This window comes from Syngnathus typhle, linkage group LG14 (assembly GCF_033458585.1).
Source record: "Syngnathus typhle isolate RoL2023-S1 ecotype Sweden linkage group LG14, RoL_Styp_1.0, whole genome shotgun sequence".
Classification (NCBI taxonomy): Eukaryota; Metazoa; Chordata; class Actinopteri; order Syngnathiformes; family Syngnathidae; genus Syngnathus; species Syngnathus typhle.
The window spans coordinates 11,292,310-11,363,984 of record NC_083751.1 but is presented as its reverse complement, the minus strand read 5'-3'; the positions used below and the strand labels follow the sequence as shown (position 1 = coordinate 11,363,984).

The 71,675-nt window shown below is 39.2% G+C and overlaps 2 protein-coding genes and 2 long non-coding RNA genes across 12 annotated transcripts in view; all 4 read right to left on the bottom strand.

Moving 5' to 3' along the window:
* The window catches only part of LOC133166968 (uncharacterized), an 11,825-nt gene extending 9,521 nt beyond the window's left edge, over window positions 1–2,304 (bottom strand). For 2 of the 3 annotated variants that reach the window (XM_061297395.1, XM_061297398.1), the window contains exons 1-3: window positions 2,220–2,304; window positions 1,001–1,018; window positions 32–53 (exon numbers count right to left, since the gene is read on the bottom strand). The gene's annotated coding sequence lies outside the window, so the exon portion shown is untranslated. Of the gene's footprint in view, window positions 1–31; window positions 1,019–2,219 lie in introns of all 3 variants that reach the window. The other variant, XM_061297396.1, reaches the window with a different exon arrangement.
* An 18,197-nt stretch (window positions 2,305–20,501) lies between these two features.
* Window positions 20,502–21,954, bottom strand: LOC133167529 (uncharacterized). The gene is made up of 3 exons (XR_009718009.1): window positions 21,559–21,954; window positions 21,338–21,418; window positions 20,502–20,835 (listed from the first exon to the last, which is right to left on the bottom strand). It is a non-coding gene; the product is annotated as an uncharacterized LOC133167529 (long non-coding RNA).
* A 3,409-nt stretch (window positions 21,955–25,363) lies between these two features.
* Window positions 25,364–26,532, bottom strand: LOC133167530 (uncharacterized). Of its 2 annotated transcripts, XR_009718011.1 has the most exons (3): window positions 26,356–26,532; window positions 26,127–26,270; window positions 25,364–25,567 (listed from the first exon to the last, which is right to left on the bottom strand). It is a non-coding gene; the product is annotated as an uncharacterized LOC133167530 (long non-coding RNA). The 2 variants fall into 2 exon arrangements; XR_009718010.1 differs by having other exon boundaries at window positions 26,127–26,532.
* Window positions 26,533–31,717: 5,185 nt separating this feature from the next.
* Window positions 31,718–43,542, bottom strand: LOC133166973 (uncharacterized). Of its 6 annotated transcripts, XM_061297412.1 has the most exons (5): window positions 43,458–43,542; window positions 42,239–42,256; window positions 41,270–41,291; window positions 39,327–40,734; window positions 31,718–38,165 (listed from the first exon to the last, which is right to left on the bottom strand). In XM_061297412.1, exons 4-5 carry the CDS (start codon window positions 40,239–40,241, stop codon window positions 33,273–33,275), a joined length of 5,808 nt encoding a protein of 1,935 aa, XP_061153396.1. In that variant the 5' UTR covers window positions 40,242–40,734; window positions 41,270–41,291; window positions 42,239–42,256; window positions 43,458–43,542; the 3' UTR covers window positions 31,718–33,272. The 6 variants fall into 6 exon arrangements, with proteins under 6 accessions (XP_061153396.1, XP_061153393.1, XP_061153394.1 ...); XM_061297409.1 differs by having other exon boundaries at window positions 31,718–40,734; XM_061297410.1 differs by having other exon boundaries at window positions 31,718–40,734; window positions 41,270–42,256; window positions 43,458–43,527.
* Between the last annotated feature and the right edge of the window lie 28,133 nt (window positions 43,543–71,675).

Sequence of the window (71,675 nt, the reverse complement as noted above, 5' to 3'; positions counted from 1 at the left end):
GTTAGCTGGCTGGATATAATCCGCACTTCACCTTTGGTCAAAGCGAATGAACTCTGCAAACAGAGACAAAAAGAGAATCAGTTATTGAACTTGAACATACATCTGCGTACAAAAAACGTACAAAATGTTGCAGGACTATTTAAAATATAGACATTTTGATATTTTAAATATTTTTAGCACACAATCTACTTAACCAAAATTAAGCAAAATCAGAACATAAACATTTGAATATGATTCACTTCAAACACATCCACACAGTGGTCACAACTGGGGATGCTCCTGTCACCATACAAACCCATCCGAACCAATGAAAAATAAATTTGAGGACTAGTCGCTATTTGCACACAACACGACTGAAGAGTCACAATGTTAGAAATCAGCATCTCAAAGAAAAAAAAATAGAACGTATCTATATATGCTTTGTAATGATAGCAGAAGTAAAAAGACTGCCCCATAAAAGTCGTTGAAAATTGAACAAGCTACCACTTGTTTTTGAAGGACATGCAGTGGCGATGAAAAAAGCATTGCAGTCTAGCTCGGCAGGTATTCAATGGCCGTAAAATGTTTCAAAATGGGAGGGATTGATGTATGAAATTATAATGTTGACAAACAAGTTTGACTCTTGCAGTTATTTGGATAATCGATTTTATATTTCTTTTATTGTTTACACTGAAACAGTTTTTTAACGTCACTTGGGTGACACCTAGTGTTCAAATTGGGAAGTAACAGTTTGGACAATGTGTAAAGCACCACCACAACAAACGTTGTAATGTATGCCAAATCTCTCCCACAAAAAAAAACCCTCGAATCTTTGTTAAAGTATTTTTTCAGGTTCCTTTCTATGTAACACCAAAACCTACTTTCCAATCTCCTTTAGTCTTGTATTTTCAAAATCCAGTAAAAATCAAGAGGATGAAGAAAGAATTATTTTGTTGCTGCAAAAATTATAAATCTGTCTGATGCCATTAGTGAAATTAAATAATCATAATCCACACCTTACCTGATCAAAGCAATTCAACTGCATAGAGAGGAAGAGAGAGAGAGAGAGAAATCAGTTACTATACTTGAACATACATTTCCATCAAATGTAAAAATTTTAAAAATATATTATTTTTAAATACAAACAAATATTTTGGTTTGAGAATTTAAAATATTTCTTGCACACAAACTCTACCAATCAAAAATAAGATACAATACAGCATACAAACGTGAATCTTCTTATGTTTGGAGAAAATGTTCAAACTTCCACAGAACCCACAACACACCTTTTACACATCCGCAAAATGGTCAGAACCAGAGATGCTCCTCTCATGATCAGCCAATTTTCATGAAAAATGGTGTAATTCAAACATATTATCAAACTACTCAATCACGGCCTTCAGGGTTCTCACGGTGAGAATGTATGTGTGCAGTGAGATCACATACAAACCACTCATACAGATTGCAATGCCTTATTGAGGCATACAAAAATACATTTATCGAACATTAAACAGACTTCCGAATCCCCCGAGTCTCGTATTTTCAGAAAATCAGTCAACCAAAAACGTGCATGTAAAAAGAAATCGTTTGTAATGACTCAAAAACTGTGTGTGTTCATATGCATATGAATTTACAGCCACTGAACATTTTCATTAAATATGAATACATGACTGAGTTAGCCTCAAATACCTAATTTTCTAAACAGAAATTACTTTGACGCTAATAAAACCACCAGGTTGTTAGACGTTCCCCGTTGTTATTGAAGAACTCCACGGAGAAAGACGCCATGCATTTCTGCCGTAAAGAAATTAAAATGGCGGCCGTAGGTTTATTGACTTTATAAACGTAACCACTTAAACCAAACACATGGCAACTTATACAACAAATGGACATTCAAACAATCTTAACACTGTTCAAACATGCAACCTATCGTCCTAATTTTGTTATATCTCAATCACCGCCAACGTCAGAGCGTCTCGAAGCTAGAAGACGCACTAACTATATTACCTCAACGTTTGAATATATGTCGTTGCCACGCGCGATAACGAGCTAACAGTAGCAGATGCTAGCGTGCTAACGGTAGCAAGAAAACGCAAGGACCGTTTGGGGCTATTTGCCTACACGCGCGGACAGACAAACACCGAATGGACATAAACATGATAGTTTATAGTAAATTTAGACCATTAAAGAAACACATTTGGCCAGTTGCATTCTTATGAGGACGACGTGTTGCTACTTACCTTCGGCACCCATTCACGGCAGGACCGGAATGAATGTGTTCACCTCGTGACGCGTACATGCTCTCGTGATGCATTTACGACAATCGGAAAATCTAAATTTCAAATCCCTCGGGTAAGTAGCTTATTAAATTATCGTGTTTTGAGCCACGTACCTAGTCACAAAAATGACGATGTGCTGCTGGTTGAATATCAAAAGTAGAGTTTGGATTCAGAAAATCAGTCAATTGCCGTCTAGCTCGGCAGGTATTCAATGGCCGTTGAATGTTTCAAAATGTGAGGATTGATGTATGAAATTATAATGTTGACAAACAAGTTTGACTCTTGCAGTAATTTCGATAATCGATTTCATACTTCTTTTTTCTTTTATTGTTTACATTTCCAACGAAGCGACAGCACCACGTCAGTTTTTAATGTCACTTGGGTGACACCTAGTGTTCAAATTGGGAAGTAACAGTTTGGACAATGTGTCAAGCACCACCACAACAGACGTTGTAATGTATGCCAAATCTCTCCCACAATAAAAACCTCGAATCTTTGTGACAGCAATTCATCAAAGCAATTCAACTGCATAAAGAGGAATAGAGCGTGAGAGAAAGAGAGCGAGAGAAATCAGTTACTGTGCTTGAACATAGATTTGTATCACATGTAAAAATTTTAAAATGTTATTTTTAAATACAAATATTTTGGTTTGGGAATTTTAAATATTTATTGCACACAAACTCTACCAACCAAAAACAAGAATGAATTATCAGACATTCACTATCACCGGTACACGCACATGTGCTTCGAATGAGGACATTGTGGATACGCTGCATGTTTACTGTCTGCATTCAGAGATGAATGCAAATGGAGCGCTTTTTGCTTCTTGGAACAAATCTGAATGCGTCTTACAGCTTGCTCGCAAACTAACATACCGTATTTTTCCATGTATAATGCGCAAAATGTAAGTAATTTATTGTCCTAAAATCTGGGGTGCGCATTATACATGGATACAATTTTTTTTTATTTATCCGGATATCATACGGAGGCCGCCATTACATGCGCTTTCTTCTCTGCTGTTCACTTCAAACACACTCCATACGAACACAATGCTCTCATATCAAAGTCTGCTTTGTTGTCAACTTCTTCACATGCCGAGACACACAAAGAGATCGAAATTACGTTTTCTCTATCCCACGGTGACAAGACATAGTACACGATAGACATACAAGTAAACGACGCAATATAAAAAAACAAGAAGGCACAAACAATAAATAATAAGAGTAATAATAAATAATAAATAACCAGATAACACAACAAATAAGAGCCAGTGTGCATACAGACAGTAAAACTACAGGATGCTACGCAGAACGGGGAAGCGAGTTCAGGATCCTAACAGCCTGGAGTATGAAGCTGTTTGAGAGTCTGGTGGTGCGGGAGCGCAGGCTTCTGTACCTCTTCCCAGAGGGCAGAAGCTCGAACAAACAGTGAGCGGGGTGACTCACATCACTCACAATCGTGGTCGCCTTGCGGGTGAGATGGGTGGTGTAAATGTCCTTCAAGGAGGGGACGCTCTCAATGGTGCCGCGGTAAAATGTAGTCATGATGGCCGGAGGAGCGCTCGCTCGCCTGAGTTTCCGCAGGAAGTACAGGCGGCGCTGGGGTTTCTTTGCCAGTGAAGCGGTGTTGGTGGACCAGGAGAGATCCTCACTGATGTGCACCCCCAGGAACTTGGCGCTGCTCACTCTCCCCACCACAGCACCGTCGATGGTCAGCGGCAGGTGTTGGGTGTGACCCTTCCGGAAGTCCACAACAATCTCCTTGGTCTTGTCGACGTTCAGCAGGAGGTTGTTGTCCCTGCACCACATGGTCAGAAGGTCAACCTCCAGCCTGTATTGAGTCTCGTCTCCCTTGGTGATGAGACCCACCAGAGTCGTGACGTCAGCAAACTTCACTATACGGTTGTCGCTGTAGGTTGCAGTGCAGTCATGCGTCAGGAGGGTGAAGAGCAGCGGACTGAGCACGCAGCCTTGGGGGGCCCCCGTGCTCAGCGTGATGCTGGCGGAGATTTTGTTGCCAACACGTACTACCTGTGGCCTCTGACAGAGGAAGTCCAGTAGCCAGTTGCAGAGGTAGGTACTGAGGCCCAGCGTGTCAAGTTTGCTGATGAGGCGTTGTGGCACAATGGTGTTGAAGGCAGAACTGAAGTCCACAAACAGCAATCTCACATACGTGTCCCTTCTCTCCAGGTGGGTGAGGGCCGAGTGGAGGGCAGAGCAGATGGCATCCTCAGAGGACCGTTGGGCTCGGTACGCAAACTGGAAGGGGTCAATGGTGGGGGGAGAACAGATCGGATGTGCTCCATGACAAGCCGCTCAAAGCACTTCATGATGATGGGCGTAAGTGCCACGGGGCGGTAGTCATTGAAGCAGGACGGAGCAGGCTTCTTCGGCACAGGTACGATGGTGGCAGCTTTGAAACACGACGGGAGGATGGTCTGCTGCAGGGAAGTGTTAAAGAATTCTGTGAAGACATCCGTCAGCTCACCAGATGCTTGCTCGATCACCTGCTCGTTTGCTGTCACAATACACAAAAAATGCATTAGAAATTTGAAATGCAATAATGCAGAAATTAGAGTAAAAACAAAATGTAGAAGTTAGAGCAAATGTTGAATCCCCATAGAGAATGAATGGGAAAATAAAAAAGGCAATTGCGCTAAATCTTTCTAAATTTGGAACAAAACAAAAAAAAATGGCCTCAGGAGGTTCACTTTTGGGGTAAAAATGTTGAAACGGGTTAAATCGGACAAAAAACGAAGACGTTAGCGCAAATGTAGCTATTTGGGGAACTTAGTGTTGAAATAAGGTCACTTCCGGCTTGATTCGGGTCATTTCCGGTCTAATTTGGGTCACTTCCGGTTTAAAACAGATCACTTCCGGTTTAGCTGAGGTCACTTCCGGTTTATTCGGGGTCACTTCCGGTCTGAAAAGGTCACTTCCGGTTCATTTGGGGTCACTTCCGGTTTGATTTGGGGTCACTTCCGGTTTACCAGAGGTCACTTCCGGTCTATTTGGGGTCACTTCCGGTTTATTTGGGTCACTTCCGGTTTAATTAAGTCACTTCCGGTTCGTCTGAGGTCACTTCCGGTTTATTAGGGGTCATTTCCGGTCTAAAAAGGTCACTTCCGGTACATTTGGGGTCACTTCCGGTTTGATTTGGGGTCACTTCCGGTTTACCTGAGGTCACTTCCGGTCTATTTGGGGTCACTTTCGGTTTGATTTGGGCCACTTCCGGTTCATTCTGGGTTCATTGGTGGCACTTCAGGGTCATCCAAGATGGCCGCCACACTGGAATTGGGGGTCAAGGGTTGAATTGTGTAAGCATAGTGGAAGTGGGGGTGAATGGGAGTGAATGTGGGAAGAATAAGGTGAATTAAGTGAATAAATTTGGAATGGGTTGAATCTGTTGAAAAATGTAGAAATGAGAAGGGAAAAAGGAATTGGGTGTGAATTTCAAAATAAAAGATGTGAAGTTTTTGGTAAGTGGGAAGTTGTGGAATAGGTAGAAAAATGATGAACAGTTGAAAGTTGGAATGGGTTGAATCGGTTGAAAAATGTAGAAATGAGAAGGAGAAACGGAAATATTGGAGAATTGGGTGTGAATTTCAAAATAAAAGATGTGAAGTTTTTGGTAAGTGGGAAGTTGTGGAATAGGTAGAAAAATGATGAACAGTTGAAAGTTGGAATGGGTTGAATCGGTTGAAAAATGTAGAAATGAGAAGGGAAAAGGAATTGGGTGTGAATTTCAAAATAAAAGATGTGAAGCTTTTGGTAAGTGGGAAGTTGTGGAATCAGTAGAAAAATAATGAACAGTTGAAAGTTGGAATGGGTTGAATCGGTTGAAAAATGTAGAAATTAGAGTAGAAAAACGAAATTTTAGAGAATTTTGGTTGAATTTCAAAATAAAAGATGTGAAGTTTTTGGTAAGTGGGACGTTGTGGAATAGGTAGGCAAAAGATGAACAGTTGAAAGTTGGAACGAGTTGAATCGGTTGAAAAATGTAGAAGTTAGAGGTGAAAAACGAAATTTTGTGAAAATTTGTCGGAATTTTTAACGTGAAAACGTGAAATTTTCGAATTTGGGAATTTTGGGAATGTCGAGAATCCTTCCGAATGTGATTAGAATGTGCTGAATGATGTGAATTTCAAATTGGAACGACGTAAATGTGAAATGTCGAATGTGCCATTAAGAATGAATGGGGAAAAATTTGTCGGAATTTTGGGAATTTTGCGGAATCGGAAAATTTTCGGAACGAGCAAAATACAAGCGCTCGTCGCGTGAATATTTGGAATACGTGAAAAGTGGAATGGAGTGAATCGGATGAATTATGTGGAAGATGAAACGTGTCAAAAAAGTGTGGAGAAACGTAGAGAATAATAATAATAATAATAGAGAATGGTGTAGAATAACATATGTGTGAAGGCCTTCGCCTTCACACAACTAGAATTTTGCAATTTCTGGAGAAATTGCGTGTGAAGGCGAAATGTATGAATAACTTCTTCGGGGAATGCTGCCGAACGATGTTGAAACGTGTTGAATTACTTGAGAAATGTAGAATATTTGGAGAATTTGTGGTGAATTTCAAAATTGAAAGTTTGGAATATTTGGTAAGTGGGAAGTTGCGGAATAGGTAGGCAAAAGATGAACAGTTGAAAGTTGGAATGGGTTGAATCGGTAGAAAAATGTAGAAGTTAGAGTAGAAAAACGAAATTTTGGAGAATTTGGTTGAATTTTAAATTTGGAATTGTTGGTAAGTGGGAAGTTGTGGAATAGGTAGGCAAAAGATGAACAGTTGAAAGTTGGAACGGGTTGAATCAGTTAAAAAATGTAGAAGTTAGAGCAAATGTTGAATCCCCATAGAGAATGAATGGGAAAATAAAAAAAAGCAATTGCGCCAAAATCTTTCTAGATTTGGGACAAAACCAAAAAAAACGGCCTCAGGAGGTTCACTTTTGGGGTAAAAATGTTGAAACGGGTTAAATCGGACAAAAAACGAAGACGTTAGCGCAAATGTAGCTATTTGGGGCACTTAGTGTTGAAATAAGGTCACTTCCGGCTTGATTCGGGTCATTTCCGGTCTAATTTGGGTCACTTCCGGTTTATTTGGGTCACTTCCGGTTTAAAACAGGTCACTTCCGGTTTAGCTGAGGTCACTTCCGGTTTATTTGGGGTCATTTCCGGTCTAAAAAGGTCAATTCCGGTTCATTTGGGGTCACTTCCGGTTTGATTTGGGGTCACTTCCGGTTTACCAGAGGTCACTTCCGGTCTATTTGGGGTCACTTCCGGTCTATCTGGGGTCACTTCCGGTTTATTTGGGTCACTTCCGGTTTAATTTGGGTCACTTCCGGTTCGTCTGAGGTCACTTCCGGTTTATTAGGGGTCATTTCCGGTCTAAAAAGGTCACTTCCGGTACATTTGTGGTCACTTCCGGTTTGATTTGGGGTCACTTCCGGTTTACCTAAAGTCACTTCCGGTCTATTTGGGGTCACTTCCGGTTTGATTTGGGGCACTTCCGGTTCATTCTGGGTTCATTGGTGGCACTTCAGGGTCATCCAAGATGGCCGCCACACTGGAATTGGGGGTCAAGGGTTGAATTGTGTAAGCATAGTGGAAGTGGGGGTGAATGGGAGTGAATGTGGGAAGAATAAGGTGAATTAAGTGAATAAATTTGGAATGGGTTGAATCGGTTGAAAAATGTAGAAATGAGAAGGGAAAAAGGAATTGGGTGTGAATTTCAAAATAAAAGATGTGAAGTTTTTGGTAAGTGGGAAGTTGTGGAATAGGTAGAAAAATGATGAACAGTTGAAAGTTGGAATGGGTTGAATCGGTTGAAAAATGTAGAAATGAGAAGGGAAAAAGGAATTGGGTGGGAATTTCAAAATAAAAGATGTGACGTTTTTGGGACGTGGGAAGTTGTGGAATAGGTAGAAAAATGATGAACAGTTGAAAGTTGGAATGGGTTGAATCGGTTGAAAAATGTAGAAATGAGAAGAATCGGTTGAAAAATGTAGAAATGAGAAGGGAAAAAGGAATTGGGTGTGAATTTCAAAATAAAAGATGTGAAGTTTTTGGTAAGTGGGAAGTTGTGGAATAGGTAGAAAAATGATGAACAGTTGAAAGTTGGAATGGGTTGAATCGGTTGAAAAATGTAGAAATGAGAAGGGAAAAAGGAATTGGGTGGGAATTTCAAAATAAAAGATGTGAAGTTTTTGGGACGTGGGAAGTTGTGGAATAGGTAGAAAATGATGAACAGTTGAAAGTTGGAATGGGTTGAATCGGTTGAAAAATGTACAAATGAGAAGGAGAAAAGGAAATATTGGAGAATTGGGTGTGAATTTCAAAATAAAAGATGTGAAGTTTTTGGTAAGTGGGAAGTTGTGGAATAGGTAGAAAAATGATGAACAGTTGAAAGTTGGAATGGGTTGAATCGGTTGAAAAATGTAGAAATGAGAAGGGAAAAGGAATTGGGTGTGAATTTCAAAATAAAAGATGTGAAGCTTTTGGTAAGTGGGAAGTTGTGGAATCAGTAGAAAAATAATGAACAGTTGAAAGTTGGAATGGGTTGAATCGGTTGAAAAATGTAGAAATTAGAGTAGAAAAACGAAATTTTAGAGAATTTTGGTTGAATTTCAAAATAAAAGATGTGAAGTTTTTGGTAAGTGGGACGTTGTGGAATAGGTAGGCAAAAGATGAACAGTTGAAAGTTGGAACGAGTTGAATCGGTTGAAAAATGTAGAAGTTAGAGGTGAAAAACGAAATTTTGTGAAAATTTGTCGGAATTTTTAACGTGAAAACGTGAAATTTTCGAATTTGGGAATTTTGGGAATGTCGAGAATCCTTCCGAATGTGATTAGAATGTGCTGAATGATGTGAATTTCAAATTGGAACGACGTAAATGTGAAATGTCGAATGTGCCATTAAGAATGAATGGGGAAAAATTTGTCGGAATTTTGGGAATTTTGCGGAATCGGAAAATTTTCGGAACGAGAAAAATATAAGCGCTCGTCGCGTGAATATTTGGAATACGTGAAAAGTGGAATGGAGTGAATCGGATGAATTATGTGGAAGATGAAACGTGTCAAAAAAGTGTGGAGAATAAAAGAGAATAATAATAATAACTAGAATTTTGCAATTTCTGGAGAAATTGCGTGTGAAGGCGAAATGTATGAATAACTTTTTCGGGGAATGCTGCCGAACGATGTTGAAACGTGTTGAATTACTTGAGAAATGTAGAATATTTGGAGAATTTGTGGTGAATTTCAAAATTGAAAGTTTGGAATATTTGGTAAGTGGGAAGTTGTGGAATAGGTAGGCAAAAGATGAACAGTTGAAAGTTGGAATGGGTTGAATCGGTTGAAAAATGTAGAAATTAGAGTAGAAAAACGAAATTTTGGAGAATTTGGTTGAATTTCGAATTTGGAATTTTTGGTAAGTGGGAAGTTGTGGAATAGGTAGGCAAAAGATGTACAGTTGAAAGTTGAAACGGGTTAAATCAGACAAAAAACGAAAAAGTTAGCGCAAATGTAGCTATTTGGGCCACTCAGTGTTGAAATAAGGTCACTTCCGGTTTGATTCGGGTCACTTCCGGTCTAGTTTGGGTCACTTCCGGTTTATTTGGGTCACTTCCGGTTTAAAACAGGTCACTTCCGGTTTAGCTGAGGTCACTTCCGGTTTATTTGGGGTCATTTCCGGTCTAAAAGGGTCACTTCCGGTTCATTTGGGGTCACTTCCGGTTTGATTTGGGGTCACTTCCGGTTTACCAGAGGTCACTTCCGGTCTATTTGGGGTCACTTCCGGTCTATTTGGGGTCACTTCCGGTTTATTTGGGTCACTTCCGGTTTAATTTGGGTCACTTCCGGTTCGTCTGAGGTCACTTCCGGTTTATTAGGGGTCATTTCCGGTCTAAAAAGGTCACTTCCGGTACATTTGGGGTCACTTCCGGTTTGATTTGGGGTCACTTCCGGTTTACCTGAGGTCACTTCCGGTCTATTTGGGGTCACTTTCGGTTTGATTTGGGGCACTTCCGGTTCATTCTGGGTTCATTGGTGGCACTTCAGGGTCATCCAAGATGGCCGCCACACTGGAATTGGGGGTCAAGGGTTGAATTGTGTAAGCATAGTGGAAGTGGGGGTGAATGGGAGTGAATGTGGGAAGCATAGTGGAAGTGGGGGTGAATGGGAGTGAATGTGGTAAGCATAAGGTGAATAAGGGGAATAAATGTGGAATGGGTTGAATCGGTCGAAAAATGTAGAAATTAGAGTAGAAAAACGAAATTTTAGAGAATTTTGGTTGAATTTCAAATTTGAGAATTTGGAATTTTTGGTAAGTGGGAAGTTGTGGAATAGGTAGGCAAAAGATGAACAGTTGAAAGTTGGAACGGGTTGAATCGGTTGAAAAATGTAGAAATTAGAGTGGAATAACGGAATTTGAGAGAATTTTGGTTGAATTTCAAATTTGAAAATTTGGAACTTTTGGTAAGTGGGAAGTTGTGGAATAGGTAGGCAAAAGATGAACAGTTGAAAGTTGGAACGGGTTGAATCGGTTGAAAAATGTAGAAATTAGAGTGGAATAACGGAATTTGAGAGAATTTTGGTTGAATTTCAAATTTGAAAATTTGGAATTTTTGGTAAGTGGGAAGTTGTGGAATAGGTAGGCAAAAGATGAACAGTTGAAAGTTGGAATGGGTTGAATCGGTTGAAAAATGTAGAAGTTAGAGGTGAAAAACGAAATTTTGTGAAATGTCGAATGTGCCATTAAGAATGGATGGGGAAAAATTTGTCGGAATTTTGGGAATTTTGCGGAATCGGAAAATTTTCGGAATGAGAAAAATACAAGCACCCCTTTCCTGAATATTTGGAATACGTGAAAAGTGGAATGGAGTGAATCGGATGAATTATGTGAAAGATGAAACGGGACAAAAAAGTGAGGAGAATAAAATAGAAGAATAATAATAACTAGAATTTTGCAATTTCTGGAGAAATTGCGTGTGAAGGCGAAATGTATGAATAACTTCTTCGGGGAATGCTGCCGAACGATGTTGAAACGTGTTGAATTACTTGAGAAATGTAGAATATTTGGAGAATTTGTGGTGAATTTCAAAATTGAAAGTTTGGAATATTTGGTAAGTGGGAAGTTGCGGAATAGGTAGGCAAAAGATGAACAGTTGAAAGTTGGAATGGGTTGAATCGGTAGAAAAATGTAGAAGTTAGAGTAGAAAAACGAAATTTTGGAGAATTTGGTTGAATTTTAAATTTGGAATTGTTGGTAAGTGGGAAGTTGTGGAATAGGTAGGCAAAAGATGAACAGTTGAAAGTTGGAACGGGTTGAATCAGTTAAAAAATGTAGAAGTTAGAGCAAATGTTGAATCCCCATAGAGAATGAATGGGAAAATAAAAAAAAGCAATTGCGCCAAAATCTTTCTAGATTTGGGACAAAACCAAAAAAAACGGCCTCAGGAGGTTCACTTTTGGGGTAAAAATGTTGAAACGGGTTAAATCGGACAAAAAACGAAGACGTTAGCGCAAATGTAGCTATTTGGGGCACTTAGTGTTGAAATAAGGTCACTTCCGGCTTGATTCGGGTCATTTCCGGTCTAATTTGGGTCACTTCCGGTTTATTTGGGTCACTTCCGGTTTAAAACAGGTCACTTCCGGTTTAGCTGAGGTCACTTCCGGTTTATTTGGGGTCATTTCCGGTCTAAAAAGGTCAATTCCGGTTCATTTGGGGTCACTTCCGGTTTGATTTGGGGTCACTTCCGGTTTACCAGAGGTCACTTCCGGTCTATTTGGGGTCACTTCCGGTCTATTTGGGGTCACTTCCGGTTTATTTGGGTCACTTCCGGTTTAATTTGGGTCACTTCCGGTTCGTCTGAGGTCACTTCCGGTTTATTAGGGGTCATTTCCGGTCTAAAAAGGTCACTTCCGGTACATTTGGGGTCACTTCCGGTTTGATTTGGGGTCACTTCCGGTTTACCTGAGGTCACTTCCGGTCTATTTGGGGTCACTTTCGGTTTGATTTTGGGCACTTCCGGTTCATTCTGGGTTCATTGGTGGCACTTCAGGGTCATCCAAGATGGCCGCCACACTGGAATTGGGGGTCAAGGGTTGAATTGTGTAAGCATAGTGGAAGTGGGGGTGAATGGGAGTGAATGTGGGAAGAATAAGGTGAATTAAGTGAATAAATTTGGAATGGGTTGAATCGGTTGAAAAATGTAGAAATGAGAAGGGAAAAAGGAATTGGGTGTGAATTTCAAAATAAAAGATGTGAAGTTTTTGGTAAGTGGGAAGTTGTGGAATAGGTAGAAAAGTGATGAACAGTTGAAAGTTGGAATGGGTTGAATCGGTTGAAAAATGTAGAAATGAGAAGGGAAAAAGGAATTGGGTGGGAATTTCAAAATAAAAGATGTGAAGTTTTTGGGACGTGGGAAGTTGTGGAATAGGTAGAAAAATGATGAACAGTTGAAAGTTGGAATGGGTTGAATCGGTTGAAAAATGTAGAAATGAGAAGAATCGGTTGAAAAATGTAGAAATGAGAAGGGAAAAAGGAATTGGGTGTGAATTTCAAAATAAAAGATGTGAAGTTTTTGGTAAGTGGGAAGTTGTGGAATAGGTAGAAAAATGATGAACAGTTGAAAGTTGGAATGGGTTGAATCGGTTGAAAAATGTAGAAATGAGAAGGGAAAAAGGAATTGGGTGGGAATTTCAAAATAAAAGATGTTAAGTTTTTGGGACGTGGGAAGTTGTGGAATAGGTAGAAAAATGATGAACAGTTGAAAGTTGGAATGGGTTGAATCGGTTGAAAAATGTAGAAATGAGAAGGAGAAAAGGAAATATTGGAGAATTGGGTGTGAATTTCAAAATAAAAGATGTGAAGTTTTTGGTAAGTGGGAAGTTGTGGAATAGGTAGAAAAATGATGAACAGTTGAAAGTTGGAATGGGTTGAATCGGTTGAAAAATGTAGAAATGAGAAGGGAAAAGGAATTGGGTGTGAATTTCAAAATAAAAGATGTGAAGCTTTTGGTAAGTGGGAAGTTGTGGAATCGGTAGAAAAATGATGAACAGTTGAAAGTTGGAATGGGTTGAATCGGTTGAAAAATGTAGAAATGAGAAGGGAAAAGGAAATTGGGTGTGAATTTCAAAATAAAAGATGTGAAGTTTTTGGTAAGTGGAAAGTTGTGGAATAGGTAGAAAAATGATGAACAGTTGAAAGTTGGAATGGGTTGAATCGGTTGAAAAATGTAGAAATGAGAAGGGAAAAGGAATTGGGTGTGAATTTCAAAATAAAAGATGTGAAGCTTTTGGTAAGTGGGAAGTTGTGGAATAGGTAGAAAAATGATGAACAGTTGAAAGTTGGAATGGGTTGAATCGGTTGAAAAATGTAGAAATTAGAGTAGAAAAATGAAATTTTAGAGAATTTTGGTTGAATTTCAAAATAAAAGATGTGAAGTTTTTGGTAAGTGGGACGTTGTGGAATAGGTAGGCAAAAGATGAACAGTTGAAAGTTGGAACGAGTTGAATCGGTTGAAAAATGTAGAAGTTAGAGGTGAAAAACGAAATTTTGTGAAAATTTGTCGGAATTTTGAACGTGAAAACGAGAAATTTTCGAATTTGGGAATTTTGGGAATGTTGAGAATCCTTCCGAATGTGATTAGAATGTGCTGAATGATGTGAATTTCAAATTGGAACGACGTAAATGTGAAATGTCGAATGTGCCATTAAGAATGAATGGGGAAAAATTTGTCGGAATTTTGGGAATTTTGCGGAATCGGAAAATTTTCGGAACGAGAAAAATATAAGCGCTCATGTCGTGAATATTTGGAATACGTGAAAAGTGGAATGGAGTGAATCGGATGAATTATGTGGAAGATGAAACGTGTCAAAAAAGTGTGGAGAATAAAATAGAAGAATAATAATAATAATAATAATAATAATAGAGAATGGTGTAGAATAACATATGTGTGAAGGCCTTCGCCTTCACACAACTAGAATTTTGCAATTTCTGGAGAAATTGCGTGTGAAGGCGAAATGTATGAATAACTTTTTCGGGGAATGCTGCCGAACGATGTTGAAACGTGTTGAATTACTTGAGAAATGTAGAATATTTGGAGAATTTGTGGTGAATTTCAAAATTGAAAGTTTGGAATATTTGGTAAGTGGGAAGTTGTGGAATAGGTAGGCAAAAGATGAACAGTTGAAAGTTGGAATGGGTTGAGTCGGTAGAAAAATGTAGAAGTTAGAGTAGAAAAACGAAATTTTGGAGAATTTGGTTGAATTTTAAATTTGGAATTGTTGGTAAGTGGGAAGTTGTGGAATAGGTAGGCAAAAGATGAACAGTTGAAAGTTGGAACGGGTTGAATCACTTAAAAAATGTAGAAGTTAGAGCAAATGTTGAATCCCCATAGAGAATGAATGGGAAAATAAAAAAAAGCAATTGCGCCAAAATCTTTCTAAATTTGGAACAAAACCAAAAAAAACGGACTCAGGAGGTTCACTTTTGGGGTAAAAATGTTGAAACGGGTTAAATCGGACAAAAAACGAAGACGTTAGCGCAAATGTAGCTATTTGGGGCACTTAGTGTTGAAATAAGGTCACTTCCGGCTTGATTCGGGTCATTTCCGGTCTAATTTGGGTCACTTCTGGTTTATTTGGGACACTTCCGGTTTAATACAGGTCACTTCCGGTTTAGCTGAGGTCACTTCCGGTTTATTTGGGGTCACTTCCGGTCTAAAAAGGTCACTTCCGGTTCATTTGGGGTCACTTCCGGTTTGATTTGGGGTCACTTCCGGTTTACCAGAGGTCACTTCCGGTCTATTTGGGGTCACTTCTGGTTTATTTGGGTCACTTCCGGTTTAATTTGGGTCACTTCCGGTTCGTCTGAGGTCACTTCCGGTTTATTAGGGGTCATTTCCGGTCTAAAAAGGTCACTTCCGGTACATTTGGGGTCACTTCCGGTTTGATTTGGGGTCACTTCCGGTTTACCTGAGGTCACTTCCGGTCTATTTGGGGTCACTTCCGGTTTGATTTGGGCCACTTCCGGTTCATTCTGGGTTCATTGGTGGCACTTCAGGGTCATCCAAGATGGCCGCCACACTGGAATTGGGGGTCAAGGGTTGAATTGTGTAAGCATAGTGGAAGTGGGGGTGAATGGGAGTGAATGTGGGAAGCATAGTGGAAGTGGGGGTGAATGGGAGTGAATGTGGTAAGCATAAGGTGAATAAGGGGAATAAATGTGGAATGGGTTGAATCGGTTGAAAAATGTAGAAGTTAGAGGTGAAAAACGAAATTTTGTGAAATGTCGAATGTACCATTAAGAATGGATGGGGAAAAATTTGTCGGAATTTTGGGAATTTTGCGGAATCGGAAAATTTTCGGAATGAGAAAAATACAAGCCACCCTTTCCTGAATATTTGGAATACGTGAAAAGTGGAATGGAGTGAATCGGATGAATTATGTGAAAGATGAAACGGGACAAAAAAGTGAGGAGAATAAAATAGAAGAATAATAATAATAACTAGAATTTTGCAATTTCTGGAGAAATTGCGTGTGAAGGCGAAATGTATGAATAACTTTTTCGGGGAATGCTGCCGAACGATGTTGAAACGTGTTGAATTACTTGAGAAATGTAGAATATTTGGAGAATTTGTGGTGAATTTCAAAATTGAAAGTTTGGAATATTTGGTAAGTGGGAAGTTGTGGAATAGGTAGGCAAAAGATGAACAGTTGAAAGTTGGAATGGGTTGAATCGGTAGAAAAATTTAGAAGTTAGAGTAGAAAAACGAAATTTTGGAGAATTTGGTTGAATTTTAAATTTGGAATTGTTGGTAAGTGGGAAGTTGTGGAATAGGTAGGCAAAAGATGAACAGTTGAAAGTTGGAACGGGTTGAATCAGTTAAAAAATGTAGAAGTTAGAGCAAATGTTGAATCCCCATAGAGAATGAATGGGAAAATAAAAAAAAGCAATTGCGCCAAAATCTTTCTAGATTTGGAACAAAACCAAAAAAAACGGCCTCAGGAGGTTCACTTTTGGGGTAAAAATGTTGAAACGGGTTAAATCGGACAAAAAACGAAATAGTTAGCGCAAATGTAGCTATTTGGGGCACTTAGTGTTGAAATAAGGTCAATTCCGGCTTGATTCGGGTCATTTCCGGTCTAATTTGGGTCACTTCCGGTTTATTTGGGTCACTTCCGGTTTAATTTGGGTCACTTCCGGTTCATCTGAGGTCACTTCCGGTTTATTAGGGGTCATTTCCGGTCTAAAAAGGTCACTTCCGGTACATTTGGGGTCACTTCCGGTTTGCCTGAGGTCACTTCCGGTCTATTTGGGGTCACTTCCGGTCTATTTGGGGTCACTTCCGGTTTATTTGGGTCACTTCCGGTTTAATTTGGTTCACTTCCGGTTCGTCTGAGGTCACTTCCGGTTTATCAGGGGTCATTTCCGGTCTAAAAAGGTCACTTCCGGTACATTTGGGGTCACTTCCGGTTTGATTTGGGGTCACTTCCGGTTTACCTGAGGTCACTTCCGGTCTATTTGGGGTCACTTTCGGTTTGATTTGGGGCACTTCCGGTTCATTTTGGGTTCATTGGGGGCACTTGAGGGTCATCCAAGATGGCCACCACACTGGAATTGGGGGTCAAGGGTTGAATGTGTAAGCGTAGTGGAAGTGGGGGTGAATGGGAGTGAATGTGGGAAGCATAAGGTGAATAAATTTGGAATGGGTTGAATCGGTCGAAAAATGTAGAAATGAGAGTTGAAAAACTGAATTTTTGAGAATTTGGTTGAATTTCAAATTTGAAAATGTGGAATTTTTGGTAAGTGGGAAGTTGTGGAATAGGTAGGCAAAAGATGAACAGTTGAAAATTGGAATGGGTTGAATCGGTTGAAAAATGTAGAAATGAGAAGGGAAAAAGGAATTGGGTGTAAATTTCAAAATAAAAGATGTGAAGTATTTGGGAAGTTGTGGAATAGGTAGAAAAATGATGAACAGTTGAAAGTTGGAATGGGTTGAATCGGTTGAAAAATGTAGAAATTAGAGTACAAAAACGGAATTTGAGAGAATTTTGGTTGAATTTCAAAATAAAATATGTGAAGTTTTTGGTAAGTGGGAAGTTGTGGAATAGGTAGAAAAATGATGAACAGTTGAAAGTTGGAATGGGTTGAATCGGTTGAAAAATGTAGAAATGAGAAGGGAAAAGGAAATTGGGTGTGAATTTCAAAATAAAAGATGTGAAGTTTTTGGTAAGTGGGAAGTTGTGGAATAGGTAGAATAATGATGAACAGTTGAAAGTTGGAATGGGTTGAATCGGTTGAAAAATGTAGAAATGAGAAGGGAAAAGGAATTGGGTGTGAATTTCAAAATAAAAGATGTGAAGCTTTTGGTAAGTGGGAAGTTGTGGAATCGGTAGAAAAATGATGAACAGTTGAAAGTTGGAATGGGTTGAATCGGTTGAAAAATGTAGAAATTAGAGTAGAAAAACGAAATTTTAGAGAATTTTGGTTGAATTTCAAAATAAAAGATGTGAAGTTTTTGGTAAGTGGGACGTTGTGGAATAGGTAGGCAAAAGATGAACAGTTGAAAGTTGGAACGAGTTGAATCGGTTGAAAAATGTAGAAGTTAGAGGTGAAAAACGAAATTTTGTGAAAATTTGTCGGAATTTTTAACGTGAAAACGAGAAATTTTCGAATTTGGGAATTTTGGGAATGTCGAGAATCCTTCCGAATGTGATTAGAATGTGCTGAATGATGTGAATTTCAAATTGGAACGACGTAAATGTGAAATGTCGAATGTGCCATTAAGAATGAATGGGGAAAAATTTGTCGGAATTTTGGGAATTTTGCGGAATCGGAAAATTTTCGGAACGAGAAAAATATAAGCGCTCATGTCGTGAATATTTGGAATACGTGAAAAGTGGAATGGAGTGAATCGGATGAATTATGTGGAAGATGAAACGTGTCAAAAAAGTGTGGAGAATAAAATAGAAGAATAATAATAATAACTAGAATTTTGCAATTTCTGGAGAAATTGCGTGTGAAGGCGAAATGTATGAATAACTTCTTCGGGGAATGCTGCCGAACGATGTTGAAACGTGTTGAATTACTTGAGAAATGTAGAATATTTGGAGAATTTGTGGCGAATTTCAAAATAAAAGATGTGAAGTTTTTGGTAAGTGGGAAGTTGTGGAATAGGTCGAAAAATGATGAACAGTTGAAAGTTGGAATGGGTTGAATCGGTTGAAAAATGTAGAAATGAGAAGGGAAAAAGGAATTGGGTGTGAATTTCAAAATAAAAGATGTGAAGGTTTTGGGAAGTTGTGGAATAGGTCGAAAAATGATGAACAGTTGAAAGTTGGAATGGGTTGAATCGGTTGAAAAATGTAGAAATGAGAAGGGAAAAGGGAATTGGGTGTGAATTTCAAAATAAAAGATGTGAAGTTTTTGGTAAGTGGGAAGTTGTGGAATAGGTAGAAAAATGATGAACAGTTGAAAGTTGGAATGGGTTGAATCGGTTGAAAAATGTAGAAATGAGAAGGGAAAAGTGAATTGGGTGTGAATTTCAAAATAAAAGATGTGAAGTTTTTGGTAAGTGGGAAGTTGTGGAATAGGTAGAAAAATGATGAACAGTTGAAAGTTGGAATGGGTTGAATCGGTTGAAAAATGTAGAAATGAGAAGGGAAAAGGAAATTGGGTGTGAATTTCAAAATAAAAGATGTGAAGTTTTTGGTAAGTGGGAAGTTGTGGAATAGGTAGAAAAATGATGAACAGTTGAAAGTTGGAATGGGTTGAATCGGTTGAAAAATGTAGAAATGAGAAGGGAAAAAGGAATTGGGTGTGAATTTCAAAATAAAAGATGTGAAGTTTTTGGTAAGTGGGAAGTTGTGGAATAGGTAGAAAAATGATGAACAGTTGAAAGTTGGAATGGGTTGAATCGGTTGAAAAATGTAGAAATGAGAAGGGAAAAGGAATTGGGTGTGAATTTCAAAATAAAAGATTTGAAGCTTTTGGTAAGTGGGAAGTTGTGGAATCAGTAGAAAAATAATGAACAGTTGAAAGTTGGAATGGGTTGAATCGGTTGAAAAATGTAGAAATTAGAGTAGAAAAACGAAATTTTAGAGAATTTTGGTTGAATTTCAAAATAAAAGATGTGAAGTTTTTGGTAAGTGGGACGTTGTGGAATAGGTAGGCAAAAGATGAACAGTTGAAAGTTGGAACGAGTTGAATCGGTTGAAAAATGTAGAAGTTAGAGGTGAAAAACGAAATTTTGTGAAAATTTGTCGGAATTTTTAACGTGAAAACGTGAAATTTTCGAATTTGGGAATTTTGGGAATGTCGAGAATCCTTCCGAATGTGATTAGAATGTGCTGAATGATGTGAATTTCAAATTGGAACGACGTAAATGTGAAATGTCGAATGTGCCATTAAGAATGAATGGGGAAAAATTCGTCGGAATTTTGGGAATTTTGCGGAATCGGAAAATTTTCGGAACGAGAAAAATACAAGCGCTCGTCGCGTGAATATTTGGAATACGTGAAAAGTGGAATGGAGTGAATCGGATGAATTATGTGGAAGATGAAACGTGTCAAAAAAGTGTGGAGAATAAAAGAGAATAATAACTAGAATTTTGCAATTTCTGGAGAAATTGCGTGTGAAGGCGAAATGTATGAATAACTTCTTCGGGGAATGCTGCCGAACGATGCTGAAACGAGTTGAATTACTTGAGAAATGTAGAAAATTTGGAGAATTTGTGGTGAATTTCAAAATTGAAAGTTTGGAATATTTGGTAAGTGGGAAGTTGTGGAATAGGTATGCAAAAGATGAACAGTTGAAAGTTGGAATGGGTTGAATGGGTTGAAAAATGTAGAAATTAGAGTAGAAAAATGAAATTTTGGAGAATTTGGTTGAATTTCAAATTTGGAATTTTGGTAAGTGGGAAGTTGTGGAATATGTAGGCAAAAGATGAACAGTTGAAAGTTGGAATAGGTAGAATCGGTTGAAAATTGTAGAATTTAGAGTAGAAAAACGAAATTTTAGAGAATTTCAAATTATTGGTAAGTGAGAAGTTGTGGAATAGTTAGGCATAAGATGCATGAGCTAAATGTTGAAACGGGTTGAATTGGTGGCAAAATGAATAAGTTAGAAAGGAAAAACGCTGTTAAATGACACTGAATGATGTAGACATGAAGTGGGATTGAGCTGAACCTGTTGATGTTGGGACAATACAAATAGGTTAAAAAAATTTGGAAACTGCAGGTGAATATGTACATTTTAGAAAAAGCAGTAAGCAAGAAAACCAATAAGCGAGTAAAAACAGTACATACGCAAGAAGTATTAGTCAACAAGAAACAGTCAGCAAGATAACTACTAAGAATCAAATCTGAATCTGTTCTTATTAGGCATAACAACATCTGCATGACAACATAACGTCCACCAGGTGTCAGTGCTGAGTGACAATTATTAGGCATGAGATGAACAGTTTAAAGTTGGAACATGTCGAAAAAGACATTCCTGTCCACAAAGCCCAGTGGAAAATAAGGATGCTGAGGCCAAAGATACTGCTGCTTTGACGTTGGGGATGTCTGGATAATCTGCAGTAAAATCAAAAACACCAAAAATAAATCCTCTATCCACATTAAAAGTAAAATAACATAGTTTATTTAAAAGTTGACAGAATTACATTGCATGTCCAATGAAAAAATATGCACATCTCTTGAAACTTGTTACAAATGTAAGGCTGTGTGTGCAATTGTTACAGACAGAAATGATTAAGACAGCTCATCCGCTATGCAACATATTTATTTTCAGCGTCCTCTGCTGGCAAAAATACATATTGCACTTGGGCGCATGCATTTCTTCCTCTAAATAGAAAACAAACCTTCCTATAAACCAAAAGTTCTGGGGAGGCAAGTGGCACATAATGTTGATCTTTCATTTATCAATGTATGCAAACGAATGGTTTTTATGTATTATCTATCCATTTACCTGGTCGTTTATTACACCCAAAATGTATAATAGCTTTTTCTATACGATAGACATCCATTGTACATTCTCATATTAACCTTGAGAGGGTTTAAAAAAATATTTACATACCATCTTTGTCGTTGCCTGATGGATCTGTCCAGGTTCCCCCTTGCTTAGTTGTGCGTTTTTTTGTTCGTGTCCACCGTGTTGCTTAAGGTGAGACATGGACAATGAAAATGTGAGTCGGCAGACAGTGCATATTTTCCTCACACTTTTTGACAAATCTATTTTCTGATTCACTGTCCACTCGGCAAGTTTGAAACTTGTGTGCTTTTTTTAGTAATACTTACCCCCTTGCGGTCGCAGTAAGTGCCTGGAACGCGTCCATGCTGCTGAGTTAACTTCTGCAATCTACTTTGTGGTGCCACCGCACATGAGATGATCGCATTCCGTATTGTTTTCTATGTTCTTTGGACAGCAGGCCAAAGAACGCTACCGTAAATTCTATCTATCAATCTAGAATGGGAAAACATGCGACATCTGAGAAACATTTTCGAAATAAACCATAGTATTCCAGAATACTAAGATAAAGACAGCAGAAGTTACAAATATCCCAAAATAAGGCATGGGTAAAATACCATTACTATAGATTAAAATAGATTAAAATCATATACTATACATTAATACCATTAACTACACATTGAAACAATATATTTGCAACTGTATTTGCTATAAACAAAATAATAAACTGGGTCACCTAAATCGACGTTGCCTCTCTCTCTCTCTCTCACGTGTAACGTCAGTGTTCCAACTTGGTGTCGTGGAGCCACGCCAGCATCTCTGGTTGCAAGTCGAAGAGGCCGGCCTCTGAGGGTGGTCTCTATAGGGGGCAGATGTTGATGAAGTGGTGAAATATATTATCATAATGTAATAAAAATGAATAAAATAAACAATTATTATTTTGTGCATTTAACTTTAAACTTTAATAGTAGAACATTTTAAACAGAACAAACAAGTAACACAAAATACAAAAAACAGAACAAAAAAAAAAATTTACCACAAAAACCCCTCTAGGGGAAGATTAGGGCCATCGGGGAATTTTTGGTTCCACTCCTCTAATGGAACCATTCTGGTGGCATTGGTGGCGTCCACAAGCTCCACCTGTTCACCTTTGATTTTAAAGCCCACAAAGCGAAAGGGCTCTTCTTCCAGTTCCTGCGCAAAGAAATTTCATGACAATTTATGTTTGAAACACCACGAGAAAACATGATGGATGGATATGTATGTATGGATGGATGGATGTATGGATGGATGTATGGATGGATGGATGGATGGATTGATTGATGGATGGGGTTGGGTAGGTAGGTAGGTATGTAGGTTGGTTAGATATAGATATATAAACAGACAGACAGACAGACAGACAGACAGACAGACAGACAGACAGACAACTGTATCTGAGACAATATCCTACAAAGTTGGTGATCCAGATTTTGAGAAAACTCCTAAAGCATGAATCTGACTTCAACCTTAATGATGATGAGCCACTGATAGCAGTGCATCCCAAGTAAATAACAGTATTGATTCAATTGAGAACACCTTTGTTTATACACATAAAAAACTGCTTGCTTTAGGTACCTTTTATTACAGTATTTTCTGATGATGTTGTCATGTGTGTCATGGACAGCCGCTGTCCAAGTTTGACATGGAAAAAGTTGGTTTCGCGCCATGTGAGGACCTTAATTTCTCTTTGATCCTGTAATGAAAATGTCAAATTAGTACTAGTTGTTGAAATGTGGATCTAGGCTTCAATTACTAAGGCAACATGATGCCCTAAGGGACCTTACTCAGGTGAAATGAGAGTGTGACAGATATCTTTACTGAGACTCTCTCTCTCTCTCTCTCTCTCTCTCTCTCTCTCTCTCTCTCTCTCTCTCTCTCTCTCTCTCTCTCTCGACACAATCAACAGATTAGCATTAGCAATACGGTATCGCAATACAACAACAAAAATCTGCTATAAAACTGCTCCTCAACCAATTGTTTCTTTGCAATTGTGATTGCAATACCGTAATTATTCTAATTATCGCCCAAATTCTAATAACCGCCCTGTGTGTGTTAGCGATGGCATAAATAAAACATTGATACCTCTAATTATCGCCCATGCTGCTAAAAAAATCCCCCCAAAACTTACGTTTTCCTCCGCGACCACATGCCGACGTCATTGCGCAAGTTTAAATATGACTGATTTGACAGCGCGTTGAACGTCCCTTTTAAATTGTTTTTCTCCATAAACTATGATACAATTACACTCGTCACTCCGCAACAATATCCTCACACAATTACGTTCTCGGGGCATGGGCTCGAACAAGACGATCGCGTTAATATGACGTGTACAACACGTGATGCGCGACGGTAGCGTGTCGCATCGATGGAGCGTCAATTGACGCACCCCGCTGTTAGAGGTAGCTCAAAACAGCCGCTGTCCTCGTGTTAAGAACACCAGTGAGATACTACATAAGGAAAATATACATATTATCGCCTTTAATCTGCGCAAAGAAATGTTTTGACAATTTATTATGGGTTTAAAACACCACGAGAAAACATGATGCATGGATGGCAGACAGGCAGACAGATAATAAACGTAAAACCTAAAACAATTCGATTAATTTCATGACCATAATCACAACCACAATGATTTTATACAGTCAGGGAAGCAAGTGAAATTGTATGTCTTCCTGATAGAGCTGTATCTGAGACAAAATCTTACAAAATTGGTGATCCAGATTTAGAGAAAACTCTAAAGCATGATTCTGACTTCAGCCTTGATGATGATGAGCCACTGATAGCAGTTTATCTCAAGTATGTATTTACCGGGTCGTTTACTACACCCAAAATGTATAATAGCTTTTTCCATACGATACAGACATCCATTGTACATTCTCATATTAACCTTGACCAGAGGATGTAAAAAAAATATTTACATACCATCTTTGTCGTTGCCTGATGGATCTGTCCAGGTTCCCCCTTGCTTAGTTGTGCGTTTTTTCATTCGTGTCCACCGTATTGCGTGTTGCTTAAGGTGAGTCAGTTCCACATGGACTATGAAAAATGTGCGTCGGCAGACAGTGCATATTTTCCTCACACTTTTTGACACATCTATTTTCTGCTTCACTGTCCACTAGGCAAGTTTGAAACTTGAGTGCTTTTTTTTTTTAGTAATACTTACCCCCTTGCGGTCGCAGCAACTGCCTGGAACGCGTCCATGCTGCTGAGTTAACTTCTGCAATCCACTTTGTGGCGCCACCGCACATGAGATGATCGCATTCCGTATCGTTTTCTATGTTCTTTGGACAGCGGGCCAAAGAACGCTTTGACAGCACGTCGAATGTCCCTGTTAAATTGTTTTTCTCCATAAACTATGATACAATTACACTCGTCACTCCACTACAATAGCCTCACACAATTACGTTATAGGTGTGTGCGCTCGAACAAGACGCATTCATATGACGTAAGCAACACGTGATGTGCGACGGTAACGTGTCGCATCGATGGAGCGTCAATTGACGCATTTGGTTGTAAAATAAAGGTTTAAAAAGTTAAAAAGTCTCCTCTCAACCATAAGTTAATTTAAAAATGTAAAAAGTTAAAAGTTTTAAAAGTTATCATTTTAAAAAGTAAAAGTAACATTTTTAAAAATTAAAACGTTGAGTTAAGCTAGCATTTAAGTTAGTTAAGCTTATCACCCAATATAGTGCCAATATAGTGCACATTTAACAATGTTTAGTAAAAACCTAGTTACTTTTTTCCTGGTTTTGTTGTAGCTTATGTGGTTATCAAGCCAGACCATGAAAGGAAAACTAAATATGTAAGTTGTATTTTGGTGTAGCAATTGTCAATAATAATTTATCATAATTTTAAAAAATAGTTGGAAAAATATGGGGAGAAAAAAAAGGAAAGCATCTATTGAATTGATACAACTAATACATTTAATATAATGACTCAACACACAATTTATACACGGACAACTAAATATAACTAAGAGGTGAAATATATTATCATAATTTAGATTAAATTAATTCAATTTAATACAAAATAAATAAACAATGACTATTTTGTGCATTTAACTTTAAACTTTAATAATAGAACATTTTAAACAGAACAACAAACAAGAAATACAAACAATAGAACAAAAGAAAAAAATTACCACAAAAGCCCCTCTGGGGTAAGATTAGGGCCTTCGGGGAATCTTTCTTTCCACACTGTCAATGGAACCTTTTTGGTGGCATTGGTGGCGTCCAAAAGCTCCACGTCTTCACCTTTTATTTTAAAGGCCACAAATCGAAATGGCTCTTGTTCCAGTTCCTGCGCAAAGAAATTTCATGACAATTTATTGTGTTTAAAACACCACGAGAAAACATGATGGGCAGATAGATAGATAGATAGATAGATAGATAGATAGATAGATAGATAGATAGATAGATAGATAGATAGATAGATAGATAGATAGATAGATAGATAGATAGATAGATAGATAGATAGATAGATAGATAGATAGATAGATAGATAGATAGATAGATAGATAGATAGATAGATAGATAGATAGATAGATAGATAGATAGATAGATAGATAGAAAACCTAAAACAATTTGATTAATTTCATGACCATAATCACAACCACAATGATTTTATACAGTCAAGGAAGCAAGTGAAATTGTATGTCTTCCTGATAGAGCTGCATCTGAGACAAAATCTTATAAAGTTGATGATCCAGATTTTGAGAACACTCCCAAAGCGTGAATCTGACTTCAACCTTAGTGATGATGAGCCACTGATAGCAGTGCATCCCAAGTAAATAACAGTGTTGATTCAATTTAGAATACCTTTGTTTATACACATGGGAAAAACAGCTTGCTTTAGGTACCTTGATCTCAGTATTTTCGGTGGAGTGGAGCTCCAGGCCACCGGAACACGATGTTTTCAGGTGCGTAAGAGACACCCGCTGTCCAACCGTTAGGACAAAAATGTTCGCCTCTCGCCACCTGACCACCTTTATTACCATTTGATCCTGTAATGAAAATGACAAATTAGTACTAGCTGTTGAAATGTCGATCTAGGCTACAATGACTAAGACAATAAAGCTAGAGAAATACTCAAGAAACTGGTGTCAAATTTCTGTCCTACAAAACCAGTGTCTTGCAGGTTTAGACGTCTCCCTCCTCTAATATGCATGATCGTCAGCAAACTTTGCACGGGTGATATTAGAGTGAGCTATCAAAAGCTTGGAAAGGATCAGGCCTTGAAGGCACCTTACTCAGGTGAAATGTGAGTGTGTGTGATGTATCTATATTTAGACACGCACATGCACACATACGCACACACATGCATGCACACGCACGCGCACACACACAAACACACACAGATAGTGTGACAGAGAGAGAGAGAACAATCAGTTTACTTTTTTTAAATAAATGATGCCTAATGGGACGACAGACCCACGTGACATCGCCATCCTCATGGGGCGGATCTAAAAATGAAAAACAGATTAATCATCACTACTTCATGAAAGAGAGGGAGCGGAAAGAGAGAGAGATTGATCTTACAGCAGAGACAATGCCGTCTGTCGTGAAAAGGACACCCTCCTCATGGCGGATGTCCTTTAAGGCTCTGGCAATGCTTGGAGGGTACAGCAGAGCTGTCCCCCTCACCTCCAAATCTGGGGTCACTTCTATCGCCCCAGCCACATAAATGCCGGTGTTGTGCCGGGAGAGGAGGACCCCTTGTTCTTTTCCCCGGCCAAAATTAATAATTCGAAAAGTGCCTCCAACGGAGACATCAGAGGCTAAATTTTCAAAAAGAATCATTTTACACAAATGGTGGCCATCACAGAGGGCCACCACTGTATTACAGTGGGAAGCCTTAGCCTCCACCGTGCCATCCTCTTTAAGGGCCCATCTGGAATATCTTGTTGATGTTTTTAAGGCCACCACTTTGGCCGTGACCGCCGCTGGCATTTGGTGGAGCGTCCACAGGTTTTCCATTCTACAAAAAAAATGAAAATAATAACTGATCATCAGAGACATAATTACTATAGCACTTATATATGGTTGAATTAGTCTACATGATGACAGAAATCGGTTATAAAATAGCAGCCCTACCCTTTTAGAAGGACTATGGTTAATGTCCTAAATGGCTATTGTTTAATTGTTTTTGTCCTAAATGGCTATTGTTTAATTGTTTTTTGTTGGTTTTATTTATCTATGTATCTATCTATCTATCTATCTATCTATCTATCTATCTATCTATCTATCTATCTATCTATCTATCTATCTATCTATCTATCTATCTATCTATATATATTTATTTATTTATTTATTTATTTATTTATTTATTTATTTATTTATTTATTTATTTATTTATTTATTTATTTATTTATTTATTATTTCCAATGAACTACTTCCAGTTTTGTGTATTTTGGAAGATGTTAAGAGTTGACTCCTTTGATCTACAATTTCATCCCCTACATAATTTGGGAAACTCATATGTTGGCACCTGTGCATTTGTTCCAACGGTAAGCAAAGATTGATTTTCTATTTGTTATAGTGAAATAAACATCTGCAGCCAGAAACGGTGCTGAGAGTTGACTGATCTAGCCGCGACACTCGCATGATTGACAGCGCCACGGTTTTTTTTTTCTGGCCGCTCACTAGTTCCCAGGCTTTTTTCCCACATGCGGTATAGATCAAAAAAGGTGTCTATGCAGCCTTGTTAAGGCGGCATCACAATGTTAAATCACGTATACAACAATATTGCCAATTTATAATTGTACAAATAAGTTTATACAATATGACTCGGAATATTTGCTCATTTGGTTTAAGAGTACGCACTACTGAATGATATTTAGTCATCGTCGTCTCAAAAACTAAACCATTTGAAGAAATATATTGTTCGAGAGATGCTTACTAATGGATCAATTTTTTTGAGGACATAGGTATAATATATATTATAATATACATTTTTAAGGTCATAGGACTCATTTAATACACTTTTTACAATTTTACACTTGCCGTCGTGCGCGAGGTTTATTTCGTTTTTTTTCTTGAATATCAGCTCTTCTTCAACCAAATCGGTGCAATTGTTATTAAACATTAAGAAACGGACCTGAAGACCTCTTACTCAAATTCGCGTGTACAGGCCTTTTAAGAAACATTTTAAAAGGCCTGTCTGTACACGCGGAAAAGTGAGGATGTTACTTAATTTTCACCCAGTTTAAAGTAGTAAATACTAATTTACAGAGTAACACAATGGTCTACAGTACAACACTAGACTACAAAGTGTTTATAAATGTTTTGGGAAAATCAAATTTCGGACTGGGTTGAGCGAGCTACTTACCTCTTTCGACGTCTGGGAAAGTCTGATGCGAACTTGTGTGCGCCCCAATATCTTTGCGGGTAGTGGGAAATTTAAGTGCAGCTAGGCTAAACAGATATGCAACATTTGGATATGCAATATTTGGATATGCAATCGATAAAAAGAGTGTCAGACACACATATCCCTGTAAATTCGTCTGAAATGTGACTAAACGATTGAGTGAACATGTTTCAGCACTTTAAGATTTTGTTCATGATATACTACGATCACAGTCCTTGTGAATTCAGATTTCTATGAACGTAGCACAACCCCGCCCCCATTCAACATTAATAAGATATTAATTACACACGGAAGAAAGAAAAATAATAACTGCTAAACACATCATGTGAATTGTGATTATACAATTGAGAGCTGTCAGTCATGGTCAAAACATATTTTCGACCATGATCGCGGTTCTAGAATAGAATAGAATACAATAGATCTTTATTTGTCATTGTCACCTGTACAACGAAATTTAAAAAGTGCCAACCGATCCGCGCATGAGATAAAAAAAAAAAAAAAATAGAATAAATAGAATAATTTAAAAAAAGTGTTTAGGAGCAGATTGTTCTCTCCGCACCACTCCGATAGCCGGACCACTTCGTCCTTGTAGGCAGACTCATCCCCCTTTGAGATGAGTCCCACCACGGTTGTGTCATCCGCAAATTTCACAATGATGTTGCTACGGTGGGCGGGGGTGCATGCATGTGTGTAGAGCGTGTAAAGCAGTGGGCTCAGTACGCAGCCCTGTGGGGAGCCGGTACCGAGACTGAGAGGTGTGGATGTATGACGGCCCACTCTCACCGTCTGGCTGCGACCCGTCAGGAACGTCATTCTCTGCAGCCAATTGTCGTTCACCAAATATAAATTGGCAATTACTAAGTGGTGAAATACATGGGCATATGAACATAATGAATTAGTATTCTTAAACGAATAGATGTCTGATTTGTGTATTTTGTAAGATGCTGAATGTTGACTCTTATCTAGCAGCGCAAATCTGCGTGTACGCGACTTTTCTAAAATTTAGAAAATGTATGTACACGCAAATGTCTAGTAAATGAAATGTGAGGATATTGGAATACTTAATAATTTTCACAAAGTTTAAAGTGGCGAGTAATAATTTCCACAATAACACCGAACCGCAATAGTTTACAGAGCACCGGCTCTGATTGGCTACCATAACGCTGCCTTAGCCAACCGCTCACATAATTGGGCGCTGGCTTAGACAACCGCTCACGTAATTGGGCGCTGCCTTAGCCAATCGCTCACCGATTTATTACGTTAACCCGGAAACTCCTGATTTTGGGAGGAATTAGTTTTTTTTTTTTTAATTGAATCAAAGAAGTAATACATGAAATAATATAAATAACTTTCGGAAAGTATGAATAAATTGGGCTTGACTCGAAAGTGTTCAAATTCATGTTAAAAAAGTTAAAGTTAAAGTCCCAATGATGGTCACACACACATCTGGGTGTGGTGAAATTTGTCCTCTGCATTTAACCCATCCCCGTGTGATTTTAATCCATCCCCTGGGGGAGAGGGGAGCAGTGAGCAGCAGCGGTGCCGCGCTCGGGAATCAGTTGGTGATCTAACCCCCCAATTCCAACCCTTAATGCTGAGTGCCAAGCAGGGAGGCAATGGGTCCCATTTTTATAGTCTTTGGTATGACCCGGCCAGGGTTTGAACCCACAACCTTCCAGTCTCAGGACGGACACTCTACCACTAGGTCACTGAGCTGTTTAAATATTGGAAACAAAATATAATAAATCACACACAAGAGAAGGAAAAAAATAGTGCCTTTTGGGACAAAATACAGTTTTTTTAATTGAGTCAAAGAAGTAATGCAAGAAATAATATAAATAACTTTCAAAAACGCTGAAGACATAACAAATAAAAACATATCAAGTATTTTACTGATTCAATAGATAATAATCGCTGTGTGCCCTGCGATTGGCTGGCAACCGGTTCAGGGCGTCCCCCACCTACTGCCCGATGACGGCTGGGATAGGATCCAGCACACCTGCGGCCCGCGTGGGGACTAAGCGGTTCAGAGAATGAATGGATGGATGGATGTTATGTTAATTTCAGTGTTATTTTTTAAGAGTTTAAGTGCAACATGATTGAAGACGCTGTTATACAAAAGATAATGCAAACATAATTTGAGGCAAAAAATATAATAAATAAATAAATAAATAAATAAATAAATAAATAAATAAATAAATAAATAAATAAATAAATAAATGAATAAATGAATAAATGAATAAATGAATGAATGAATGACTGAATGAGAACAGAAAACAGACTGTATCTGAGGCTTAGTAGAGTAAAATCAGAGGCTTCCGACTGTTAAAGGCCAAGCTGTTCTTTGTCTGCATTTCTGGATGCGTGTAGAACCACAGGCAAGACCCAAGAACATACTAAAAAAAAACATGAAAGATGTGTTGAGGAAAAGGAGCAAAATGCTTCATGAAAATATTCCTTGATGGTTACTCACAGAAGAATCAGAAGAAGTCCTGTGTGTTACCATGCTGGTTTGGGAGTTTGTGTTTCATGTTACCGTGCTGGTTTGGGAGTTTGTGTTTCATGATGCTGGCCTCCGTTGTACAGGTCTTTTGGAAAGTCTTGGCTCTCCCTGTGCTATAATATAACATCATAATTAATTCATTTTGAAAAATCACATTACAATACAGTCATAAATCAAGCATATGTACAACTTGTGTCCATCTTGAGTGAATGATATGAACACATTCAATTTGGAATCACAATTACTTACCTGTTGCTTGGAGTCAATAGAAAAGGAGAATAACACTGGTCCCATGGATCTTCTTAAAATGTCGGTCATTTTTTTGGCGAGACAGGCCAGGTCTCATCAAGGCTGAGTACCAAGGTGGCCAAACAAATGGTCTATACAAATGGAGCATGTGGAGCCACACGCAACATAGAAAACTGAAGAAGAAAAAACATAGAGGTGGTTGAGGACATGAGTTGAAAAAGACATTCAAAATTAAAGAGAGTGTTTTGTAACAATAGTCAATAATAATTGGCTACTTACAGAGGAATGAGAAGTCCTGCTTCTTGCCACCCTGGTTTGGGAGTCTCTCTCTCTCTCTCTCTCTCTCTCTCTCTCTCTCTCTCTCTCTCTCTCTCTCTCTCTCTCTCTCTCTCTCTCTCTCTCTCTCTCTCTCTCTCTCTCTCGTGTAACGTCAGCGCTCCAACTTGGTGTCGTGGAGCCACGCCAGCATCTCTGGTCCCAGGTCGAAGAGGCCGGCCTCTGAGGGTGGTCTATATGTTGGTGTAGGTGTTGATGGTGTGGTCGGCTGTCTGCTCGAGGGCTCCGCACTCGCATGCCGCACTGTCCGCCAGACCCCACTAGACATGTTGAAGCGCCCAACACCAGTTCTTAAGCGGTTCAGTGTGGTCCACTGCTGGCGAGGTAGTTCGTCTCCTCCTATGGCGCCGTCTCCTGGTTCCCAGACATAACTGTGCATGAGGGAGGGGCCAGCTGCCTCCCACTCCTGCTTCCAAGCTGCTGCCAGCCAGGCATCTCTGGAGATGTCTTCAGGGATGGAATTGAGCATCTCTTGTGCTGCCATGTTGTAGGGGTGGCGTGCCTTGAGTCTGCTTGGGAGTCATTCGTCCATGATGAATGTTTTTGCATGCTCAAGGTCTTTGTGGAGAAAAAAGGACAATCCAGCAAAGTTGATTGAAAATGTATGATTGTACAGAGGGCTTACACAAGCTTAACTATAAATTACAACATGTTACAATTTTATAATTACATTACAATAAGGTGATATGTCATGCCTACCTCTGGCCTCCATTCTGGGATGAACTGCTTTCGCCAGATAAAAACTGTTAAAATACAAAGGAGTGAAATAGCAGCATTTACTCTCTTTAGAAAGAAAGGAAAAAACATGTTTCATGACGAGCAACTTACCTCATCTGTTTTCTGTTCTCGCCTGGTGATTATGACATTCAAAAAAATTCAAAATAAAAGTTCAAAACAATTAAAAAATTAAAATGTAAAAGGCCTTCCCTTAACTCATCTTTAAAATTTGATTGTAAAATAAAGGTTTAAAAGGTTAAAATTTGATTGTAAAATAAAGGTTTAAAATTTTAAAATTTGATTGTAAAATAAAGTTTTAAAAGGTTAAAATTTGATTGTAAAATAAAGGTTTAAAAGGTTAAAATTTGATTGTAAAATAAAGGTTTAAAAAGTTAAAAAGTCTCCTCTCAACCATAAGTTAATTTAAAAATGTAAAAAGGTAAAAGTTTTAAAAGTTAAAATTTAAAAAAAATAAAAGTAACATTTTTAAAAATTAAAACGTTAAGTTAAGGGAAGGCTTTTTAAAAATAAAAAGTTGAGTTAAGGGAAGGCTTTTTAAAAATTAAAAAGTTGAGTTAAGGGAAGGCTTTTTGAAATTTTAATAAGCCTCTGCCTTCCCTTAACTCAACGTGATTCCTCACCGACCCCCAACCACTATTCCAGCAGGTTTCTTTCATTTGTCATTTTGAGCAACTTTCGCCCCAGATCCCATCTCACCTAAAGGCAACAAATCACCCACCACATCCCACCACTAATATTATACACTTACGACAACGTTCACGTTCTGATTTCCATCCTTTTTGCAAATGCTGAACCACATGATTTAGCTGTGACTTACCTTTCAGTGGCCAAAACACAGAAAACAGGATTGTGATAGCTGTAGTACGTTTGCAAGACACCTGAATGAAGAGCACACTGAGGTCGAGAGACAAAAATTAAGTCAAGCAATGTGTTTTTGTCAGTGGTAGCAGTGGTTATGAGTTGCGTGTAACCTGTTGAGCGAAACAAATCGAGAATGGGCTTGAATGAGGCAGATAGCATATCTTCATTAAAATCTCCACAAACCAAGATCTGATGATGGTCCATTACTTCAAGGTACCGCAAGAGATTTCCCAAGCTTGGCAGAAAAGTGCGCAGACTGTTGCCTGGAGGCCTGTAAACGGCAGCAATCAACACATTGAGGGGAGCTTCAAGTTTCACCACAACAAATTCAATGTCGGTCACACCCTGTATGTATTTCTTTTCCTGGGCTGCAATGTGACTTTTGACACAAATACCTACGCCGCCACCAAGTTTTGTTGCCAAGTCAGGACAGTTTGTGTAAGAATCTCTTCGGTTCCTGTGAAACATTGTGAAGCCTTCCAAGCAGGCACGTCCATCAGCCACAGATCCTTGAAGGTGTGTCTCTGTGAAGCACAAAACATCAGCAAAGTGCAGCTCGTGGTGGCACCTGATGTCCTGCACATGACAAGACAGCCCTTCGGTGTTATGATGGACGACAACCAGGTGATTTGCTCGATCTACCGACGGCATCACGTGAAGGAGTGGCATGACGCTCTCCAAAGAATCCTCTGCCATCTCAGCAAGAGCAGCAGTGATTTCTGGATTTGCATGAAGTCTTCTCTCGTCCATATGCAGAATATGCAGACCGCTGAGCGAGGTCACTCTACTCAGAGCTACGTACCCCATGCCGTGTTCGAAAACGCCTTTCAGCGAAACAGCAGCCTCTGACGTTGTCATGCCTTGTACCTTGTGGATCGTGCAGGCAAAAGCAAGCTTGATGGGAAACTGTCGGCGCGTCACTCCAGGCTTTTTCAGCTTCTCCTCCTGTCTGTCAATGTACACACGGTTAGCGGCACGCGCTGTGTTACTCACATGATCAAGTTCCAACCCAACTTTCTTTACGCGGGCTTCATTCGGATAGTTGACCAATTCCACAATTTTTCCAAACGTCCCGTTGCACAGACCTGCTTGAACATCAAAATTACGCGTGAGCATAACACGAGCACCGAGGGCAACTCTGATCGAGTCCGGGAGCTCGCTCTTAGCGCCTTGCACAGGGAAAGTTTGCCTCGCCATTCTGCCGGTTTGTTTGTCCTTCTTGTAGTCATCTGCATCAATTTGTACAATGTCCTTATGAAGCAGATCCAGCATCGCAGAGTTATGGCCATCTACCTGTTTATTGGTGGCAAAAACATGCAGAATATGACTTGGACACATTTCTGGAGAAGTGTACCTCGTAGCAAGAAGAGCTCTGTCCAGTTCCGAAAGTTCATCAGACTTTTCTTTCACCCGGAGTCGGTTCAGCAGTTCGGCAAAGGCAACATCGTCTTTCTGCCTCATGATGGCGGTGAGCGTGATCTTTTTGAAGTTGTCACGCCAGTGGTCCAGCCGAGTGGGATCGTACACGCATAGCGGTTTGGACTGTCTCACGGGAGGGAGCTGAAAGAAATCTCCAACAGCAAGAACAGACATGCCACCAAAAGGTAAATTGATGCCTTTGATTTGTATCAACCTGGCATTCACGTAGGCAAAGAGGTCTTTGGACACCATGGAAATCTCGTCGATGATGAGTATTTGGGCGATCGACAGCTCGGCTCTGACTTCGTCCAGTTTATTGCCCAGGCCGTGGTACGGGGGTTTGAGACTTCTCGGCAGTTTGAGCAGACAATGCAAAGTTGTCCCAGAAATGTTGAATGCCGCCGTGCCAGTGAAGGCTGCGAGAACGACCGTCTGTTTGGAAATGTCGGCCTCCTCAGCCAGTCGTGGTAGTCTTTGCAGTATTTTGGTAGCCTCGGTGTGGATACACTTAATGAGATGCGATTTGCCGGTCCCGGCGCCACCGTTGATGTGGTAGAAGAACTGCTCGATGGGCTTTGAGCTACACACACGTTTTATGCACCAATCTCTGACCTTGTAGAAAACAGACGCTTGCTTTTGGTTCAGGTTCCGATACATGTCACGTAACACTGCGGGATCGATGGCAGCAGCTTCTGTCGCAATGGAAATTTCAGACGTTTCTGACCTTACGTTATAGTCCGGGACATTGTCCTCCACGTTGTCATTTGGTTCATCTCTTGCGTTGTTTTCCTCAATGCATTCGAGTCTTTGCAACTCGCTCTCAGGAGCCAGGTGGCACCATTCGTTTATGACGAGCCCGCTCTCCTCCACCTCTTGGATGGCATCGTCAATGTCTTTACTGTGCTTCTCATACCTTTCTCTGTTCCTGTTGACAATTTCGCACACACGCTCCACAGAGTCGTTATATGGTAACTGTACACAGGCATGATCATGAAACAACTGATATGAGGGACAGCGTTCAGATTTTAACTGGCAATTAGCACGATGAGGCAGGTACAGCTTGAGCAAGGAGCAGTAATATTCCTCTGGATTCTTTTGTTCAGAGAATTTGCAGTATTTGATGACCGCAGCTTTTTCTTTTCTTTTCTGGACAAAGCCCATGTCGTTCAGCAGAGGCAAAACATTTTTGCCTTTTACCTGTTTTCCATAAACAATTCTGCATGTTGATGCAAAATCGGCCAAGCACATCACTTCAAAGTCCTTCGTTTGGGGTCTGCTTTTATATTTGTCTGGCAGGCCAGTCATCCACACTTCATGAGACTCCTGCGTTTTGCCCTCAAGGAGCGAGAGAGGATAACTCATTTTCAGCGGATTGTCACTCGTTTGTACAAATACCACACTGCGAGAGGACTGTTTCATATGCAAGCCGCACGCGCGTGCGACACACTCCTGAGCACTCACTTCTCTTTTCTTTGAGTACGCTTGCATGATTTGTTTCATTTCATCGCTCTCATTGACATTTTCATTGCGTGAGTTTTCAATAACAGACTTCAGGTATTGACTCAGACCGTGTTCAGCTTTGCTGATGTAGCTGCAGATGTATGAGATGCACGAAAAGGCATTCAGAATGTACTGGATGTCCAAGTTGGCATCCCAGGCAAGAAGCAAATGGCGGTTGTAGTTGTTCACCCAGCAGTCTTTTGGATCTCGCTTGAGCACAACAGAACTCTTTGAGGCGGTCGTGTACAAACATTCCACGTACTCGGCGTCAGTGAGCTCGCATTTAGCCAAAAGCTGCGGCAAAGTCAGGGATGAGGTTTCGGGTTCATTCAGCAAACGCTGCACACGAACAAGCTTGTCATTTGCCACCACCTGCTTCTCCTTGTGTTGATCTTGATTTTCACAGGCTACAGGTGTGATGATCATTGTGGTTTCGCACGGTGGTCTGGGAAAACCAAATCGGCAGTTTGCACCTTGGTGTTTGACGCACGTTTTGGTGTGACCTTTGCTGTGCATCTGAACTTCTGTGACTTTTTTATACAACTCGGGTTCCTTTTCTGGGTCCGGCAGCTGAGCCGAGATGTAGCGGGACACAAAATCGCAGATGGCTCCTTCTGAGGCTTCCTCAAATACAGGGGCATCTTTAACCCATATGAGGCAATGAATGTGAGGACTTCCTCTGTGCTGAAACTCCAATCGGTAAAAGTAGTCGACGACTTCACCAATCGGTCGTGCCGGAGAGAGGATCAAATCTCTGAACAGAGCTTCCACACGTTTGTCAAACATGCGCATTGTCGTCACAGGATTGCTGCGCAGAATTTCACACTTCGTGGCCCAGTCAAGTTCAGCAAAATTCACCACCTCACCTTGTTGCGCTTTAATGGCAGTGATAACCTCTTCCCAACGCATTTCGGCAGCAGAAAATGTGCAAAAGAATGTGGGTGTACCCAGCTGTCGGATCATTGCAAAAAGATCTTTGGTGGTTCTTTCCCAATAGGCTGGCGTGCCTCTCAGGGGCGTCATGAAACGGACTGCATCCTTGCTGCGCACCAGTTTTTCAACTTCACGTTTGTCCTGCAGCATAGCATTGTTTATCCTCCGACCATCCCTGGTAAAAGGTTTACCTTTGCGTAGCTGGATTCTCATGCTTGATGTTGCCAGGTAAATTTCAGTCACAAACTGAGCAAAGAACAAGTAGTTTGTATCACGAGCAAAACGTTCATCCACACAACACAGACGTGTTTTGAAATATTTGCTTGGTGTTACTTTTATTTGTCTGTCTTCATCAAGGGTGTTTTGTCCAGTTGGAAATTGCACTGGAAATGCCATGGCCTCAAGTTTGGGAGTCCTGAAAAAGCTTACGGGGTTATTTCTTTCTGCAGGAGCCACACAGTAAATGCCTTGAGTAAAACTCATAATTTCCTCTGACACATCATTTGGTTGGAGACATGACTCCAGGATAACCCCACCGTTTGGTGCATCACCTTCTTCCACATTTTCAGCACACTGTTGTTGCTGCACATTACCACGTGCATCGTTCTGTGAGTCACTGTTCAATTCACAGAGAGCATCCCTCTCAAATGCGTGGATTGCCTCGAGGTCTTCCTCATTGTAGTCACTCTCGTTCATTTCATCTTCATCAGAGCCGCTGTCATCATCAGTGAGCGTCGGGTCACAAAGGTCAGCATCGTCGCGAATGGTGATGTTTCTGTACTGCGGATGAATTTGTTTCAGTTTTATCAGGGCACTCATTAACTTGGACCAAGTGACAGTTTGAAATATCTGATGTCCTTTGTAACAAAGTCGTCTTTTCAGTTTCACTCTCAACACCTGAGACCTACTTCTTAGTCTGGGCAAGACATTGACCGTTTCTTCCACTTCTGATGGTACACACACAACATTCCCACGGATGGCTCGTTGTTGACCCTTTGGCAGAGGGACGATTTTGGCAAATGAAATGCATTTTGAAACGAGATGTCTTTCCAGAATATTTAGATCACACAGTTCAGCGGGAATGTCTGCAAGTTGGAGATTGTTAGTTACAGCAAGTGCTGGCATTTTACCATCTTTGAGATGTGCATGGCAGGTGTGACATATCCACTCCATTTTTCTCTCATCCGGTACTTTGCAGCATGTGTTACATTCACGATTACAAACATGAACAAACCTTCGTGTAAGGCAACTTGCAACAACGTCCTTGTTTTTCTTATATTTGGTCAGCTGGCGTACTTGATTGGGAAATAATGCTCTGTGGCAAACTGTGCAAACAAAAGTCGGTCCATTTTTTACCTGAACTTTGAATAGCGCAACAGCTTTCATGATTGCGCAATTGTTTCTCTCTTTACATAATCTGTTAATGACTCTGTATTTTTGTAGTACTTTCATTGCAGTGCGATGAGCATTTGCCTTCATTGATGAATCATGTTTGGCTTTCCAAAGCAAACTTGAGTTCTCCTTCTGCTTGGATCTGAATGCAGGATCAAGTGCGTAACGGTCTTTGATATAAGAACGTTGTTTACGCCTAAATTCATCATCATGACCATATCTTTGTTTGATATAGGAACGTTGTTTGTTCCGAAATTGATCGTCATGACTATATCTCTGCTTGATATAGGAACGTTGTTTGTTCCGAAATTGTTCGTCATGACCATATCTCTGATTGATATAGGAACGTTGTTTGTTCCGAAATTGTTCGTCATGACCATATCTCTGATTGATATAGGAACGTTTTTTGGTCCGATACTCAACATCATGACTATATTTCTGTTTGGTGTAAGAACGCTGTTTCATCTTAATTGTGTCATGTTTGCTATTGTCGACTGCAAACGACTTCTGTTTTACACGGAAATTAGGATCTTGCTGGTAGCGAGTCAATATGTAAGACTTTTTACGTTGTCTAATCTCTGGAGTTTGGCTGTAACGTTCCTTCTTTTTCAGGTTTGCGTTTATTCGCCTTGTTTCTTGTTTTGTGACTCTCGCCATAGCTTTGTCAATTATGTTGTAAGCTTGAGTTCGTCTTGCAAATGTTCTCCTTTTGGATCTCGCAATTTTCAACACATCTCGTGTTTTTTGTTGTTGTGTACATACCACCGTACTGTTGTGTGTCATCTCAGCAGCAGACTGGCTTAACATAGCGTCATCATTGTGTGTTGTCATTGGAGAAGCTTCTGCATCAGTCGCCATTTCACGGTCACTTGCATTGTCAATAGGTTGAAAACTTACCGGCATCAATTCATATTGAGTAGTGGGAGCGGCACCAGCCAGAGTGAACACCTGTATGAGCTTATCTATCAGATCGTTCAAACATGTAAAAAGCATCATGACAGCTGTACCATGTGGTGCACCGGAGGGCGGAGGGAGACCATCACGGTCTCTGGCGTGTGGATCAAAATAGCCATATCTTCCTTGTTGGTTTCGGAAAACAGCAATAAACAATGAATTCATAACCAAAAGAGCATAATTTACCTCTGACACCAGGCACTGAAGTCCGTCACAGAGCATCATAAATGCCACATCAGCAATAGAGGAATTGAAAAGACCATACATTGACTGATACTTTATTAACACATGTGTTTTGTGAAAGCCATTCACAATGGATGGAATTTCATCGGTTGCCAAATGAGGATGTTCGTATCGTCCTTCTGCTTTCAGCACAGCCACAGTAGCCACATAGAGCTCATTGCCTCGATCGAGAACAAAGTCCAGGTGAGCACTTGTCACATTGTCTGTCTCCTGCAGGAAAGCTAGAAATGTAGCAGAGTTTGCAGCACACTGACTGTTTCTGGAATCAGCATACTTTGGATGATCTTGACTGTAGGATGCCAAAACACATGTTACAGGATCATGAGATGTAGACATCATTACCTCCGTAGAGTTTCCAGGTTCAGTGGCCATCAATTGTTTGGCAGTTGTTGGTTTATCTGCACTTCCAGAGTCTGTGTTGTTTTTACGCTGTTGCCATCTTACCTTGGCAGCTTGCGCCTTCTTGCTTTTGCGTGGCATGGCTCGTGTCTTGCACTTTTGTCAATTGGATCTCGCACAAGAGGTAGTAATATTTCACAGTTAGGCCCAGGTCCAAGAAGTTATATTTCAATGCACAGCCCACAACGGGTTATATTTTGAATGCACAGCCCACAACAGGGTTATATTTCAATGCCAATCCCAAGGCAGGTTTTTTTTTTCAATCAGATCCCGCACCGCAAGGGATCAAGTCAAGGTCCGATCCAGGCAAGGATCAAGTCAAGGTCTGATCCAGATACCAGGGATCAAGTCAATGTCTGATCCACACCACAAGGATCAAAAAAAAAGTTTGATCCTCAACACAGGGATCAAAGTCCACGTCTGATTCGTCAATGTCTGATCCAGCCCACAGGGATCAGTCAACGTCCACCACAATGCGTCTTGTCAATCCAAGATAGACAGTGAGTGAAAGAAGTCAGAGACAAAAAGTGGAGCAGCAATAAAGAGGGTTGGGGGGGGGGACTCAGTCGGCAGCCTGGGGAGAAGGGGTACAAAAAGCATAAAAGCATTAATTAGAGTCAACCACAGTGTTCAAATAGTTGTTACAACGGTACCATCTTTCTACTTCTTTTGTAATTCACGTCAGCTTTAAAAAATGGTGGCACTGCAACCTTATTTTTACTGTCACTGCTGACCCGCCGTATACTAGAAATGGTTTTTGAATTAAGTAAATGATTAAAAAAATAAGTAATTAAATTAAATTTGCATGACAATTTATAATAAAATGTGAAATTCGGTTAGCAATTCTGTGCAGAAAATCATGCGTTTATTAGGTGGCCACAAAATTAATGATAAATGGCACAGCAGTAAATGTTAAAAGATTGTAATATTCCTAACAATAGCATTTGTACATTAAATGTATAAACGCAGGTGACAGGATCTCTGCATCTAATTGTATGTTGAACAAAGAACAAACAGCATTTTTTACAGTTAAACATCATCACTATGAAACTTTTATTGCATAATGGGTGGAAGCATGGTTAGCTGGCTGGATATAATCCGCACTTCACCTTTGGTCAAAGCGAATGAACTCTGCAAACAGAGACAAAAAGAGAATCAGTTATTGAACTTGAACATACATCTGCGTACAAAAAACGTACAAAATGTTGCAGGACTATTTAAAATATAGACATTTTGATATTTTAAATATTTTTAGCACACAATCTACTTAACCAAAATTAAGCAAAATCAGAACATAAACATTTGAATATGATTCACTTCAAACACATCCACACAGTGGTCACAACTGGGGATGCTCCTGTCACCATACAAACCCATCCGAACCAATGAAAAATAAATTTGAGGACTAGTCGCTATTTGCACACAACACGACTGAAGAGTCACAATGTTAGAAATCAGCATCTCAAAGAAAAAAAAATAGAACGTATCTATATATGCTTTGTAATGATAGCAGAAGTAAAAAGACTGCCCCATAAAAGTCGTTGAAAATTGAACAAGCTACCACTTGTTTTTGAAGGACATGCAGTGGCGATGAAAAAAGCATTGCAGTCTAGCTCGGCAGGTATTCAATGGCCGTAAAATGTTTCAAAATGGGAGGGATTGATGTATGAAATTATAATGTTGACAAACAAGTTTGACTCTTGCAGTTATTTGGATAATCGATTTTATATTTCTTTTATTGTTTACACTGAAACAGTTTTTTAACGTCACTTGGGTGACACCTAGTGTTCAAATTGGGAAGTAACAGTTTGGACAATGTGTAAAGCACCACCACAACAAACGTTGTAATGTATGCCAAATCTCTCCCACAAAAAAAAACCCTCGAATCTTTGTTAAAGTATTTTTTCAGGTTCCTTTCTATGTAACACCAAAACCTACTTTCCAATCTCCTTTAGTCTTGTATTTTCAAAATCCAGTAAAAATCAAGAGGATGAAGAAAGAATTATTTTGTTGCTGCAAAAATTATAAATCTGTCTGATGCCATTAGTGAAATTAAATAATCATAATCCACACCTTACCTGATCAAAGCAATTCAACTGCATAGAGAGGAAGAGAGAGAGAGAGAGAAATCAGTTACTATACTTGAACATACATTTCCATCAAATGTAAAAATTTTAAAAATATATTATTTTTAAATACAAACAAATATTTTGGTTTGAGAATTTAAAATATTTCTTGCACACAAACTCTACCAATCAAAAATAAGATACAATACAGCATACAAACGTGAATCTTCTTATGTTTGGAGAAAATGTTCAAACTTCCACAGAACCCACAACACACCTTTTACACATCCGCAAAATGGTCAGAACCAGAGATGCTCCTCTCATGATCAGCCAATTTTCATGAAAAATGGTGTAATTCAAACATATTATCAAACTACTCAATCACGGCCTTCAGGGTTCTCACGGTGAGAATGTATGTGTGCAGTGAGATCACATACAAACCACTCATACAGATTGCAATGCCTTATTGAGGCATACAAAAATACATTTATCGAACATTAAACAGACTTCCGAATCCCCCGAGTCTCGTATTTTCAGAAAATCAGTCAACCAAAAACGTGCATGTAAAAAGAAATCGTTTGTAATGACTCAAAAACTGTGTGTGTTCATATGCATATGAATTTACAGCCACTGAACATTTTCATTAAATATGAATACATGACTGAGTTAGCCTCAAATACCTAATTTTCTAAACAGAAATTACTTTGACGCTAATAAAACCACCAGGTTGTTAGACGTTCCCCGTTGTTATTGAAGAACTCCACGGAGAAAGACGCCATGCATTTCTGCCGTAAAGAAATTAAAATGGCGGCCGTAGGTTTATTGACTTTATAAACGTAACCACTTAAACCAAACACATGGCAACTTATACAACAAATGGACATTCAAACAATCTTAACACTGTTCAAACATGCAACCTATCGTCCTAATTTTGTTATATCTCAATCACCGCCAACGTCAGAGCGTCTCGAAGCTAGAAGACGCACTAACTATATTACCTCAACGTTTGAATATATGTCGTTGCCACGCGCGATAACGAGCTAACAGTAGCAGATGCTAGCGTGCTAACGGTAGCAAGAAAACGCAAGGACCGTTTGGGGCTATTTGCCTACACGCGCGGACAGACAAACACCGAATGGACATAAACATGATAGTTTATAGTAAATTTAGACCATTAAAGAAACACATTTGGCCAGTTGCATTCTTATGAGGACGACGTGTTGCTACTTACCTTCGGCACCCATTCACGGCAGGACCGGAATGAATGTGTTCACCTCGTGACGCGTACATGCTCTCGTGATGCATTTACGACAATCGGAAAATCTAAATTTCAAATCCCTCGGGTAAGTAGCTTATTAAATTATCGTGTTTTGAGCCACGTACCTAGTCACAAAAATGACGATGTGCTGCTGGTTGAATATCAAAAGTAGAGTTTGGATTCAGAAAATCAGTCAATTGCCGTCTAGCTCGGCAGGTATTCAATGGCCGTTGAATGTTTCAAAATGTGAGGATTGATGTATGAAATTATAATGTTGACAAACAAGTTTGACTCTTGCAGTAATTTCGATAATCGATTTCATACTTCTTTTTTCTTTTATTGTTTACATTTCCAACGAAGCGACAGCACCACGTCAGTTTTTAATGTCACTTGGGTGACACCTAGTGTTCAAATTGGGAAGTAACAGTTTGGACAATGTGTCAAGCACCACCACAACAGACGTTGTAATGTATGCCAAATCTCTCCCACAATAAAAACCTCGAATCTTTGTGACAGCAATTCATCAAAGCAATTCAACTGCATAAAGAGGAATAGAGCGTGAGAGAAAGAGAGCGAGAGAAATCAGTTACTGTGCTTGAACATAGATTTGTATCACATGTAAAAATTTTAAAATGTTATTTTTAAATACAAATATTTTGGTTTGGGAATTTTAAATATTTATTGCACACAAACTCTACCAACCAAAAACAAGAATGAATTATCAGACATTCACTATCACCGGTACACGCACATGTGCTTCGAATGAGGACATTGTGGATACGCTGCATGTTTACTGTCTGCATTCAGAGATGAATGCAAATGGAGCGCTTTTTGCTTCTTGGAACAAATCTGAATGCGTCTTACAGCTTGCTCGCAAACTAACATACCGTATTTTTCCATGTATAATGCGCAAAATGTAAGTAATTTATTGTCCTAAAATCTGGGGTGCGCATTATACATGGATACAATTTTTTTTTATTTATCCGGATATCATACGGAGGCCGCCATTACATGCGCTTTCTTCTCTGCTGTTCACTTCAAACACACTCCATACGAACACAATGCTCTCATATCAAAGTCTGCTTTGTTGTCAACTTCTTCACATGCCGAGACACACAAAGAGATCGAAATTACGTTTTCTCTATCCCACGGTGACAAGACATAGTACACGATAGACATACAAGTAAACGACGCAATATAAAAAAACAAGAAGGCACAAACAATAAATAATAAGAGTAATAATAAATAATAAATAACCAGATAACACAACAAATAAGAGCCAGTGTGCATACAGACAGTAAAACTACAGGATGCTACGCAGAACGGGGAAGCGAGTTCAGGATCCTAACAGCCTGGAGTATGAAGCTGTTTGAGAGTCTGGTGGTGCGGGAGCGCAGGCTTCTGTACCTCTTCCCAGAGGGCAGAAGCTCGAACAAACAGTGAGCGGGGTGACTCACATCACTCACAATCGTGGTCGCCTTGCGGGTGAGATGGGTGGTGTAAATGTCCTTCAAGGAGGGGACGCTCTCAATGGTGCCGCGGTAAAATGTAGTCATGATGGCCGGAGGAGCGCTCGCTCGCCTGAGTTTCCGCAGGAAGTACAGGCGGCGCTGGGGTTTCTTTGCCAGTGAAGCGGTGTTGGTGGACCAGGAGAGATCCTCACTGATGTGCACCCCCAGGAACTTGGCGCTGCTCACTCTCCCCACCACAGCACCGTCGATGGTCAGCGGCAGGTGTTGGGTGTGACCCTTCCGGAAGTCCACAACAATCTCCTTGGTCTTGTCGACGTTCAGCAGGAGGTTGTTGTCCCTGCACCACATGGTCAGAAGGTCAACCTCCAGCCTGTATTGAGTCTCGTCTCCCTTGGTGATGAGACCCACCAGAGTCGTGACGTCAGCAAACTTCACTATACGGTTGTCGCTGTAGGTTGCAGTGCAGTCATGCGTCAGGAGGGTGAAGAGCAGCGGACTGAGCACGCAGCCTTGGGGGGCCCCCGTGCTCAGCGTGATGCTGGCGGAGATTTTGTTGCCAACACGTACTACCTGTGGCCTCTGACAGAGGAAGTCCAGTAGCCAGTTGCAGAGGTAGGTACTGAGGCCCAGCGTGTCAAGTTTGCTGATGAGGCGTTGTGGCACAATGGTGTTGAAGGCAGAACTGAAGTCCACAAACAGCAATCTCACATACGTGTCCCTTCTCTCCAGGTGGGTGAGGGCCGAGTGGAGGGCAGAGCAGATGGCATCCTCAGAGGACCGTTGGGCTCGGTACGCAAACTGGAAGGGGTCAATGGTGGGGGGAGAACAGATCGGATGTGCTCCATGACAAGCCGCTCAAAGCACTTCATGATGATGGGCGTAAGTGCCACGGGGCGGTAGTCATTGAAGCAGGACGGAGCAGGCTTCTTCGGCACAGGTACGATGGTGGCAGCTTTGAAACACGACGGGAGGATGGTCTGCTGCAGGGAAGTGTTAAAGAATTCTGTGAAGACATCCGTCAGCTCACCAGATGCTTGCTCGATCACCTGCTCGTTTGCTGTCACAATACACAAAAAATGCATTAGAAATTTGAAATGCAATAATGCAGAAATTAGAGTAAAAACAAAATGTAGAAGTTAGAGCAAATGTTGAATCCCCATAGAGAATGAATGGGAAAATAAAAAAGGCAATTGCGCTAAATCTTTCTAAATTTGGAACAAAACAAAAAAAAATGGCCTCAGGAGGTTCACTTTTGGGGTAAAAATGTTGAAACGGGTTAAATCGGACAAAAAACGAAGACGTTAGCGCAAATGTAGCTATTTGGGGAACTTAGTGTTGAAATAAGGTCACTTCCGGCTTGATTCGGGTCATTTCCGGTCTAATTTGGGTCACTTCCGGTTTAAAACAGATCACTTCCGGTTTAGCTGAGGTCACTTCCGGTTTATTCGGGGTCACTTCCGGTCTGAAAAGGTCACTTCCGGTTCATTTGGGGTCACTTCCGGTTTGATTTGGGGTCACTTCCGGTTTACCAGAGGTCACTTCCGGTCTATTTGGGGTCACTTCCGGTTTATTTGGGTCACTTCCGGTTTAATTAAGTCACTTCCGGTTCGTCTGAGGTCACTTCCGGTTTATTAGGGGTCATTTCCGGTCTAAAAAGGTCACTTCCGGTACATTTGGGGTCACTTCCGGTTTGATTTGGGGTCACTTCCGGTTTACCTGAGGTCACTTCCGGTCTATTTGGGGTCACTTTCGGTTTGATTTGGGCCACTTCCGGTTCATTCTGGGTTCATTGGTGGCACTTCAGGGTCATCCAAGATGGCCGCCACACTGGAATTGGGGGTCAAGGGTTGAATTGTGTAAGCATAGTGGAAGTGGGGGTGAATGGGAGTGAATGTGGGAAGAATAAGGTGAATTAAGTGAATAAATTTGGAATGGGTTGAATCTGTTGAAAAATGTAGAAATGAGAAGGGAAAAAGGAATTGGGTGTGAATTTCAAAATAAAAGATGTGAAGTTTTTGGTAAGTGGGAAGTTGTGGAATAGGTAGAAAAATGATGAACAGTTGAAAGTTGGAATGGGTTGAATCGGTTGAAAAATGTAGAAATGAGAAGGAGAAACGGAAATATTGGAGAATTGGGTGTGAATTTCAAAATAAAAGATGTGAAGTTTTTGGTAAGTGGGAAGTTGTGGAATAGGTAGAAAAATGATGAACAGTTGAAAGTTGGAATGGGTTGAATCGGTTGAAAAATGTAGAAATGAGAAGGGAAAAGGAATTGGGTGTGAATTTCAAAATAAAAGATGTGAAGCTTTTGGTAAGTGGGAAGTTGTGGAATCAGTAGAAAAATAATGAACAGTTGAAAGTTGGAATGGGTTGAATCGGTTGAAAAATGTAGAAATTAGAGTAGAAAAACGAAATTTTAGAGAATTTTGGTTGAATTTCAAAATAAAAGATGTGAAGTTTTTGGTAAGTGGGACGTTGTGGAATAGGTAGGCAAAAGATGAACAGTTGAAAGTTGGAACGAGTTGAATCGGTTGAAAAATGTAGAAGTTAGAGGTGAAAAACGAAATTTTGTGAAAATTTGTCGGAATTTTTAACGTGAAAACGTGAAATTTTCGAATTTGGGAATTTTGGGAATGTCGAGAATCCTTCCGAATGTGATTAGAATGTGCTGAATGATGTGAATTTCAAATTGGAACGACGTAAATGTGAAATGTCGAATGTGCCATTAAGAATGAATGGGGAAAAATTTGTCGGAATTTTGGGAATTTTGCGGAATCGGAAAATTTTCGGAACGAGCAAAATACAAGCGCTCGTCGCGTGAATATTTGGAATACGTGAAAAGTGGAATGGAGTGAATCGGATGAATTATGTGGAAGATGAAACGTGTCAAAAAAGTGTGGAGAAACGTAGAGAATAATAATAATAACTAGAATTTTGCAATTTCTGGAGAAATTGCGTGTGAAGGCGAAATGTATGAATAACTTTTTCGGGGAATGCTGCCGAACGATTTTGAAACGTGTTGAATTACTTGAGAAATGTAGAATATTTGGAGAATTTGTGGTGAATTTCAAAATTGAAAGTTTGGAATATTTGGTAAGTGGGAAGTTGTGGAATAGGTAGGCAAAAGATGAACAGTTGAAAGTTGGAATGGGTTGAATCAGTTGAAAAATGTAGAAATTAGAGTAGAAAAACGAAATTTTGGAGAATTTGGTTGAATTTGGAATTTTTGGTAAGTGGGAAGTTGTGGAATAGGTAGGCAAAAAGTGTACAGTTGAAAGTTGGAATGGGTTGAATCAGTTAAAAAATGTAGAAGTTAGAGCAAATGTTGAATCCCCATAGAGAATGAATGGGAAAATAAAAAAAAGCAATTGCGCCAAAATCTTTCTAAATTTGGAACAAAACAAAAAAAACGGCCTCAAGAGGTTCACTTTTGGGGTAAAAATGTTGAAACGGGTTAAATCGGACAAAAAACGAAAAAGTTAGCGCAAATGTAGCTATTTGGGGCACTTAGTGTTGAAATAAGGTCACTTCCGGTTTGATTCGGGTCATTTCCGGTCTAATTTGGGTCACTTCCGGTTTATTTGGGTCACTTCCGGTTTAATTTGGGTCACTTCCGGTTCATCTGAGGTCACTTCCGGTTTATTAGGGGTCATTTCCGGTCTAAAAAGGTCACTTCCGGTACATTTGGGGTCACTTCCGGTTTGCCTGAGGTCACTTCCGGTCTATTTGGGGTCACTTCCGGTCTATTTGGGGTCACTTCCGGTTTATTTGGGTCACTTCCGGTTTAATTTGGGTCACTTCCGGTTCGTCTGAGGTCACTTCCGGTTTATCAGGGGTCATTTCCGGTCTAAAAAGGTCACTTCCGGTACATTTGGGGTCACTTCCGGTTTGATTTGGGGTCACTTCCGGTTTACCTGAGGTCACTTCCGGTCTATTTGGGGTCACTTTCGGTTTGATTTGGGGCACTTCCGGTTCATTTTGGGTTCATTGGGGGCACTTGAGGGTCATCCAAGATGGCCACCACACTGGAATTGGGGGTCAAGGGTTGAATGTGTAAGCGTAGTGGAAGTGGGGGTGAATGGGAGTGAATGTGGGAAGCATAAGGTGAATAAATTTGGAATGGGTTGAATCGGTCGAAAAATGTAGAAATGAGAGTTGAAAAACTGAATTTTTGAGAATTTGGTTGAATTTCAAATTTGAAAATGTGGAATTTTTGGTAAGTGGGAAGTTGTGGAATAGGTAGGCAAAAGATGAACAGTTGAAAATTGGAATGGGTTGAATCGGTTGAAAAATGTAGAAATGAGAAGGGAAAAAGGAATTGGGTGTAAATTTCAAAATAAAAGATGTGAAGTATTTGGGAAGTTGTGGAATAGGTAGAAAAATGATGAACAGTTGAAAGTTGGAATGGGTTGAATCGGTTGAAAAATGTAGAAATTAGAGTACAAAAACGGAATTTGAGAGAATTTTGGTTGAATTTCAAAATAAAATATGTGAAGTTTTTGGTAAGTGGGAAGTTGTGGAATAGGTAGAAAAATGATGAACAGTTGAAAGTTGGAATGGGTTGAATCGGTTGAAAAATGTAGAAATGAGAAGGGAAAAGGAAATTGGGTGTGAATTTCAAAATAAAAGATGTGAAGTTTTTGGTAAGTGGGAAGTTGTGGAATAGGTAGAAAAATGATGAACAGTTGAAAGTTGGAATGGGTTGAATCGGTTGAAAAATGTAGAAATGAGAAGGGAAAAGGAATTGGGTGTGAATTTCAAAATAAAAGATGTGAAGCTTTTGGTAAGTGGGAAGTTGTGGAATCGGTAGAAAAATGATGAACAGTTGAAAGTTGGAATGGGTTGAATCGGTTGAAAAATGTAGAAATTAGAGTAGAAAAACGAAATTTTAGAGAATTTTGGTTGAATTTCAAAATAAAAGATGTGAAGTTTTTGGTAAGTGGGACGTTGTGGAATAGGTAGGCAAAAGATGAACAGTTGAAAGTTGGAACGAGTTGAATCGGTTGAAAAATGTAGAAGTTAGAGGTGAAAAACGAAATTTTGTGAAAATTTGTCGGAATTTTTAACGTGAAAACGAGAAATTTTCGAATTTGGGAATTTTGGGAATGTCGAGAATCCTTCCGAATGTGATTAGAATGTGCTGAATGATGTGAATTTCAAATTGGAACGACGTAAATGTGAAATGTCGAATGTGCCATTAAGAATGAATGGGGAAAAATTTGTCGGAATTTTGGGAATTTTGCGGAATCGGAAAATTTTCGGAACGAGAAAAATATAAGCGCTCATGTCGTGAATATTTGGAATACGTGAAAAGTGGAATGGAGTGAATCGGATGAATTATGTGGAAGATGAAACGTGTCAAAAAAGTGTGGAGAATAAAATAGAAGAATAATAATAATAATAATAGAGAATGGTGTAGAATAACATATGTGTGAAGGCCTTCGCCTTCACACAATAATAGAGAATGGTGTAGAATAACATATGTGTGAAGGCCTTCGCCTTCACACAATAATAATAGAGAATGGTGTAGAATAACATATGTGTGAAGGCCTTCGCCTTCACACAATAATAGAGAATGGTGTAGAATAACATATGTGTGAAGGCCTTCGCCTTCACACAATAAAGTAAATGGAGTAGAATAACATATGTGTGAAGGCCTTCGCCTTCACACAATAACTAGAATTTTGCAATTTCTGGAGAAATTGCGTGTGAAGGCGAAATGTATGAATAACTTTTTCGGGGAATGCTGCCGAACGATGTTGAAACGTGTTGAATTACTTGAGAAATGTAGAATATTTGGAGAATTTGTGGTGAATTTCAAAATTGAAAGTTTGGAATATTTGGTAAGTGGGAAGTTGCGGAATAGGTAGGCAAAAGATGAACAGTTGAAAGTTGGAATGGGTTGAATCGGTAGAAAAATGTAGAAGTTAGAGTAGAAAAACGAAATTTTGGAGAATTTGGTTGAATTTTAAATTTGGAATTGTTGGTAAGTGGGAAGTTGTGGAATAGGTAGGCAAAAGATGAACAGTTGAAAGTTGGAACGGGTTGAATCAGTTAAAAAATGTAGAAGTTAGAGCAAATGTTGAATCCCCATAGAGAATGAATGGGAAAATAAAAAAAAGCAATTGCGCCAAAATCTTTCTAGATTTGGGACAAAACCAAAAAAAACGGCCTCAGGAGGTTCACTTTTGGGGTAAAAATGTTGAAACGGGTTAAATCGGACAAAAAACGAAGACGTTAGCGCAAATGTAGCTATTTGGGGCACTTAGTGTTGAAATAAGGTCACTTCCGGCTTGATTCGGGTCATTTCCGGTCTAATTTGGGTCACTTCCGGTTTATTTGGGTCACTTCCGGTTTAAAACAGGTCACTTCCGGTTTAGCTGAGGTCACTTCCGGTTTAGTTGGGGTCATTTCCGGTCTAAAAAGGTCACTTCCGGTTCATTTGGGGTCACTTCCGGTTTGATTTGGGGTCACTTCCGGTTTACCAGAGGTCACTTCCGGTCTATTTGGGGTCACTTCCGGTTTGATTTGGGTCACTTCCGGTTTATTTGGGTCACTTCCGGTTTAATTTGGGTCACTTCTGGTTCGTCTGAGGTCACTTCCGGTCTATTTGGGGTCACTTCTGGTTTGATTTGGGTCATTTCCGGTTTATTTGGGTCACTTCCGGTTTAATTCGGGTCACTTCCGGTTCGTCGGAGGTCACTTCCGGTTTATTAGGGGTCATTTCCGGTCTAAAAAGGTCACTTCCGGTACATTTGGGGTCACTTCCGGTTTGATTTGGGGTCACTTCCGGTTTACCTGAGGTCACTTCCGGTCTATTTGGGGTCACTTTCGGTTTGATTTGGGGCACTTCCGGTTCATTTTGGGTTCATTGGGGGCACTTGAGGGTCATCCAAGATGGCCGCCACACTGGAATTGGGGGTCAAGGGTTGAATGTGTAAGCGTAGTGGAAGTGGGGGTGAATGGGAGTGAATGTGGGAAGCATAAGGTGAATAAATTTGGAATGGGTTGAATCGGTCGAAAAATGTAGAAATGAGAGTAGAAAAACTGAATTTTTGAGAATTTGGTTGAATTTCAAATTTGAAAATGTGGAATTTTTGGTAAGTGGGAAGTTGTGGAATAGGTAGGCAAAAGATGAACAGTTGAAAGTTGGAATGGGTTGAATCGGTTGAAAAATGTAGAAATGAGAAGGGAAAAAGGAATTGGGTGTGAATTTCAAAATAAAAGATGTGAAGTATTTGGGAAGTTGTGGAATAGGTAGAAAAATGATGAACAGTTGAAGGTTGGAATGGGTTGAATCGGTTGAAAAATGTAGAAATTAGAGTACAAAAACGGAATTTGAGAGAATTTTGGTTGAATTTCAAAATAAAATATGTGAAGTTTTTGGTAAGTGGGAAGTTGTGGAATAGGTAGAAAAATGATGAACAGTTGAAAGTTGGAATGGGTTGAATCGGTTGAAAAATGTAGAAATGAGAAGGGAAAAGGAAATTGGGTGTGAATTTCAAAATAAAAGATGTGAAGTTTTTGGTAAGTGGGAAGTTGTGGAATAGGTAGAAAAATGATGAACAGTTGAAAGTTGGAATGGGTTGAATCGGTTGAAAAATGTAGAAATGAGAAGGGAAAAGGAATTGGGTGTGAATTTCAAAATAAAAGATGTGAAGCTTTTGGTAAGTGGGAAGTTGTGGAATCAGTAGAAAAATAATGAACAGTTGAAAGTTGGAATGGGTTGAATCGGTTGAAAAATGTAGAAATTAGAGTAGAAAAACGAAATTTTAGAGAATTTTGGTTGAATTTCAAAATAAAAGATGTGAAGTTTTTGGTAAGTGGGACGTTGTGGAATAGGTAGGCAAAAGATGAACAGTTGAAAGTTGGAACGAGTTGAATCGGTTGAAAAATGTAGAAGTTAGAGGTGAAAAACGAAATTTTGTGAAAATTTGTCGGAATTTTTAACGTGAAAACGTGAAATTTTCGAATTTGGGAATTTTGGGAATGTCGAGAATCCTTCCGAATGTGATTAGAATGTGCTGAATGATGTGAATTTCAAATTGGAACGACGTAAATGTGAAATGTCGAATGTGCCATTAAGAATGAATGGGGAAAAATTTGTCGGAATTTTGGGAATTTTGCGGAATCGGAAAATTTTCGGAACGAGAAAAATATAAGCGCTCGTCGCGTGAATATTTGGAATACGTGAAAAGTGGAATGGAGTGAATCGGATGAATTATGTGGAAGATGAAACGTGTCAAAAAAGTGTGGAGAATAAAAGAGAATAATAATAATAACTAGAATTGCAATTTCGGGAGAAATTGCGTGTGAAGGCGAAGGCAGATGTTAAGTTACAAACGTTAAGCGTTAAAAATGATGAGCGGGAAGAATACAAAGGGAAAATAGATAATTGTGAAATAAATGGGAAAATGTTACAAATACATGTTACAAAAAGGTACAAATGATAAGCGTTAAAAATGAAACGTTACAAATGTTACAAAAAAGGTACAAATGATAAGCGTTGAAAATGATAAGGGGGAAGAATAAAGAGTAAAATAATTTATGACTCCCAATGTGGGAATCGAACCCACTACAGGAAACTGGCTCGGGTTGACATTTCAATTGTGTTTCCGACTGAGCTAATGAGGATCCTTCCTTCTTGCTGGTTGAATTTGGTTAATGTAATGAATGTGTTTGTTGAATGCGAATGCGTAATCAAAGTGGTGGAAATTGCTTAATGTAATGAATGTTGAATGCGAATGACAAAAGTTACAAATGATAACCGTTGAAAATGATAACCGGGAAGGATAAAGAGTAAAATAAATAATGACGCCCAATGTGGGAATCGAACTGACGCGGGTTTTGATACCACTCGGGAATGATGCTCGTGTACTGGAATCACTTGTGTTTCCCACGAGCTAATTGAGTCCCTTACTATGTCGTGGTTGCAATTGGTTAATGTAATGAATGTGTTTGTTGAATGCGAATACGTAATCAAAGTGGTGGAAATTGCTTAATGTAATGAATGTTGAATGCGAATGTTAGTTACAAATGATAAGCGTTGAAAATGATAAGCGGGAAGAATAAAGAGTAAAATAATTAATGACGCCCAATGTGGGAATCGAACCCACTACAGGAAACTGGCTCGGGTTGACATTGCCATTAAGAATGAATGGGGAAATAAAAGGCACAAATTTGCTAATTACTTAAAAACGGTAAATGTTATGAACGCGAAAAATACTGGCAAGCGTGCCATGAATTTTTGGAACGTGTGAAAGGTTGAACGAGGTGAATCGGTTGAAGCATGTGGGAGTAGTTAGATGTCAAAAAAGTGGGAGGAATAAGTTGTTTAATAATAAAGTACAATATCAATGTGTGAAGGCCTTCGCCTTCACACAACTAGAATTTTGCAATTTCTGGAGAAATTGCGTGTGAAGGCGAAATGTATGAATAACTTCTTCGGGGAATGCTGCCGAACGATGTTGAAACGTGTTGAATTACTTGAGAAATGTAGAATATTTGGAGAATTTGTGGTGAATTTCAAAATTGAAAGTTTGGAATATTTGGTAAGTGGGAAGTTGCGGAATAGGTAGGCAAAAGATGAACAGTTGAAAGTTGGAATGGGTTGAATCGGTAGAAAAATGTAGAAGTTAGAGTAGAAAAACGAAATTTTGGAGAATTTGGTTGAATTTTAAATTTGGAATTGTTGGTAAGTGGGAAGTTGTGGAATAGGTAGGCAAAAGATGAACAGTTGAAAGTTGGAACGGGTTGAATCAGTTAAAAAATGTAGAAGTTAGAGCAAATGTTGAATCCCCATAGAGAATGAATGGGAAAATAAAAAAAAGCAATTGCGCCAAAATCTTTCTAGATTTGGGACAAAACCAAAAAAAACGGCCTCAGGAGGTTCACTTTTGGGGTAAAAATGTTGAAACGGGTTAAATCGGACAAAAAACGAAGACGTTAGCGCAAATGTAGCTATTTGGGGCACTTAGTGTTGAAATAAGGTCACTTCCGGCTTGATTCGGGTCATTTCCGGTCTAATTTGGGTCACTTCCGGTTTATTTGGGTCACTTCCGGTTTAAAACAGGTCACTTCCGGTTTAGCTGAGGTCACTTCCGGTTTATTTGGGGTCATTTCCGGTCTAAAAAGGTCAATTCCGGTTCATTTGGGGTCACTTCCGGTTTGATTTGGGGTCACTTCCGGTTTACCAGAGGTCACTTCCGGTCTATTTGGGGTCACTTCCGGTCTATCTGGGGTCACTTCCGGTTTATTTGGGTCACTTCCGGTTTAATTTGGGTCACTTCCGGTTCGTCTGAGGTCACTTCCGGTTTATTAGGGGTCATTTCCGGTCTAAAAAGGTCACTTCCGGTACATTTGTGGTCACTTCCGGTTTGATTTGGGGTCACTTCCGGTTTACCTAAAGTCACTTCCGGTCTATTTGGGGTCACTTCCGGTTTGATTTGGGGCACTTCCGGTTCATTCTGGGTTCATTGGTGGCACTTCAGGGTCATCCAAGATGGCCGCCACACTGGAATTGGGGGTCAAGGGTTGAATTGTGTAAGCATAGTGGAAGTGGGGGTGAATGGGAGTGAATGTGGGAAGAATAAGGTGAATTAAGTGAATAAATTTGGAATGGGTTGAATCGGTTGAAAAATGTAGAAATGAGAAGGGAAAAAGGAATTGGGTGTGAATTTCAAAATAAAAGATGTGAAGTTTTTGGTAAGTGGGAAGTTGTGGAATAGGTAGAAAAATGATGAACAGTTGAAAGTTGGAATGGGTTGAATCGGTTGAAAAATGTAGAAATGAGAAGGGAAAAAGGAATTGGGTGGGAATTTCAAAATAAAAGATGTGACGTTTTTGGGACGTGGGAAGTTGTGGAATAGGTAGAAAAATGATGAACAGTTGAAAGTTGGAATGGGTTGAATCGGTTGAAAAATGTAGAAATGAGAAGAATCGGTTGAAAAATGTAGAAATGAGAAGGGAAAAAGGAATTGGGTGTGAATTTCAAAATAAAAGATGTGAAGTTTTTGGTAAGTGGGAAGTTGTGGAATAGGTAGAAAAATGATGAACAGTTGAAAGTTGGAATGGGTTGAATCGGTTGAAAAATGTAGAAATGAGAAGGGAAAAAGGAATTGGGTGGGAATTTCAAAATAAAAGATGTGAAGTTTTTGGGACGTGGGAAGTTGTGGAATAGGTAGAAAATGATGAACAGTTGAAAGTTGGAATGGGTTGAATCGGTTGAAAAATGTACAAATGAGAAGGAGAAAAGGAAATATTGGAGAATTGGGTGTGAATTTCAAAATAAAAGATGTGAAGTTTTTGGTAAGTGGGAAGTTGTGGAATAGGTAGAAAAATGATGAACAGTTGAAAGTTGGAATGGGTTGAATCGGTTGAAAAATGTAGAAATGAGAAGGGAAAAGGAATTGGGTGTGAATTTCAAAATAAAAGATGTGAAGCTTTTGGTAAGTGGGAAGTTGTGGAATCAGTAGAAAAATAATGAACAGTTGAAAGTTGGAATGGGTTGAATCGGTTGAAAAATGTAGAAATTAGAGTAGAAAAACGAAATTTTAGAGAATTTTGGTTGAATTTCAAAATAAAAGATGTGAAGTTTTTGGTAAGTGGGACGTTGTGGAATAGGTAGGCAAAAGATGAACAGTTGAAAGTTGGAACGAGTTGAATCGGTTGAAAAATGTAGAAGTTAGAGGTGAAAAACGAAATTTTGTGAAAATTTGTCGGAATTTTTAACGTGAAAACGTGAAATTTTCGAATTTGGGAATTTTGGGAATGTCGAGAATCCTTCCGAATGTGATTAGAATGTGCTGAATGATGTGAATTTCAAATTGGAACGACGTAAATGTGAAATGTCGAATGTGCCATTAAGAATGAATGGGGAAAAATTTGTCGGAATTTTGGGAATTTTGCGGAATCGGAAAATTTTCGGAACGAGAAAAATATAAGCGCTCGTCGCGTGAATATTTGGAATACGTGAAAAGTGGAATGGAGTGAATCGGATGAATTATGTGGAAGATGAAACGTGTCAAAAAAGTGTGGAGAATAAAAGAGAATAATAATAATAACTAGAATTTTGCAATTTCTGGAGAAATTGCGTGTGAAGGCGAAATGTATGAATAACTTTTTCGGGGAATGCTGCCGAACGATGTTGAAACGTGTTGAATTACTTGAGAAATGTAGAATATTTGGAGAATTTGTGGTGAATTTCAAAATTGAAAGTTTGGAATATTTGGTAAGTGGGAAGTTGTGGAATAGGTAGGCAAAAGATGAACAGTTGAAAGTTGGAATGGGTTGAATCGGTTGAAAAATGTAGAAATTAGAGTAGAAAAACGAAATTTTGGAGAATTTGGTTGAATTTCGAATTTGGAATTTTTGGTAAGTGGGAAGTTGTGGAATAGGTAGGCAAAAGATGTACAGTTGAAAGTTGAAACGGGTTAAATCAGACAAAAAACGAAAAAGTTAGCGCAAATGTAGCTATTTGGGCCACTCAGTGTTGAAATAAGGTCACTTCCGGTTTGATTCGGGTCACTTCCGGTCTAGTTTGGGTCACTTCCGGTTTATTTGGGTCACTTCCGGTTTAAAACAGGTCACTTCCGGTTTAGCTGAGGTCACTTCCGGTTTATTTGGGGTCATTTCCGGTCTAAAAGGGTCACTTCCGGTTCATTTGGGGTCACTTCCGGTTTGATTTGGGGTCACTTCCGGTTTACCAGAGGTCACTTCCGGTCTATTTGGGGTCACTTCCGGTCTATTTGGGGTCACTTCCGGTTTATTTGGGTCACTTCCGGTTTAATTTGGGTCACTTCCGGTTCGTCTGAGGTCACTTCCGGTTTATTAGGGGTCATTTCCGGTCTAAAAAGGTCACTTCCGGTACATTTGGGGTCACTTCCGGTTTGATTTGGGGTCACTTCCGGTTTACCTGAGGTCACTTCCGGTCTATTTGGGGTCACTTTCGGTTTGATTTGGGGCACTTCCGGTTCATTCTGGGTTCATTGGTGGCACTTCAGGGTCATCCAAGATGGCCGCCACACTGGAATTGGGGGTCAAGGGTTGAATTGTGTAAGCATAGTGGAAGTGGGGGTGAATGGGAGTGAATGTGGGAAGCATAGTGGAAGTGGGGGTGAATGGGAGTGAATGTGGTAAGCATAAGGTGAATAAGGGGAATAAATGTGGAATGGGTTGAATCGGTCGAAAAATGTAGAAATTAGAGTAGAAAAACGAAATTTTAGAGAATTTTGGTTGAATTTCAAATTTGAGAATTTGGAATTTTTGGTAAGTGGGAAGTTGTGGAATAGGTAGGCAAAAGATGAACAGTTGAAAGTTGGAACGGGTTGAATCGGTTGAAAAATGTAGAAATTAGAGTGGAATAACGGAATTTGAGAGAATTTTGGTTGAATTTCAAATTTGAAAATTTGGAACTTTTGGTAAGTGGGAAGTTGTGGAATAGGTAGGCAAAAGATGAACAGTTGAAAGTTGGAACGGGTTGAATCGGTTGAAAAATGTAGAAATTAGAGTGGAATAACGGAATTTGAGAGAATTTTGGTTGAATTTCAAATTTGAAAATTTGGAATTTTTGGTAAGTGGGAAGTTGTGGAATAGGTAGGCAAAAGATGAACAGTTGAAAGTTGGAATGGGTTGAATCGGTTGAAAAATGTAGAAGTTAGAGGTGAAAAACGAAATTTTGTGAAATGTCGAATGTGCCATTAAGAATGGATGGGGAAAAATTTGTCGGAATTTTGGGAATTTTGCGGAATCGGAAAATTTTCGGAATGAGAAAAATACAAGCACCCCTTTCCTGAATATTTGGAATACGTGAAAAGTGGAATGGAGTGAATCGGATGAATTATGTGAAAGATGAAACGGGACAAAAAAGTGAGGAGAATAAAATAGAAGAATAATAATAACTAGAATTTTGCAATTTCTGGAGAAATTGCGTGTGAAGGCGAAATGTATGAATAACTTTTTCGGGGAATGCTGCCGAACGATGTTGAAACGTGTTGAATTACTTGAGAAATGTAGAATATTTGGAGAATTTGTGGTGAATTTCAAAATTGAAAGTTTGGAATATTTGGTAAGTGGGAAGTTGTGGAATAGGTAGGCAAAAGATGAACAGTTGAAAGTTGGAATGGGTTGAGTCGGTAGAAAAATGTAGAAGTTAGAGTAGAAAAACGAAATTTTGGAGAATTTGGTTGAATTTTAAATTTGGAATTGTTGGTAAGTGGGAAGTTGTGGAATAGGTAGGCAAAAGATGAACAGTTGAAAGTTGGAACGGGTTGAATCACTTAAAAAATGTAGAAGTTAGAGCAAATGTTGAATCCCCATAGAGAATGAATGGGAAAATAAAAAAAAGCAATTGCGCCAAAATCTTTCTAAATTTGGAACAAAACCAAAAAAAACGGACTCAGGAGGTTCACTTTTGGGGTAAAAATGTTGAAACGGGTTAAATCGGACAAAAAACGAAGACGTTAGCGCAAATGTAGCTATTTGGGGCACTTAGTGTTGAAATAAGGTCACTTCCGGCTTGATTCGGGTCATTTCCGGTCTAATTTGGGTCACTTCTGGTTTATTTGGGACACTTCCGGTTTAATACAGGTCACTTCCGGTTTAGCTGAGGTCACTTCCGGTTTATTTGGGGTCACTTCCGGTCTAAAAAGGTCACTTCCGGTTCATTTGGGGTCACTTCCGGTTTGATTTGGGGTCACTTCCGGTTTACCAGAGGTCACTTCCGGTCTATTTGGGGTCACTTCTGGTTTATTTGGGTCACTTCCGGTTTAATTTGGGTCACTTCCGGTTCGTCTGAGGTCACTTCCGGTTTATTAGGGGTCATTTCCGGTCTAAAAAGGTCACTTCCGGTACATTTGGGGTCACTTCCGGTTTGATTTGGGGTCACTTCCGGTTTACCTGAGGTCACTTCCGGTCTATTTGGGGTCACTTCCGGTTTGATTTGGGCCACTTCCGGTTCATTCTGGGTTCATTGGTGGCACTTCAGGGTCATCCAAGATGGCCGCCACACTGGAATTGGGGGTCAAGGGTTGAATTGTGTAAGCATAGTGGAAGTGGGGGTGAATGGGAGTGAATGTGGGAAGCATAGTGGAAGTGGGGGTGAATGGGAGTGAATGTGGTAAGCATAAGGTGAATAAGGGGAATAAATGTGGAATGGGTTGAATCGGTTGAAAAATGTAGAAGTTAGAGGTGAAAAACGAAATTTTGTGAAATGTCGAATGTACCATTAAGAATGGATGGGGAAAAATTTGTCGGAATTTTGGGAATTTTGCGGAATCGGAAAATTTTCGGAATGAGAAAAATACAAGCCACCCTTTCCTGAATATTTGGAATACGTGAAAAGTGGAATGGAGTGAATCGGATGAATTATGTGAAAGATGAAACGGGACAAAAAAGTGAGGAGAATAAAATAGAAGAATAATAATAATAATAAAGTAAATGGAGTAGAATAACATATGTGTGAAGGCCTTCGCCTTCACACAATAACTAGAATTTTGCAATTTCTGGAGAAATTGCGTGTGAAGGCGAAATGTATGAATAACTTTTTCGGGGAATGCTGCCGAACGATGTTGAAACGTGTTGAATTACTTGAGAAATGTAGAATATTTGGAGAATTTGTGGTGAATTTCAAAATTGAAAGTTTGGAATATTTGGTAAGTGGGAAGTTGCGGAATAGGTAGGCAAAAGATGAACAGTTGAAAGTTGGAATGGGTTGAATCGGTAGAAAAATGTAGAAGTTAGAGTAGAAAAACGAAATTTTGGAGAATTTGGTTGAATTTTAAATTTGGAATTGTTGGTAAGTGGGAAGTTGTGGAATAGGTAGGCAAAAGATGAACAGTTGAAAGTTGGAACGGGTTGAATCAGTTAAAAAATGTAGAAGTTAGAGCAAATGTTGAATCCCCATAGAGAATGAATGGGAAAATAAAAAAAAGCAATTGCGCCAAAATCTTTCTAGATTTGGGACAAAACCAAAAAAAACGGCCTCAGGAGGTTCACTTTTGGGGTAAAAATGTTGAAACGGGTTAAATCGGACAAAAAACGAAGACGTTAGCGCAAATGTAGCTATTTGGGGCACTTAGTGTTGAAATAAGGTCACTTCCGGCTTGATTCGGGTCATTTCCGGTCTAATTTGGGTCACTTCCGGTTTATTTGGGTCACTTCCGGTTTAAAACAGGTCACTTCCGGTTTAGCTGAGGTCACTTCCGGTTTAGTTGGGGTCATTTCCGGTCTAAAAAGGTCACTTCCGGTTCATTTGGGGTCACTTCCGGTTTGATTTGGGGTCACTTCCGGTTTACCAGAGGTCACTTCCGGTCTATTTGGGGTCACTTCCGGTTTGATTTGGGTCACTTCCGGTTTATTTGGGTCACTTCCGGTTTAATTTGGGTCACTTCTGGTTCGTCTGAGGTCACTTCCGGTCTATTTGGGGTCACTTCTGGTTTGATTTGGGTCATTTCCGGTTTATTTGGGTCACTTCCGGTTTAATTCGGGTCACTTCCGGTTCGTCGGAGGTCACTTCCGGTTTATTAGGGGTCATTTCCGGTCTAAAAAGGTCACTTCCGGTACATTTGGGGTCACTTCCGGTTTGATTTGGGGTCACTTCCGGTTTACCTGAGGTCACTTCCGGTCTATTTGGGGTCACTTTCGGTTTGATTTGGGGCACTTCCGGTTCATTTTGGGTTCATTGGGGGCACTTGAGGGTCATCCAAGATGGCCGCCACACTGGAATTGGGGGTCAAGGGTTGAATGTGTAAGCGTAGTGGAAGTGGGGGTGAATGGGAGTGAATGTGGGAAGCATAAGGTGAATAAATTTGGAATGGGTTGAATCGGTCGAAAAATGTAGAAATGAGAGTAGAAAAACTGAATTTTTGAGAATTTGGTTGAATTTCAAATTTGAAAATGTGGAATTTTTGGTAAGTGGGAAGTTGTGGAATAGGTAGGCAAAAGATGAACAGTTGAAAGTTGGAATGGGTTGAATCGGTTGAAAAATGTAGAAATGAGAAGGGAAAAAGGAATTGGGTGTGAATTTCAAAATAAAAGATGTGAAGTATTTGGGAAGTTGTGGAATAGGTAGAAAAATGATGAACAGTTGAAGGTTGGAATGGGTTGAATCGGTTGAAAAATGTAGAAATTAGAGTACAAAAACGGAATTTGAGAGAATTTTGGTTGAATTTCAAAATAAAATATGTGAAGTTTTTGGTAAGTGGGAAGTTGTGGAATAGGTAGAAAAATGATGAACAGTTGAAAGTTGGAATGGGTTGAATCGGTTGAAAAATGTAGAAATGAGAAGGGAAAAGGAAATTGGGTGTGAATTTCAAAATAAAAGATGTGAAGTTTTTGGTAAGTGGGAAGTTGTGGAATAGGTAGAAAAATGATGAACAGTTGAAAGTTGGAATGGGTTGAATCGGTTGAAAAATGTAGAAATGAGAAGGGAAAAGGAATTGGGTGTGAATTTCAAAATAAAAGATGTGAAGCTTTTGGTAAGTGGGAAGTTGTGGAATCAGTAGAAAAATAATGAACAGTTGAAAGTTGGAATGGGTTGAATCGGTTGAAAAATGTAGAAATTAGAGTAGAAAAACGAAATTTTAGAGAATTTTGGTTGAATTTCAAAATAAAAGATGTGAAGTTTTTGGTAAGTGGGACGTTGTGGAATAGGTAGGCAAAAGATGAACAGTTGAAAGTTGGAACGAGTTGAATCGGTTGAAAAATGTAGAAGTTAGAGGTGAAAAACGAAATTTTGTGAAAATTTGTCGGAATTTTTAACGTGAAAACGTGAAATTTTCGAATTTGGGAATTTTGGGAATGTCGAGAATCCTTCCGAATGTGATTAGAATGTGCTGAATGATGTGAATTTCAAATTGGAACGACGTAAATGTGAAATGTCGAATGTGCCATTAAGAATGAATGGGGAAAAATTTGTCGGAATTTTGGGAATTTTGCGGAATCGGAAAATTTTCGGAACGAGAAAAATATAAGCGCTCGTCGCGTGAATATTTGGAATACGTGAAAAGTGGAATGGAGTGAATCGGATGAATTATGTGGAAGATGAAACGTGTCAAAAAAGTGTGGAGAATAAAAGAGAATAATAATAATAACTAGAATTTTGCAATTTCTGGAGAAATTGCGTGTGAAGGCGAAATGTATGAATAACTTCTTCGGGGAATGCTGCCGAACGATGTTGAAACGTGTTGAATTACTTGAGAAATGTAGAATATTTGGAGAATTTGTGGTGAATTTCAAAATTGAAAGTTTGGAATATTTGGTAAGTGGGAAGTTGCGGAATAGGTAGGCAAAAGATGAACAGTTGAAAGTTGGAATGGGTTGAATCGGTAGAAAAATGTAGAAGTTAGAGTAGAAAAACGAAATTTTGGAGAATTTGGTTGAATTTTAAATTTGGAATTGTTGGTAAGTGGGAAGTTGTGGAATAGGTAGGCAAAAGATGAACAGTTGAAAGTTGGAACGGGTTGAATCAGTTAAAAAATGTAGAAGTTAGAGCAAATGTTGAATCCCCATAGAGAATGAATGGGAAAATAAAAAAAAGCAATTGCGCCAAAATCTTTCTAGATTTGGGACAAAACCAAAAAAAACGGCCTCAGGAGGTTCACTTTTGGGGTAAAAATGTTGAAACGGGTTAAATCGGACAAAAAACGAAGACGTTAGCGCAAATGTAGCTATTTGGGGCACTTAGTGTTGAAATAAGGTCACTTCCGGCTTGATTCGGGTCATTTCCGGTCTAATTTGGGTCACTTCCGGTTTATTTGGGTCACTTCCGGTTTAAAACAGGTCACTTCCGGTTTAGCTGAGGTCACTTCCGGTTTATTTGGGGTCATTTCCGGTCTAAAAAGGTCAATTCCGGTTCATTTGGGGTCACTTCCGGTTTGATTTGGGGTCACTTCCGGTTTACCAGAGGTCACTTCCGGTCTATTTGGGGTCACTTCCGGTCTATCTGGGGTCACTTCCGGTTTATTTGGGTCACTTCCGGTTTAATTTGGGTCACTTCCGGTTCGTCTGAGGTCACTTCCGGTTTATTAGGGGTCATTTCCGGTCTAAAAAGGTCACTTCCGGTACATTTGTGGTCACTTCCGGTTTGATTTGGGGTCACTTCCGGTTTACCTAAAGTCACTTCCGGTCTATTTGGGGTCACTTCCGGTTTGATTTGGGGCACTTCCGGTTCATTCTGGGTTCATTGGTGGCACTTCAGGGTCATCCAAGATGGCCGCCACACTGGAATTGGGGGTCAAGGGTTGAATTGTGTAAGCATAGTGGAAGTGGGGGTGAATGGGAGTGAATGTGGGAAGAATAAGGTGAATTAAGTGAATAAATTTGGAATGGGTTGAATCGGTTGAAAAATGTAGAAATGAGAAGGGAAAAAGGAATTGGGTGTGAATTTCAAAATAAAAGATGTGAAGTTTTTGGTAAGTGGGAAGTTGTGGAATAGGTAGAAAAATGATGAACAGTTGAAAGTTGGAATGGGTTGAATCGGTTGAAAAATGTAGAAATGAGAAGGGAAAAAGGAATTGGGTGGGAATTTCAAAATAAAAGATGTGACGTTTTTGGGACGTGGGAAGTTGTGGAATAGGTAGAAAAATGATGAACAGTTGAAAGTTGGAATGGGTTGAATCGGTTGAAAAATGTAGAAATGAGAAGAATCGGTTGAAAAATGTAGAAATGAGAAGGGAAAAAGGAATTGGGTGTGAATTTCAAAATAAAAGATGTGAAGTTTTTGGTAAGTGGGAAGTTGTGGAATAGGTAGAAAAATGATGAACAGTTGAAAGTTGGAATGGGTTGAATCGGTTGAAAAATGTAGAAATGAGAAGGGAAAAAGGAATTGGGTGGGAATTTCAAAATAAAAGAGGTGAAGTTTTTGGGACGTGGGAAGTTGTGGAATAGGTAGAAAATGATGAACAGTTGAAAGTTGGAATGGGTTGAATCGGTTGAAAAATGTACAAATGAGAAGGAGAAAAGGAAATATTGGAGAATTGGGTGTGAATTTCAAAATAAAAGATGTGAAGTTTTTGGTAAGTGGGAAGTTGTGGAATAGGTAGAAAAATGATGAACAGTTGAAAGTTGGAATGGGTTGAATCGGTTGAAAAATGTAGAAATGAGAAGGGAAAAGGAATTGGGTGTGAATTTCAAAATAAAAGATGTGAAGCTTTTGGTAAGTGGGAAGTTGTGGAATCAGTAGAAAAATAATGAACAGTTGAAAGTTGGAATGGGTTGAATCGGTTGAAAAATGTAGAAATTAGAGTAGAAAAACGAAATTTTAGAGAATTTTGGTTGAATTTCAAAATAAAAGATGTGAAGTTTTTGGTAAGTGGGACGTTGTGGAATAGGTAGGCAAAAGATGAACAGTTGAAAGTTGGAACGAGTTGAATCGGTTGAAAAATGTAGAAGTTAGAGGTGAAAAACGAAATTTTGTGAAAATTTGTCGGAATTTTTAACGTGAAAACGTGAAATTTTCGAATTTGGGAATTTTGGGAATGTCGAGAATCCTTCCGAATGTGATTAGAATGTGCTGAATGATGTGAATTTCAAATTGGAACGACGTAAATGTGAAATGTCGAATGTGCCATTAAGAATGAATGGGGAAAAATTTGTCGGAATTTTGGGAATTTTGCGGAATCGGAAAATTTTCGGAACGAGAAAAATATAAGCGCTCGTCGCGTGAATATTTGGAATACGTGAAAAGTGGAATGGAGTGAATCGGATGAATTATGTGGAAGATGAAACGTGTCAAAAAAGTGTGGAGAATAAAAGAGAATAATAATAATAACTAGAATTTTGCAATTTCTGGAGAAATTGCGTGTGAAGGCGAAATGTATGAATAACTTTTTCGGGGAATGCTGCCGAACGATGTTGAAACGTGTTGAATTACTTGAGAAATGTAGAATATTTGGAGAATTTGTGGTGAATTTCAAAATTGAAAGTTTGGAATATTTGGTAAGTGGGAAGTTGTGGAATAGGTAGGCAAAAGATGAACAGTTGAAAGTTGGAATGGGTTGAATCGGTTGAAAAATGTAGAAATTAGAGTAGAAAAACGAAATTTTGGAGAATTTGGTTGAATTTCGAATTTGGAATTTTTGGTAAGTGGGAAGTTGTGGAATAGGTAGGCAAAAGATGTACAGTTGAAAGTTGAAACGGGTTAAATCAGACAAAAAACGAAAAAGTTAGCGCAAATGTAGCTATTTGGGCCACTCAGTGTTGAAATAAGGTCACTTCCGGTTTGATTCGGGTCACTTCCGGTCTAGTTTGGGTCACTTCCGGTTTATTTGGGTCACTTCCGGTTTAAAACAGGTCACTTCCGGTTTAGCTGAGGTCACTTCCGGTTTATTTGGGGTCATTTCCGGTCTAAAAGGGTCACTTCCGGTTCATTTGGGGTCACTTCCGGTTTGATTTGGGGTCACTTCCGGTTTACCAGAGGTCACTTCCGGTCTATTTGGGGTCACTTCCGGTCTATTTGGGGTCACTTCCGGTTTATTTGGGTCACTTCCGGTTTAATTTGGGTCACTTCCGGTTCGTCTGAGGTCACTTCCGGTTTATTAGGGGTCATTTCCGGTCTAAAAAGGTCACTTCCGGTACATTTGGGGTCACTTCCGGTTTGATTTGGGGTCACTTCCGGTTTACCTGAGGTCACTTCCGGTCTATTTGGGGTCACTTTCGGTTTGATTTGGGCCACTTCCGGTTCATTCTGGGTTCATTGGTGGCACTTCAGGGTCATCCAAGATGGCCGCCACACTGGAATTGGGGGTCAAGGGTTGAATTGTGTAAGCGTAGTGGAAGTGGGGGTGAATGGGAGTGAATGTGGGAAGAATAAGGTGAATTAAGTGAATAAATTTGGAATGGGTTGAATCTGTTGAAAAATGTAGAAATGAGAAGGGAGAAAGGAATTGGGTGTGAATTTCAAAATAAAAGATGTGAAGTTTTTGGTAAGTGGGAAGTTGTGGAATAGGTAGAAAAATGATGAACAGTTGAAAGTTGGAATGGGTTGAATCGGTTGAAAAATGTAGAAATGAGAAGGGAAAAAGGAATTGGGTGGGAATTTCAAAATAAAAGATGTGAAGTTTTTGGGACGTGGGAAGTTGTGGAATAGGTAGAAAAATGATGAACAGTTGAAAGTTGGAATGGGTTGAATCGGTTGAAAAATGTAGAAATGAGAAGGAGAAAAGGAAATATTGGAGAATTGGGTGTGAATTTCAAAATAAAAGATGTGAAGTTTTTGGTAAGTGGGAAGTTGTGGAATAGGTAGAAAAATGATGAACAGTTGAAAGTTGGAATGGGTTGAATCGGTTGAAAAATGTAGAAATGAGAAGGGAAAAGGAATTGGGTGTGAATTTCAAAATAAAAGATGTGAAGCTTTTGGTAAGTGGGAAGTTGTGGAATCAGTAGAAAAATAATGAACAGTTGAAAGTTGGAATGGGTTGAATCGGTTGAAAAATGTAGAAATTAGAGTAGAAAAACGAAATTTTAGAGAATTTTGGTTGAATTTCAAAATAAAAGATGTGAAGTTTTTGGTAAGTGGGACGTTGTGGAATAGGTAGGCAAAAGATGAACAGTTGAAAGTTGGAACGAGTTGAATCGGTTGAAAAATGTAGAAGTTAGAGGTGAAAAACGAAATTTTGTGAAAATTTGTCGGAATTTTTAACGTGAAAACGTGAAATTTTCGAATTTGGGAATTTTGGGAATGTCGAGAATCCTTCCGAATGTGATTAGAATGTGCTGAATGATGTGAATTTCAAATTGGAACGACGTAAATGTGAAATGTCGAATGTGCCATTAAGAATGAATGGGGAAAAATTTGTCGGAATTTTGGGAATTTTGCGGAATCGGAAAATTTTCGGAACGAGAAAAATACAAGCGCTCGTCGCGTGAATATTTGGAATACGTGAAAAGTGGAATGGAGTGAATCGGATGAATTATGTGGAAGATGAAACGTGTCAAAAAAGTGTGGAGAATAAAAGAGAATAATAATAATAATAGAGAATGGTGTAGAATAACATATGTGTGAAGGCCTTCGCCTTCACACAATAATAATAATAGAGAATGGTGTAGAATAACATATGTGTGAAGGCCTTCGCCTTCACACAATAATAATAATAGAGAATGGTGTAGAATAACATATGTGTGAAGGCCTTCGCCTTCACACAATAATAATAATAGAGAATGGTGTAGAATAACATATGTGTGAAGGCCTTCGCCTTCACACAATAATAGAGAATGGTGTAGAATAACATATGTGTGAAGGCCTTCGCCTTCACACAATAATAAAGTACAATATCAATGTGTGAAGGCCTTCGCCTTCACACAACTAGAATTGCAATTTCGGAAGAAATTGCGTGTGAAGGCGAAGGCAGATGTTAAGTTACAAACGTTAAGCGTTAAAAATGATGAGCGGGAAGAATACAAAGGGAAATTAGATAATTGTGAAATAAATGGGAAAATGTTACAAATACATGTTACAAAAAGGTGATAAGCGTTAAAAATGAAACGTTACAAATGTTACAAAAAAGGTACAAATGATAAGCGTTGAAAATGATAAGGGGGAAGAATAAAGAGTAAAATAATTTATGACTCCCAATGTGGGAATCGAACCCACTACAGGAAACTGGCTCGGGTTGACATTTCCATTGTGTTTCCGACTGAGCTAATGAGGATCCTTCCTTCTTGCTGGTTGAATCTGGTTAATGTAATGAATGTGTTTGTTGAATGCGAATGCGTAATCAAAGTGGTGGAAATTGCTTAATGTAATGAATGTTGAATGCGAATGACAAAAGTTACAAATGATAACCGTTGAAAATGATAACCGTGAAGGATAAAGAGTAAAATAAATAATGACGCCCAATGTGGGAATCGAACTGACGCGGGTTTTGATACCACTCGGGAATGATGCTCGTGTACTGGAATCACTTGTGTTTCCCACGAGCTAATTGAGTCCCTTACTATGTCGTGGTTGAAATTGGTTAATGTAATGAATGTGTTTGTTGAATGCGAATACGTAATCAAAGTGGTGGAAATTGCTTAATGTAATGAATATTGAATGCGAATGTTAGTTACAAATGATAAGCGTTGAAAATGATAAGCGGGAAGAATAAAGAGTAAAATAATTAATGACGCCCAATGTGGGAATCGAACCCACTACAGGAAACTGGCTCGGGTTGACATTGCCATTAAGAATGAATGGGGAAATAAAAGGCACAAATTTGCTAATTACTTAAAAACGGTAAATGTTATGAACGCGAAAAATACTGGCAAGCGTGCCATGAATTTTTGGAACGTGTGAAAGTTTGAACGAGGTGAATCGGTTGAAGCATGTGGGAGTAGTTGGATGTCAAAAAAGTGGGAGGAATAAGTTGTTTAATAAAAACTAGAATTGCAATTTCGGAAGAAATTGCGTGTGAAGGCGAAGGCAGATGTTAATTTACAAACGTTAAGCGTTAAAAATGATGAGCGGGAAGAATGAAAAGGGAAAGAAATAATTGTGAAATAAATGGGAAAATGTTACAAATACATGTTACAAAAAGGTACAAATGATAAGCGTTAAAAATGAAATGTTACAAATGTTACAAAAAAGGTACAAATGATAAGCGTTGAAAATGATAAGGGGAAGGATAAAGAGTAAAATATATAATGACGCCCAATGTGGGAATCGAACTGACGCGGGATTTGATACCACTCGGGAAAGATGCTCGTGTACTGGAATCACTTGTGTTTCCCACGAGCTAATTGTGTCCCTGTCTACATACTGGTTGAATTTGGTTAATGTATTTAATGTGTTTGTTGAATGCGAATATGTAATCAAAGTGGTGGAAATTGCTTAATGTAATGAATGTTGAATGCGAATGTTAGTTACAAATGATAAGCGTTAAAAATGATAAGCGGGAAGAATAAAGAGTAAAATAATTAATGACGCCCAATGTGGGAATCGAACCCACTACAGGAAACTGGCTCGGGTTGACATTGCCATTAAGAATGAATGGGGAAATAAAAGGCACAAATTTGCTAATTACTTAAAAACGGTAAATGTTATGAACGCGAAAAATACTTGCAAGCGTGCCATTAATTTTTGGAACGGGTGAAAGTTTGAACGAGGTGAATCGGTTGAAGCATGTGGGAGTAGTTGGATGTCAAAAAAGTGGGAGGAATAAGTTGTTTAATAATAACTAGAATTGCAATTTCGGAAGAAATTGCGTGTGAAGGCGAAGGCAGATGTTAAGTTACAAACGTTAAGCGTTAAAAATGATGAGCGGGAAGAATACAAAGGGAAAATAGATAATTGTGAAATAAATGGGAAAATGTTACAAATACATGTTACAAAAAGGTACAAATGATAAGCGTTAAAAATGAAACGTTACAAATGTTACAAAAAAGGTACAAATGATAAGCGTTGAAAATCATAAGGGGGAAGAATAAAGAGTAAAATAATTTATGACTCCCAATGTGGGAATCGAACCCACTACAGGAAACTGGCTCGGGTTGACATTTCCATTGTGTTTCCGACTGAGCTAATGAGGATCCTTCCTTCTTGCTGGTTGAATTTGGTTAATGTAATGAATGTGTTTGTTGAATGCGAATGCGTAATCAAAGTGGTGGAAATTGCTTAATGTAATGAATGTTGAATGCGAATGACAAAAGTTACAAATGATAACCGTTGAAAATGATAACCGGGAAGGATAAAGAGTAAAATAAATAATGACGCCCAATGTGGGAATCGAACTGACGCGGGTTTTGATACCACTCGGGAATGATGCTCGTGTACTGGAATCACTTGTGTTTCCCACGAGCTAATTGAGTCCCTTACTATGTCGTGGTTGCAATTGGTTAATGTAATGAATGTGTTTGTTGAATGCGAATACGTAATCAAAGTGGTGGAAATTGCTTAATGTAATGAATGTTGAATGCGAATGTTAGTTACAAATGATAAGCGTTGAAAATGATAAGCGGGAAGAATAAAGAGTAAAATAATTAATGACGCCCAATGTGGGAATCGAACCCACTACAGGAAACTGGCTCGGGTTGACATTGCCATTAAGAATGAATGGGGAAATAAAAGGCACAAATTTGCTAATTACTTAAAAACGGTAAATGTTATGAACGCGAAAAATACTGGCAAGCGTGCCATGAATTTTTGGAACGTGTGAAAGGTTGAACGAGGTGAATCGGTTGAAGCATATGGGAGTAGTTAGATGTCAAAAAAGTGGGAGGAATAAGTTGTTTAATAATAAAGTACAATATCAATGTGTGAAGGCCTTCGCCTTCACACAATAAAGTAGAATATTAATGTGTGAAGGCCTTCGCCTTCACACAACTAGAATTGCAATTTCGGAAGAAATTGCGTGTGAAGGCGAAGGCAGATGTTAAGTTACAAACGTTAAGCGTTAAAAATGATGAGCGGGAAGAATACAAAGGGAAAATAGATAATTGTGAAATAAATGGGAAAATGTTACAAATACATGTTACAAAAAGGTACAAATGATAAGCGTTAAAAATGAAACATTACAAATGTTACAAAAAAGGTACAAATGATAAGCGTTGAAAATGATAAGGGGGAAGAATAAAGAGTAAACTAATTTATGACTCCCAATGTGGGAATCGAACCCACTACAGGAAACTGGCTCGGGTTGACATTTCCATTGTGTTTCCGACTGAGCTAATGAGGATCCTTCCTTCTTGCTGGTTGAATTTGGTTAATGTAATGAATGTGTTTGTTGAATGCGAATGCGTAATCAAAG

Bases quoted from the DNA above. Each gene is read 5' to 3' on its own strand.
- LOC133166973 (XM_061297409.1), bottom strand. From the start codon at position 40,241: ATGCCACGCAAAAGCAAGAAGGCGCAAGCTGCCAAGGTAAGATGGCAA.